Here is a 56,106-nt window from a genome sequence, read left to right as displayed (position 1 = left end):
CAGAGACTGTTGGTTAGCAGAGTTCATGAGGAGCTAAGCGTCTAGCTTCAGACTTAGCATGGCAGACCTTGATCTGAGCTTCCAGCTCATTACAGAGAACAGCAGGGAATATCCACATAGGATTCTTCAGGCTGATTCCACATAGGAATCTTCAGGTAAGTTCCACTTAGGAATCTTCAGGTAAATTCCACATAGGAATCTTCAGGTTGGCTCACCAGGGCTGATTGGCAGGTTAAGCTCTCCCAGAGCTTCAGGCCAGAGACAGGTTTCCAGTGAGGCAGCTCACCCAGAGCTTCAGACTAGCGACAGGTTTCCTGTGAGGCACAAACAAAGGAGAGTTAGAATCAGATTTCTCACTGGAGACAACTGAGATTCTTTCAGTTACAGAGGCTCAGGTAGCTAACCAAACTAAGATCAACACTGCGGCGTGGAAGCAAGGTCTGGCAGGTGTTTATAAGGGAAGGTCTCCTAATGAGTAGATGCAAATCAGGTGTGCTGGAAGACTCCAGCCCTAGGAGACCCACGGCGCACTCTGCTGGAGACAGAGGGCAATCTCCAGATCCCAACAGTAACTCCAGTCCTAAAAGACAACAACAAAGAGCAGAAGAGGATCCTCGGCGCCCTCTGGTGGGCAAGCACAACAGACAGGCTTGAAAATAGGCATCTGTCATTGTTTTAAATTTATTCTACATAAATAAATCATTCATTCCCAATTTCTTTGGAATATTGTAAAATTCAAGAATCCAGACATCTTATTAGACATCATTGTATGTCATGAAATTTCTTAATAATTTCAAGGAAGGCTTAGTGATGAGAATAAAATGAAGCTCCCTCAGCGCTGTGTAAGAAAATACTGGGTATGGCCCAAAGAGTGCAGTCTGCATGGTGAAGTGCTGATGTAGAAAGACTATTGTTTAGGACTGTTTATGTGCTGAGAGCGGAGGGTCATTTCACAACTAAAAGGGACAATAAATTGAACCATAAGCCATAAAATAAGAAGAAAAAAAACAGAACAGCCTCATTGAGCTAGGACATGAAAAATTGTTTTGGAACAACATTCTTGCAAGAAGTGGCTTAAAACACTAACAATAAGACAAAGGAGTGGCTAAGGAAAAAGTCGAATACAGTCTTAAATTACAAAACTAGTCTCCAAACTTCCGTTTGTTAAGGAAGTGAAATATTGTCTACCAAAATAATTTGAAGTTTCTATAAATAAAAAGGACCTGAGCTACTTCTGATATCTAGTTACATTGTTAAATTTGTGATATTCACTTTAAAAAGAGATTCACCTCAAACAGTATAATTCAACAATTCCCAATTGAGAACCATGTCCTCAGACTGAGATTAGATTAATTTGCTCTTTGTTGTTCAGATATGGAAAGAATCAAGATAATGAGTTATCCACTCAAATGCACTATTCCAAATTCCAAGATCAGATGAAAAACAAAAATGTAGTTCCTTTAATTATGTCTTGACAGCTGTTGGTAACAACAACACTAAAAATTATATCAGGAAGTATCCCTGGCAGAATCCAATTTAGACTGTGAAAGATCTCAATTTTGTTTCAGGATTAAGAACTTGGGTCTTTCTGCAGATAATAAATGAATAGCCTATCAACATATATTTTTTGAAAACTATCTGGTGCTCCATGCTTAAACTTTGAAAGACAGGATTGTGGGCCTAAGCTGAACAGGTATTGCTGGACCTCTAAAGCAAAACCAAGACATGGAAAACGAGCCAGGAGAAGTTTTATGATCTTTTACAGCCTTTGTTGTTTTGATACACTGAGTACTTTGCATTCTTACCATATTTTTTTAAAAACCATACCACCACCAGACCATATAAGATACTCCCCAAAGGTTACTATTTACTTAATAGGATAAAGGGTCTGTCCCAGATTCCTGCATAGAGTCAGTATTGACAACTGGAAGAAGAACTCTGCTTCATATCGAATCTCAACTGATTAATGTCACCGCAGTGGATTTCAATGGAATCCTAAAAAGATAGGCAAATGTTAGCTGCAACTGTTCAAGTTTTTTTTTTGTTTGTTTGTTTATAATATTACAGATTAAAAATATTATTAAAGAAATGGATTAAACTGGATTAAAAATAAATTGTCTTCATGTATCAGATGAAGTAAAATTAAGGATTTAATTTGTAGTTCAATGAAAGACAGGGGTAGGACTAGTAGGCCAGTGAGTGGGACTTTTCTGACAATATATTCATGTCCAAGCAAGAATAAAATAGAATAGAATAGAACTTTATTGATCTCACAAAGATCTCACAAACAAAAATGGATAAGAACAGCAGAATCAAAATAAGGCTAAAAAGGACTTGGCTCAGTTAATTCAATACAGACATTTGTTCTGGGAATCAAATTAGACGTAGACAAAAGATATTAGATGAAGTATATATCAAAATGATTAACCAATGGAAATATAATAACAAATGGATTTAACATTCTGCAGTGTGTGGAGTAAAAAATAATATAAGCACTAAGAGTTTATATCCAAGGAAGAAAAAGGTTTTATTTTACTCTGCAGACGAGAACAACATGACCAGCTGAAAGCAGCTCAGTGTTGATCTGAGGCTGCAACATCCCCACCCCTGCATAAAAAGGGGACTACCCACACATTAACATTTCCCAAGAGAAACACTTTCGTTCATCAAAGGACAGAGATGACATTTGTTTTCACCAGGACGTGAGAATCTTGACATGTTTCCCCCTTATCTAACCTAGGGGGAAACTTCCTTTCAAACGTCCTTCCTTTCCTTTCATCTCAGCAAGGCTTCTAAGGAATCACTTTTATTGAGGAAAAGAGAAAAAACAGACTTTAACATCGCTGACAAACAGGCCAAAGAAAATACTATTCCACAAATTCTCCCTTTTGTTCCTTAACGGAACAATTACAAACCAAAATAAAACAGAGTAAAAACTGTAAATAACATAAAATACATAGAAATATAAATGAGTAAAATAATAGCAAAAACAATAAGAATGATCAGGACGAACATCAGTGCTTCAACAGAATCATCCTCCAACAGGGGTTTGATAGAATCAGATTCTTCATTGTACATTAGGATGTGCACATCTTGCTGTAATGGGGTTATTGTTGTAGTTAATAATATTTGAATTGAAGCTCTTATGCAATGATTGCAGCAACATCCACAAAGGGTCAATATGGCAGCAAAAAAAGCAACAGATAGAAAAAAAAAAACAGATGATACCAGGGTTTTATACTGTCCAAACATAGACATCCAATTGTCCCACATAGAAGTGTCTACACCTGAATGTTCTTTCATTTTGTTGGATAATGCACGGTGACCATCAACAGCTTTAGTTAGACTATCATCGGCAGCTGTATTGTTAGGGATGAAGGTGCAGCATGCTTGCCAAAGATAGCACAGACTCAGCCTTTTTCTGCTAATAACGTATCTAAAGCTATTCTGTTTTTGAAAGCCATGAGTGAAGTCACAGCCAGTTGTCCATGTACAGCTTCAAAACCATTCCACAAGTGTATAACTTTTTCTTTTTTTTTTTTTACCTATAAGTGCTTTTTTAAATCTCTTTTTTAAATTAAAATTTATACTTAAAGAAACGAAAAATAATCTATCAGAAAACCCAGTTACTTTTAATGGTGGTAACAAAATAGATTTATTATTTGCAAACAACTAAAGACCCTGAGAAATTTGAACCAAGAAAAAATAGAAAAATTAAAATTAAGACAAAACATTGTTTCCCTCTCCAGAAGCGGCTAAAGGTTCAACAGCAACCATTTTAGGCCAACGATTAGTCTTTCTTTTTGTTCTTCACAAACTCCTAACAGGCTGAGTTTTTGTCTCTGTGACCACCCACACAGTGACACACCTGGCCTCAAGATACCTGCTTGCTGCCTTTGGAGTCCCACAAACCAGCCATTAGAACTCTTTAGTTTCCATTAGAGGCTTTAAAAGTGATGTCATTTTTTTATAACCTGAGAAAAGGCTGACATAGGTATACCCTTACCTAATATGTCCATACCACTGAGATGAAGGTTGGGTTTTCATCCTCATATTTTGGCCTTGCAGATCTGCGGCCTCTTACGATCCGATTGCACCTCTATAGAATCATTAATTGAAGATTTGCAATAAATTCATAGGTTTAATAGAAAATAGGAGAACCTTTTTTTACTCAGAAGGTAATGTTTTAAGTGACAATGCTAATGAGGAAGACATACCTGGATGCAACTGTCTGCCTGCTTGATACACAACTCTACTTTACAGTTCAAGTAAACATTGCCATTACTTCCTGTGAACTGTAAGCTATTAAAAGAGAAAGAGTTGGATGTTCCAAGCCCATTTCCTTCCACCTGCACGGTTGGATCTTTGGGATTAGGGCAGCTGCACAAAAATATTAAACTAAAATATTAAAGAGAGTAAGAATTACATAGACAGCTTTTAGTTCTGTGAGGATTACTGTATGTTTCACCCGTTGATAACAAGGTCGTATCTCAGGCCTCTAGTTGGGGAAGGCTGATCTGTTGCCCAGCAGGAGTCGGTTACGATGGCTATCATGTCTTCATCAAGTCCAAATGTCTTCAGTTCTACCCAGAGTCGTTGGTTCAGGTCAACTGTTGTGTCATAATCACTAGGTTTTGTGCGGTCACGGCTAGTGTAGGCCTCCATGGTCAGATTATAATTCCATTCACCAGATACAGGTTCATTCGATAAATGGTTTTGTTTTCACTAAAAACAAAAGAGTCATAAATCTTCTCAAAAAAGTTTAAACTTCTTGGGTGAATGATGCACATACATAAACACACGCACACACACACACACACCCATCCACAAACACACACACACACACACATTACCAATGCATACCAAATTCCAGACGTATTAATGAGATGTCTGCAGACATTGAAAGTCAGGTTTTGGACAAGATCCGTATCAGTAATAAATTTGCTTTGCAACTTGATGAGTCTACTGATATAAGTGGAGATGTTCAACTCTTGGCCAATGTGCGTTTTGTAGATGGAGATACAATCAGAGAAAACTTTCTATTTTGCAAGGCTTTGCCAGAAAAAATCAACAGGAGAGGAAATGTTTCGAGTCACATCACAATATCTGGAAAATGGAGGACTTAAAGCTACAGTGTGTAATTTTCAGCGACATCTAGCGGTGGACTGCAGACTGCAGCAACATGAACGTCTCCCCCCCACCGCTTCTCCCCCCCAACAGTATGGCGAGCGTTACGGGACAAAATGTCTTCCACGACGTCCACATCACCTACCTTCTCAAGTGATGAGGTTTGTTTACATAGATAATTTTACAGATAATATTTCATTAGTCTGTGTAGGGTATAGATTTCATGTAGACTTAAGATAATAAATATACCCGTTATTTTTTCTACATCGTTGTGACGTTTTGGTGAGCTGCTTTGCATGGGGATATAAACAGACGAAGTAATTGTAGTCATTAGTTTAACAGCGAGATTGTGGTCGCTGGAAGAATATATATTCCCCGTTTACAGAGTCCAAGTCATTTTGGTGGCACGGGGGTTACAAGGCGAGGAAGAGGGAGAGGAAGAGGGCGAGGTGACTAGAGCAGAGGAGGAAAGGCTTGAAGATCTCCAATGGAGCCGGAGAGAAGTAACCGAGGTATATATCCAGAAAATTATTTTACAGAAAATTACTGAATCATTACCTGTGAAACGTCAGGGACGTTGCTGAATAAGTATACTGGAGAGTAACAGCATCATCGCGCAGCATGTTATTGTTTTAGACAGGTCTGAGCATCCTGTACTCCAAAAACTGCAGTGATATTAGACAATTGTGTGTGTAGGTTTAATTACCTGTCCAAGAGAAAACTGGCAACTTGAGCATCACTTTGAAAACCTTTTTCCTCCATCAGTGACTTCCATCGTGTAAATGCCGTGCCAATGTTGATCCGTGTTTTTTGTCGTTTCTTGTCATGCTTGCGTTTATTCTCGTCGTGTTTCCGCTTCTTAGATGACGGGGGTTCGGTGTCCACCGCTTTTCGTTGTGATACAGAGTAGGCATGATCCTCCATTCGTCTGATGTTTGGCCAAACAGTTTGCAAAGTCACTCACGCCTGCCGCCTTGTTCACCTTTCTTGTTACTGAGGCGCAGTATACCTGCTTCTTCTTCTTCTTCTGTTTCAGGCAGACTAAACGCTTCTCAGGCATAATACTGCCATCTACTGTTCAGTACCGTCTCAGTTCATCTCTCTCAACTTGCCGTAGTTATTTTCGAGCGTCATGGGAGATCTCGCAATCGCTAGTTTGTTGCCTCTGCGCTTGCCGTAGTGCAAAGATGTCTGCCTCCATGGCTGCGAGACCCGCTCCTATGTAATTATAAATAACGAATTCTAAGGCAACGCAAATATTATGGTTAAAAGGCTGAGCTCATAGGTGATGATAAATAACATAGCTATGTATAATATATTAAATTTCTGACTTTATATGCCTGTAATTATTACACACTGTAGCTTTAAGTAGGAAAACTGCACGACTGTTCGCATTGATGGAGCTGGAGCCATGGTCGAGCACACCAAAGGCTTTGTACGCAGAGTGAAGGAAAAAAACACAGATGTGATCGTTACGCACTGTTTTTTACACTGCGAAGCCCTCGCAGCCAAGACTTTACCAGCAGACTTTGTTCCTGTGTTGGATGATGTTGTGCGCATGGTAAACTTTGTGAAGTCACGACCTGTGAAAAGTCGCATATTTGCAGCTTTGTGTGAGGAAATGGGGGTGGAGCATAAAGCCTTGCTGTTTCATACTGAGGTCCGGTGGTTGTCGTGCGGCAAGGGGCTGGCCCGTTTGTATGAGCTGACAAGTGAGGGGTCCGATTAAGCAAAGCTGCTTGCAAGTGTTGAGTGGTGTGCAAGGCTGGCATACCTGGCAGATATTTTTCATCACCTGAATTAACTGAACACATGAATGCAAGGCCAAAACGAAAAAACTTGCTTACATGTACAGATAAAATAAATGGATTCCGTTCAAAACTGCAACTCTGTCAGCAACATGTGGAAAGTGGCAATCTTGAAATGTTCCCACTCACCAAGAAATGGCAAGATGTTAATACTGCTGCACTGTGTGAGATAATAGTTAAACATTTGAAAACTCTTGAGGAGAAGATGTCATTTTATTTCTCTTCAGCCTCCACAGAGTGCCTTGACTGGGTTAGGGACCCATTCAGCTCAGCATCAGCTTTTAGAAAGGACATGACTTTACAGGAGCAGGAGGAACTAACTGAACTGAGACAAGATCGTGGTCTCAAGCTAAGTTTTGCAGACCTACCTTTGGGCAGTTTTTGGTTGGCAGCTGCCAAGGAGTTCCCCATGCTGGCCAACAAAGCTGTTTTGATATTGCTCCCATTTTCCACAACAGACCTGTGTGAGGTGAGCTTTTCAAGCCTGACTGCTGTAAAAACTAAAAACAGAGAAAGACTAAGAGCTGTGGAGGAAAAGATTCGTGTGTTTCTTTGATCGATTCCTGACAGGATATCATTTCTGTGTTCATCCAAACAGCCCCAGGTTTCACACTGAGTGAGTGTCAATATTAAAGATGATAAAATACTTTTTTTGATTCATATTTTTAATTCAAGACGTTATAATCTAACGTCATTCTTCAATGTTAAACAAAAAGCTTATATTAATAACACAACACTTATATTGTTGATATAAGCTTTTTTTCACGTTTTCAGCTGGTGGTGTGCCGTGGGATTTTTTTAATGAAAGAAACGTGTCTTGGCTCAAAAAAGGTTGAAAACGCTGCACTAATTAATTATATTTAACCCAAGTGAAATTTATAAATTCTGAGTTACTATGGGGAGAAATGTGAGCTAGAATGTATACAAAGGACCTTTCTGTTTTTACAATTTAACAGAGCCACTAAAATATGGTTTAGTGTAAAGCAAGTGCCTGTAAAAGAACTATTTAAATGTATTTATTTTCTTTTAGCTTTTTAAAATAAGTATAACTATTGTATATGAAATCCAAAATAATTCATTTATGATGATAGTCATGATTGTAATGATTCTAAAAAGATTTACTAGACACTGTACAGTATTTAGGGTTGCAGTAAATTTGTATTTGAGGAGCCAGACTTGAAAATTTTAAGTGTAACAATAATTTTGATAGACCTTCTAAACCAAGGATAGAATAATGCATAGATTAGAGGGTTTAGACAGGAATTAAAGTAGAATAATGATATAACATAAACACCTGTTAAATTATTAAGCAAAATGTCTAAGCTGGATATGGAGATACAGAAATATGGGCAAAGACACAACAGAAAAACAATTATAACAACTCCAAGAGTCCTTGCTGCTTTTAATTCAGATTTCTTAGGTAGAGCTCTTTTTGAATGCCGATTTGTGAGGGCTGCAACATGAGAGCGCATGACACGAATCTGAGACAAAGCCACCACAAAGACTATAACATACAGAACTATAATGACAGTAATGGGAATTAGGAATGTTGAAAAAAGATCGATAATAAGTTCAGTAGGACCATATTCAGCTGTACAGTCTCCAGCACAGGAACTAAATTTGTCCAAATGATCTAGGTTCTCCCTCAACATCACAGTGGAATAAATTAGAGAACAAGTCCAACAGAGTGAAACTGAGACTCTAGCTCTTTTCAGAGTGACCTTAGTGGGATAATGTAGAGGATCACATATGGCTACATAACGGTCAATGGAAATAAGCACCATATTTCCCACTGAGGCTGAGACAAGAATTAAATCTAAAGTAAGAAACAGAGCACACATGAGGTTGCCAAGATACCAGCAGCCGTCTACCATCAGAAGTTGAAACAAGAAGAGAAAACCCACGAAGAAATCTGAGAAAGCCAGAGAGAGAAGAATCATGTTTGTGGAGGTGTGAAGCTGTCTGGAAAGATTAGAAACACAAACACATGTTGACCTTGTCACTTATTTAAACAATAATAGTTAACATAAGTAAAGCATTATAAAAAAAATGTTTAATTGACAATCAGTTTCTTGTGCACCATGATTCATTTTCAGTGCCATTTAGTCTTACAATAGAGTGCTTACCTGAAATGCACAATAGCAATGATTACCAGCAGGTTAAGACTCACAGTCAGAAAAGAAACAACAGATAGAAGCACAGAAAGAAGCAATATATGAGAGGAAGAATGCTTTGGTTTCCTGCAGGAGGTGTTGAGCAGCTGTGGGAAGCAGAGCTCTACTTCTTCCATCTCTAAGAGCTTTTTAGGCCAAACTCTGGTTTTTATAAATGATGAAGCTATTAGGTAATCCTTCGGTATATTGGTCTCCAATCATATGCCACCCCTTTTTTCTCTGTCCGTGGTGATCCCACAAGGGAGTTGTACCAGCTCAGAAAATAGTGTGACTAAAACTAATAATAAACTGTAGCAGTTAAGATATGACTCATTGTTATTTTTAAGACCTATTGATTTTCTCTAAAATAATAGGTCTCTTTTTGAATAGTAGTTAGAAAGACAGGCTTCAACATAGGCATGTGTTATTGTTTTAAATTTATTCTACATAATAAAACTAGAACACAAGGAACAAAGTAAAGAACAACAGAACCAAGACCATGACATATAGTATGACGTATATATATAGTATGTGAAATAATCCTAAACATTTTAGATTTTGTTTTATTGAATAAAACAAATTAAACCAAAGCATTTTTTATTTAATTGGGTTATAATTAAAACATTTGGTTTTCATGTACAAACATCAATTAATCATTGATGCACAATTGCTTTGGAAAATTGTAAAATTCAAGAATAATGGAAGTTTCTAAATAATTTCAAGAAGCCTTTGTGATGAGAATAAAATGAAGCTCTCTCAGCGCTGTGTAAGAAAATACTGGGTATGGCCCAAAGAGTGCAGTCTGCATGGTGAAGTGCTGATGTAGAAAGACTATTGTTTAGGACTGTTTATGTGCTGAGAGCGGAGGGTCATTTCACAACTAAAATGGGCAATAAATTGAACCATTAGCCATAAAATAAGAAAAAAAAAAACAGAACAGCCTTATTGAGCTAGGACATGAAAAATTGTTTTGGAACAACATTCTTGCAAGAAGTGGCTTAAAACACTAACAAGAAGACAAAGGAGTGGCTAAGGAAAAAGTCAAATACAGTCTTAAATTACAAAACTAGTCTCCAAACTTCCGTTTGTTGAGGAAGTGAAATATTGTCTACCAAAATAATTTGAAGTTTCTATAAATAAAAAAGACCTGAGCTCCTTCTGATATCTTGTTAGACTGTTAAATTTGTGATATTCACAAAGAGATTCACCCCAAACAGTATAATTTAACAATTCCCAATCGAGAACCATGTCCTCAGACTGAGATTAGATTAATTTTCTCTTTGTGGATATGGAAAGAATCAAGATAATGAGTTATCCACTCAAATGCGCTATGGCATATTCCTAGATCAGATGAAAATCAAAAATAAAGTTCCTTTAATCATGTCTTGACAGCTGTCTGTAACAACACTAGAAATTAAAACAGGAAGTAGCCCTGGCAGAATCCAATTTAGACTGTGAAAGATCTCAATTTTGTTTCAGGATTAAGAACTTGGTTCTTTCTGCAGATAATAAATGAATAGCCTTTCAACATATATTTTTTGAAAACTATCTGGTGCCCCATGCTTAAACTTGGAAAGACAGGATTGTGGGCCTAAGCTGAACAGGTATTGCTGGACCTCTAAAGCAAATCCAAGACATGGAAAATGAGCCAGGAGAAGTTTTATGATCTTTTACAGCCTTTGTTGTTTTGCTACACTGAGTACTATGCATTCTTACCATAATTTTGTAAAACCATCCCACCACCAGACCATATAAGATACTCCCCAAAGGTTACTATTTACTTAATAGGATAAAGGGTCTGTCCCAGATTCCTGCATAGAGTCAGTATTGACAACTGGAAGAAGAACTCTTCTTCATATCGGATCCCAACTGATTAATGCCACCGCCATGGATTTCCATGGAATCCTAAAAAGATAGGCAAATGTTAGCTGCAGCTGTTCCAGTTTCTTTTTTTGGTTTGTTTGTTTGTTTGTTTGTTTATAATATGACAGATAAAAAAAAAAGAGATGGATTAAACTGGATTGAAAAGTAAATTTCTCCATGTATCAGATGAAGTAAAATTAAGGATTTATTATGTATTTCAATGAAAGACAGGGAGTAGGACTAGTAGGCCAGTGAGTGGGACTTTTCTGTCGATATATTCATGTCCAAACAATAATTAAATAGAATAGAATAGAACAGACATTTGTTCTGGGAATCAAATTAGACGTAGACATAAGATATTAGATGTAGTATATATATTAAAATGATTAACCAATGGAAATATAATAACAAATGGATTTAACATTCTGCAGTGTATACCTTTTTTTACCTATAAGTGCTTTTTAATCTCTTTTTTAACCTAAAATTTATACTTGAAGAAACAAAAAATAATCTATCAGAAAACCCAGTTACTTTTAATGGTGGTAACAAAATAGATTTATTATTTGCAAACAACTAAAGACCCTGATAAATTTGAACCAAGAAAAATTAGAAAAATGAAAGTCAAGACAAAACATCGTTTCCCTCTCCAGAAGTGGCTAAAGGTTCAACAGAAACCATTTTAGGTTAACGATGAGTCTTTCTTCACGTTCTTCACAAACTCCCAACAGGCTGAGTTTTTGTCTCTGTGACCACCCACACAGTGGCACACCTGGCCTCAAGATACCTGCTTGCTGCCTTTGGAGTTCCACAAACCAGCCATTAGAACTCTTTAGTTTCCATTAGAGACTTTAGAAGTATGTCATTTTTTTTCAGATCCTTTTTTATAACCTGAGAAAAGCCTGAAATAGGGATACCCTTACCTAATATGTCCATACCACTGAGATGAAGGTTGGGTTTTCATCCTCATATTTTGGCCTTGCAGATCTGCGGCCTCTTACGATCTGATTGCACCTCTATAGAATCATTTATTGAAGATTGGCAATAAATACAAAGGTTTAATAGAAAATAGGAGAACCTGTTTTACTCAGAAGGTATCTAATGTTTTAAGTGAAAATACTAATGACGAAGACATACCTGGATGCAACTGTCTGCTTGCTTGACACACAGCTCTACTTGGCAGTGCAAGTAAACATTGCCATTACCTCCTGTGAACTGGAAGCTATTAAAAGAGAAAGAGTTGGATGTTCCAAGCCCATTTCCTTCCACCTGCACGGTTGGATCTTTGGGATTAGGGCAGCTGCACAAAAACATTAAACCAAAATGTTAGAGAGAGTAAGAATTACATAGACAGCTTTTAGTTCTGTGAGGATTACTGTATGTTTCACCCATTGATAATAAGGTCGTATCTCAGGCCTCTAGTTGGGGATGGCTGATCTGTTGCCCAGCAGGAGTCGGTTACGATGGCTATCATGTCCTCATCAAGTCCAAATGTCTTCAGTTCTACCCAGAGTCGTTGGTTCAGGTCAACTGTTGTGTCATAATCAATGGGTTTTGTGCGGTCACGGCTGGTGTAGGCCTCCATGGTCAGATTATAATTCCATTCACCAGAAGAAATATGTTGGATAACAGAGCTAGAAGGCAGACACAGGTTCATTCGGTAAATTGTTTTGTTTTCACTGAAAACAAAAAAAGACTCATAAACCTTCTGAAAAAAGTTTAAACTTCTTGGGTGAATGATGCACATACATACACACACACACGCACACACACACTCGTTTTGACTCCCATTTACTTCCATTGATTTTTAGTCAACCCTAAACTTAACCATTACCAATGCATACCTCACCTTAACCCTAACCCAATTGACCCTTAGTCCTAAACCTAATCATTAGCAAAATTGCTTGTAAGGACCAGCAAAATGTCCTCACTTTGCAACAACTGGTCCTCAATTTGATGGTGAAATTGGAAAAATTGGTCCTCACTCTGAGGGCTAGACATGTGCACACACACACACACACACACACACACACACACACACACACACACACACACACACACACACACGCTACATACTTGTGTCTAAATCTGATGCCCAGAGTCTTAACATCTGGGTTGTTGTAATGACAGGAGAAGTCCATATGCACCATGTCATGACGGCTAATCATCCCAAACATAGAGATGTTCTGTGTCATGATGGAATTCTTGTAGATAATTTGGCTGTTGTTTGCCTGCACATGAACATAGAAAATATTAATGCTTGTATTATTGTACCTGTAGGATAAAAGGTTTCAAAACTGCTTTGTTTATGGATAAAAAGCATGAAGCCATAATCTTCTACTTATCTTAAATAACTACTGATAACGGATTAGAACTAATTTTCCAAACTGTTTTTCTGAAAAATTTATTTAGTTTCTTATCATTTAAAATCTGAAAAAAAGAAAAAAAAATCTATCTTGATTCATCAAGGTTTTTTTTTGCATTTACTGTCCTGAGTCTAAAAATAGAGCCAACATTATTTGTTGTTTGAATAAATTGTTTGCTTCTTTGGAAACATTTCTTTTCTATTTAAATTTCACATCTTTCTTTGGTTCTACCATATGTCATTCAAATACAAATAAAGAAAACCTTGATATGATAATTTTTTTCCTATTGCCAACCCATCATATGTAAACCCATGAGTTCATGTTTTTTCAATGTAAAAGCTAATTTATGCCAAGAATGGATGTTGACTGCTTCTACTCTCTATTTTCTTTGCTAGGTACTGCATTTGGCACAAATTACAATCTTAGGTCAGAAGTTGTCCAATTTTCTTTTGAACCCTTTGAAATGTATTTCCTAAAAGGATACTTACCTGAACCACTGTACCGCAGGTGTTCCCACTGTTGAATCTGAATGTCACCATATTTGTCAGGTTATCCAATTCACCTCTACAGGACTGGTCATTCAGATGTAAGACAGAGTAGTCAATGCCTTTATCCTCTAGCAGACAGTTTGCCAGAGTTACTGTGGCAGATTTGTCTCCACAGACAATTGGCTCACCTAAACATTAGAACATCAGTGGGTACTTAGGATTAGTTAACCAGTGAAATGCTTATTTAGAGTGTTAGACTTCTCTCATATGTAAAACAATAAGACAAGTTAATTGACTCTAAATATGTGGTCAGAGGAGAGCTTTTGCTAGATGTTATATTTTTACAAGAACATTTCTTGACCAGAAGCTCATTCTGTACAAAACATTAGTAACAATTACTGTAAGAATGGAATAGTTGGAAAAACAACTAATCTAGTTGGTTAAACCGATTTTGGTTCAATTAACCAATATATGTTCAGAAACTGACCAAGCAGTCGGTTTGTGATCAACCAATTTAATTTGTTATGCAAACAACCAAGAAAAAAGGTAACTGATACTTTACTTTTCTGACTTCTCTGACTGTCATCTGTAGTCAAGTGTATTGTGTAATGGTTATGAACTTTGAGAATGTTTATGGTGATGTGTACATGTGCAGCATGCAAATCGTGGCTTGAACTAGAACCGTGGCTTAAAGATCAGATGTCAATGACAAGACAAGAGCGACTCCCCCCCTTACGTCACATCCCTGTGACTGAGATTATTTAAGCAGCCGACTCCCACCCTACGCTCTCTTGCCTGGAGCTCTCTGGCCTCTCGTAGCCTCAGCGGTTTTCAGCTGAGGCTACATACGTGGCCACTAAATCCCCTCTGAAGAAGAGTCTCTGTTCGTTGGCCAAATCAGACTACATTTTGCCTACATTCACAAAGAGCTGAATGTAGTTTTTTGTCTTTCCTGCGTTTTAAACCAGATTCATAGCAGAGTTTCATGAACCTGTCTGCTGAAGCAGATGAGAAAACTCTCCATTTGCATTCTACCATGGAACAGCCTGGCTCAATTGCAGTGTTGCCGTGCCACACTGGTTCTGCCACTGTCCTGAACTGTGAAACCTCCAGACGTGATCCATTGATTTGGCTACTGTTTGGAGCTGTGCTACTGCCGTCTGAGCCGATGGTACAAAGCTATATGCTGCTTTAAGGTGTTGCCCGTGCTAAGGCTGCTGTAAGTGACAAATTTAAGCCCTGCAAAGTTTCCTTCTGTTTTTTTGCATCAGAATAACCCAAATCTCTCCTAGAGAACGAGACAGACTTCCTCCCCCTTTTTCCAAGTCGGACCAAACGGAACCAAACCTCCTCCATTACATTGAGCCAACAAGTAAAACTTTTTTCCCCTGTTTCTTCTGATGGTTAATAAATACTCTGCTTGGGCAAGAGATGGGTAGAATAGCTATTTTAGATGTTGTTGTTTTATGTGAGAGAAGCTTTGAGATTCATCTGCTGATGAAGTAAGAGTTTTGAACTGAATGTAAATGCTCACATAGCCTGCCTTAATGATCCATCCTGTGTTACTGCCTGCTTAATTTTTAGGAAATTGGTTGGACCCGCTAGCATCGTTAGCTCTAAGCTACCTCAGCTATCGGCCATATGGTAGCAGCCATTTTTATGAGTCATCTAACCCAGCCCAAACCACCGGGCCGCGGACCGGTACCGGTCCGTCGGTCATTTGGTACCGGGCCTCACAGAATAATTTATCGACGATCAGAGTCTGAGTGATGTTTTATTTTGAAAAATATTTTTAAAATGCGGTATTCTCTCCCAATTACATCAGTCGGTGCATCTATGTTAATTCAGACTCATCCTATCTATAACATCCTATCTTTGTGAAGCGGGATTTTCTGCAGTTACAGTGACCAAAACAAAGCTACTGAGCAGACTGGACATCACTAGCACCCTTCATGTGTCATTGTCTCCAATTGCGCCTCGATGGGACCGGCTTGTTTCATTTTTATGCTGTTTGTATTTGATTTTATGTCAGTCGTATAATTTTACTTGATCGTATTTACCCTGGATTTGAATATGATCAAGTAAAGAACGGTCCACCCCCCACCCCCATCCCTTTTTTTTTTAAATAAAGAAAAGTTACTTGAAAGTTACTTAAAATGATTGTGTGTTAGTACAAAAGACAAGAGATTTTAACATACTGCTCCCTAGTGGATACATTTAGCTAATTAACCTCAGTGAGATTATTTTTGTGCCACTGATCATCTTTGACATCGATCTCTCAACCTAAGCTGTGAGATGTATGAGGGATTTCCTATAAACAGCCTCTCTCTGTGACCTCACCAAATGTTTTAACCATATTCCTTTTTCAGAAAAAAAAGGTCCCTATTTATTAATAATGTACTTTTTCTTTAAATCCTAGATTACTTTCAGATGTTATTGGTAATATACATCAGTGCTCACTTACCAAAGGAGTTTGTTGATTTGTACTTGGAAGCATAAAGGGCCCTACAATGACAGCGAGGCTGCCTGCTTGAGCTGTCCACACCACAGAATTCATGAGCGCTGCAGATCATATCCTGACAGTCAGCTTGAGGAGCGAGAGCTGCAAAACCAAAATCATGGCAAAAAACAGAACATTTATTTTTTCAGAAATAGACGTCAAGCATGAAATAATGTCCTTAAGGGATATGATTGGCCACCTTGCAGGTCCGACAACAACATTGTAAGATTATACTGCAGACAAACAGCAGCGGTCGGTTTATAAAATAATGAGCCAGCTTCTGTCATCTAGGGTAATGATTATTCCCTTAAAACTTTGGTGTGCATATATTTGTGATGATCTACATTAACTATGCACCAAGATTTAAATCTAAAAGTACACCACCAACATGCATAGATATAAATGCCACTCCAAAAAATTGATTCCATTAACAAAAGCAAAGTTTATAATATAAAAATAATCTGAGCAAAAGTCACATGTATATACTAGCCAAAAAGTGAAAAGCTCAAAATTTAAAGGTAACTTCAATGTATATAATCCAGAGTATTAAAAAGAAAAAAACAACAGCCTTACAGCAACTTGTATATGTTGTCCAATCCTCAATTGTTACATTGCTTTGGTGTTTGCAGACCTCAGCGTAATCCTTTAGAAACTGGCATTGAAGACCATCCTCTGCAGGATATCTGCACAAAGTTTGTGTGCAGGCCTGAATGAAGGGCTCCGGCTTGACATATGAGTTACAGGCAGTGAAAGGACCCTCTTCAAGGAGCTTACACCTGTTCCAGCAATTCAAATAATATAACACAACAATTTTCAGAAAGGAATAGTAGTAAGGTAAGTAAGTACTGTAGTAAAGGGGTCTAGTTCCAAAAGTTGGAATGAACTAGATTTATATTCACCATTTTGCAGTGCTGTTGCAGCTGATTGTACCGTCAGCATCATCTTCATATTGCGTCTCACAGCTTGAACAGCAATAAGAAGATTCATATTAGACAGTTACTTTTGTAATGAAGACAGTGGTTATATGGCAGCAAGTGTGTCACAATACTGAGCAGATGAATTTTAGCTAAATCGTGTTATCAATCCAGTCATGTCAGAGCAACTGAGCTCCATCATGAACTCCTACCACGTTAAACAACTATTCATCTGACTTGACTGGAGTCTTATTTGCAAAACCATCTTTATCATTAGAATATTCATATGACCTCAGCAGGATATTACAGTATCCATAGGAGGGCTGGTATCATCAAAATACAACAGTTGGTTTGTTGCGTATGTTAGACCAACAAAGTTGGTTAACCAATGAGCAAGTAGTTTTTATTGTTGGGAGAGTACAAATTGATCGCAAAAAAAAATTATTTATCACTCAAAATTACTTCAAAATCCCTGACATTCGATGAAAACGACCCAGAAGCGTTGCCGGCGCCATTTTTGTTGTTTTGTACACATTTTCACGTGATTTAAAAAAGCCGGGTGATTTTCCACCAGATGGCGTGATTTTTGTCCACCTAGCGGTAATTTTGATGAAGTTACCAAAACGACAAATGGCTGCATTTATTTTGTCAGGGAAAACTAATCCTGAGTCAGTTAAAAGTCAGATTAGATTTTTAACATTACAATTTATATTTTTCCAAGCACACAACAGTTTAAAGCAAAGTTTAGTTTGAAAAGAATGTGCAGGAAGGATTAAAAAAAGCATGTTAACACGGTAATGTAGGCTTGAGTTCATTATCTGACGCATGCATATACACACCAGGAACCTGGAAACTTAAAAAATACTGAATTACAAAAAAACAAATTTTTTTTATTGATATACATACAAAAAATGAATATCAGAAACTATATTTATCAAACATTATAATGGGCAAGTAAAAATTGTTTCTGGGCAAATTAAATGTGAAAGCCACTTGCACGAAATCCTTAACGTCAACCCCTGTGCAATGTTATCATAATAGTGACAGAATTCTGTGGTCCTTGGGGGAGGGTTGTAACATTTTTGTTGTTAAAAAGGACATCTTATTAATGTTTAGGGCCGTGAGTAAAATCAGCTGCCTGAGTTTATAAATGAAAGCGCAGCTGTGCGGCAGAGAAACAATCGTTCACTACAAAAGGCAAAGCTGTTGATTTTGGAAAACGATTGTGGCAAAGAAGGATGTTTGTTGATTAACTTTTTCGAAAGTTAAGAGATCTGTGTGATGGTTTACATGTTTCCTTTATTTTTGAGCACTGTATATAACATTATATGGAAACTCTGGATAGTCTAAATATATGTGTATATATCTATTGATAGATTATATGTTTATCACAGTAAAATGGATGTGGTGTTCACTGATATGAATATCAATAATAACATAAAAATGTAATTGTGCATGTATTTGAGTTGTAATGTGTTTATTCAAATGTGTGCATATATGTACATTTCCACTATACACCAATAAACCTATTTATTGAAAGAGATTTTTCATGGTTTGATTGTGTTTTCAAATATATATAAAAACATCATGTGTAGTAAGGGATAGGAACTGCTAATATACTGCTTCCCACTCGTTTTTTGGGCTCAGTACAGTTATTGAAGCAGTATAAATATTTTTCTTTTGGGACTTTTAAGTTGTATTTGTTATACATTTTCCCTTTATTTTCTTTTCCATTCATTCAAAATTAAATTTCAATTATTTATTTGTTCAAAAAAATTCTCTATATGATAAGAGTAATCCTATAGATATCCTGAAATGAGTTCTTACCCAGTTTCACTGTAGTCAGACAGCTTTTGCTGGCTTAGATCTGAGCTTGAATTACCACATAAACCCTGCACAGGTACTTCACTTGATCCTAGAAAGAAGGAAAGAGATCAGAGTAAGCAGCAGAGGTGGCTTGTCAATAAAGGGCACAGCCCCACCCAACCAATGTCCTTTAGAAAGACATAAAAAACCAAATATATTGATATAAATATATTGTGTTGTTTTAATTTAATCAGATTTGTGACCATTTCTGCCCTAGGGCGCAAAAATTGACTCTCGTTAAAAGTATACATGCCCAGTAGCTTTTGCAGTACAGAAGTATAGGACGAGGTGGCAGAAACTATCATTACAGTCGTAGTGCAGGTGATTAACAGGTCAAGTCATGGAAATAAAATCCCTTAAAGTAAAATTACCAAGAAAAGCTGGAGGTGAAACCATTTGGACCTTATCAGTCGAACAAAAGCATTCCAAAAATCAGCGTTCGAAAAGACAGATGGTTCATTTATTTTTTTTTCTAGAACCTGGTTAAGCTACAAGGCTTGGCTACAAGGCTTGGCTAAATGCATGCAGAGAGGCTAATGCTGTATCCTGCTTTCCCTGCCTCCTTTTTCAAACTCTGACCCATCATGGATAAAGACAGGTAGGACTGAATTAAAACACTTTTTAGAAAAGGCAAAGAAGCATGAACAATCTTGGGTTAACATGTAAAATAATATAATATAGTGTACTTTTTCTAGATGTTTGTTAACTTGCATAGTTACTCTTAGATAAACACATTCTTAGAAAATACATAGTTTTTATATATTAAAAAATATAAAGCTGACTAATGGATTCTCCATTAATAAACTGGTACATAATTTTTTAAGTCTGTGCCACCGTATTGGACCATGCAAAACACAGATTTGCCTTCACAGAGCCTCAGAAGGGCAAGATTTATGCACAAAAAATTACCGTATTTTCACGACTATTATGCGCATATAAACTTCTTTTTTTCCCCTCAAAATGTGCGGTGCGCCCTATGTGTGTTGTTACTGCGGACGTTGTTGAGACCACCATGAGAACGTTAAAGGGGGAAGTGTGGGCGTGGATTGTGTATCAAAGAACAGGTATGTGCTTAATGCAGAACTCCTCATCTCCTCATTGAGGAGATGATGAAAGAGTGGCTGAGGGAGGTGAATGTAAGGAGACCAGGTGGTTTTTTCCACGCATCGCCATAGCTGTTAATCTGTGACTCCATGCGTGCCCATCTCACAGCCGATGTGAAAAACATGGTGAAACAAATGAACGCTGTGCTTGCTGTTATTCCAGGAGGTCTGACAAAGGAACTTCAACCGCTCGACATCGGTGTGAACCGGCCATTCAAAGTAATGCTACGTTCACACCGGAAGCAGCAAGAGCAGCAAAATTGCGTCTGCTGCTTCATTTTTGCTGCTTGTACCAGTTAGTTCTGACGCGCGGCTGAAGCATCTTTGCTGCTCTCGCTGCGCGGTGCAAAAGTGTTTCTGACGCGCATTGGGCGGAGCTACTCTATCCTTTCTTTGCCTTGCAGCTATATTTGCTGTGATCAGTGGGAATAAAGTAGTTTTAATATGTTTTTAAGAGAGAAAGTCCACCTGAAAACTTAATAATTGCAGTCAGTTCATCCAGATTACAATCCCACCTTCCAATATTTTTTCTGTCGGAGCCGCTCAGACCCCCACATACCAGCGGTGCACTGTCAGTAGGATCCCATTCAACAGCAGCCTCTGGCCGGGTCGCCTCCTCCCGGTTGACCGCAGCAGCTGGTAGGTGTTTTTTATCTAAATAATCTAAACTGCAGGCACCAGGATAATAAAAGCGAACATATTCTGCCGGCAGATTTCTGCATTTTAAGTTAATTTATGCGTCAATAAACTGTTTCAGAGGAGTGATCACAGTGCTCTGTGTCATCAGAGCGATGTGTCTGTCTCACGGCCAGCTCCCAGGTTTGATTAATACTTTGTAATAAATACATGAATAAAGCACAAACATACTCAGTTTTGCTCCCGCTCTATTTTTAAATACGCAGTCGAGGTATTTAAACATAGTAGAGGATATGTAATGGTATATAAAACCTGCGCCCTATAGTCTGGTGCACCTTATGTGTGTGTTAAATAATGGCACACATAACTGAGACTAGTACGTGGCGCCTTATGGTCGTGAAAATACGGTATGTTTGAAATTTTCCAGTGACCATCTTGGTGATCAAGAGGTGGAATGGTAGAAGGTCATGTATTTTTTTTCCAGCTTTTTTATTTATTTTTTTATTGTCATTACACTGTCACAAGTACAGTGCAATGAAATGAACTCTCTGTATTTAACCCATCCCCAGGGGATGCAGTGGGCCGCCATTGTGCGGTGCCTGGGGATCAGTGTGGTCTTTGCTCAGGAACCCAGAGTGGAGGCTGATGGGATTTAACTGGGTATTTGCAACCTTCTCAGAGCACAAGCTCACTGCTCTAACCACTAGGCCAACACTCCCCGCTAGTAGTATGATGTGACAGCAATTTAGGGTTTTGGTCTATTCTCAACTCAGCGCATTTGAAGGAAGATGGATGAGTACAACACAAGAACATTGTCTCAAATGTAAGCCATGGATGTGGAAACATGATGGGGATGGATGGGGCCATATATCATAAAAGCCAAGAAACCTATGTGATCTGGAGAAGATCTGTATGGAGGAGTAGTTCAAAACTCCTATTGCAGTGTGCAAACTTCTTCAAGGACTAAAGGAAATGACTGGCATCTATAATTGCACACAATTGTGTCTGTACCTAATATTTTGTTAAGTTTGAATAATGTATGAATATTTGGATCCGGGAGGAAAATAAAAATGAATTACTTGAATAACAGACAATGTGATTTTTCTGGATTGTTTTGCAATTTCATCACTCATAGTTAAATATAATCTATAATAAAAATGAAGGTCTTCTACTTAGTTTGGGAGTGGGAAAACTGCAAAATTGCCAGGAATACCTGTCCTATCCAATGTAAATGTAAATACTGTGCATTTCTGGATGTTCACTTAAGACAAGACTGCAAAAAAACCATAAACAAATCAGCATTCAGCCATTAAAACTAACCTGATAGGTAAATTATTGCAGTGTTGCCATCAAACACAACAGACACTGTGTGGTTGGAGTCTTGGAACGTTGCAGTCACACCCATTTCACCTTTGGAGAGCTCCACACTGTGGACTATCTGCGGTTTTGCACCAACTGTCAGGAATTCACCATTTACCTTTAATGGATGAGAGAAAGAAAGGACAGAACATCATATACCCACCATATCACATTAAACTCTGTTAGGTTATTGTCTCATTCGGTTGCTTGCTTCTACAAATACATGCTAAGCATTTTTATAAAATGCTTGTTGATATATTTTTTCAATTATTTATTCCTTCTTCTTCCCTGATTCTACAACATTTGCTGTACCACAGAACACTGAATTCCCATGTATGAATGACCTTTAATTAAAAAAATGTGAAATGATTTCGCTGTCTGTTTATCATTTATAAATAAAGTTTTATTTCTCTCTTTTGCTCCCTGAATGAGATACATATTGTCTATTAAATAAGCAAACATTATCAATGATTTTAAAATGTCATTGTCCCAGAAATCAGTTTTTTCATGTGAAAACATCAATCTATGTTGAGCCTCAGTTAAACATGCTGAACAATCATGATTGTGTTTTTTTTTTTTTAAACCACAAAGCCCTGCTGGCAGTCTGAAATGTTGTTCCTTGTGTAAATATTTACCCCTCGTGTAACGTACTTGGAAACAAAGGTAAAGAAACCATAGTAGACTGCTAATGTGGCTAATACTACAGCCACATGAATAGGCACAAGTCAAATTCTTGGCATAAGGGGAAAAAACGGGGTATGAAATTACTTTTTTTCTATCCTAAAACATTCAGAAGGACTGTTGTAATATGCCAGGTTATGGCTCCTTTAATGTATCACCTTCACTCTGCTGCCTTGCTCGAGGGATATTTCAGCACCATTCTTGTTTAGCTGCAAAATGACACGGTTGAGAAAACTCAAATCTTTGCGTCGTTTTTCTGTGAACATTCCCAGCACATGGAGGCCAGGTAGGGATGAAGACTTCAGGAGTGAGTAGCTGCAGCGGTCAGGGACTGAGTGAAGGGCGCTAGTGAAGCCTATGACAGTTGATCCAGTCACAGTGCACACAGGTTTCAGGGCACAGCTAAAGGTGACAAAAAAAGACATCAGTGAGACTCAGAAGATTCTTCCTCCCTACAGTTAAATATACAGAATACAGAATGTATAGTTATATTGTAAATAGGTATAGAGTCTGTATATTTATCTAATTTGGCTTCATCATCAGCACCAATTCAAATTCCTTGTAAGTGCAAACCTACTTGTGAGTAAACTTGATTCTGATTCTATTAACATCTACAGTAACTCATTTAAAAATAAAATTATAAAGAATTTTAGCCGATAAAATCAAAGAGCTCTGCGTAATTGGAAACTCCTGATACTGTTCCCAGGCAATCTTCAGCATCTAGGAAAGAAGCACAGCCCTCTGCAGGTGAATATGAGAAGAGCAATCTAGATGCTTCTCTGCCAAATGCTGAAACATCCCCAGCACGCTTCTCCCGGCCCCCTCCAGCTTCCACACCTTCTGCAGCATCGTCTGTAGCTGCTAAACCTGCAAATGGCACCACTGCTGCTTCAACCATGTCAGCCTCCTCAGTCCAGGGGGCTACCACCCTCACAGCATCGTCATCATTGTCCTCTTCCTCCCCTGAGCCAGGAGAAGCGAGTGCTTCAGGAGCTGGAGGCAGTAGAAGCAGCACCACAACAACTACTGCTTACCTTATCAAGGCTGCACATTAAAAAATTAAATTGTCTGGAGAGCTGTTCTAAACAAAGTTTCTTTTTGTTTACACTTGTGTATACAAAATGACAAAATAAATCTGTCTAAGTCCGACATTAACGCACGTTAATTGCGCATCAAAACAAATGCACCGTTCGCTTGTGTTCTTTATTTCTTCTGTGCCAACAATACAAAGAAATGAACTAAGTCATGTGGACATGCACTGCTGCTGCAGTTCCTGTTTAGACCAAAGGAATATTAAAGCATTTTGAAAATGTTCTACATGTAAAATGTTATGTTGTTGAGATGACTGCAAAGCCCAGTTATTGTAAATTCGTTTGATTTATTTATTATTCTGTGAGTAACTTCATTTTATTTGAATTAAGTCTGAATTTCATAACGGAATGTGCACTTTATTTTAACAGTACATCTTTATTTTTGTCCTACGTTTGAGAAAAAACTTAAGTTTACGGAGTACTTTGAAGTACTGTTTACTGTTCTTTAGTTTTATATATATTTTTTTATTTTTGAGTAATTATTTGCCAGAATTTAAACCAGGATATTTTTATTCTATTTTCTTAAAAGTGCTTGAAAAATAATGATAATAAAAGAACTTTTTGTATAAGCATGTTTTTTTTTACATTATTGTACATTTGCATTCTTAAAATGCCCAAATAAAATAAAAAAATAAAATCTGCGATTAATTTGCGATTAATCTCGAGTTAACTGTCGATATTATGTGATTAATCACGATTAAAATTTTTCCCCGCACTCCGGGCTCCACAGAGAAAAGCTGGGACACGATCAGGAGACAGGAGACAAACACAAACACCCTCACTTCACATTGGCCACTGAGAGCAGGGACATGAACCATGGCTTTAACTAAAACTCAAACAAACAATTATGAAAAAACCAACAAGAATAGCTAACACAAATAACTACGAATAACAATCTGGCCCCAATAGCTGGGCTGAACAGTATAAAAAGCAGCAGGAGCAGGTAGATAAGATCAGTGATCATTAGAGAGCGGAAAGGGTATGGCAATGAAGTGAGTAATTATATCAGCTACCCTGGCTGTGATCCTGACACATTTTAAGTTGTATTTCTCTTTCTTTGGATATTTACCGGCCATCTGCTCGGCAGTGCTCCATTGGACGACAGTAACTCACAGCTGTTGCAACTCCGCTCACATCACAAGTTACAGTGGAACAGATACTTCGGTCGATCACCGTTGTGTTTGTGATATAAACCCGTGCTGAGAATACAAAAAGAAAAAAATAACACTATTTCAAAATCCTAAGACAATGTTCCTTTTGTTTTGTTTTTTAATCTCACCTGAAAGCCTGCATCCACTCACTTCGGTGATAACACCAGCATTTGTTTCAGAGGTGTTGAAAGTCTGTTTTAACACGGTGAGTCCATTGACCTGGGCATCTGCCACCTAACAGAAAAGGTCCAACTTAATATAAACATTGTGTTTTTCTTCTTTTGTAAGAACCTTTAGCCTTGACTGATGTTATTACTCACTTGCATAATCAAAAAATTAAAGTCTATGGGCCGGATCTATCAAAGGTTTGCGTGTATAAAAACGTGAGCTATTTCACTGCGCACGCTAAATAATGTACAAACTGATCTATCAACAGCGTGCTAAAAGGATTTGGTCTTTAAAACGTGCTAAATAGCGCCTCTTATCCATTTAGTACTTTTTCTGCAATGAATATGCAATATGGGGCGTTTACAATACCAGATATCACAAAACTCCTTGCAACATTGCACTTTTTTGCCACTGGGTCATTCCAGCGTACGGTTGCAGCGAGAGCTGGGATCTCCCAATCTAGTTTTTCAGAAGTGCTGTCCGACATTCTAAATGCCATGTCGCCCTGACGCCCTACCGGAGAACCCAGACCACCCCCCTGCGCCTGTGGAGCAACATGCCAATGCTGCGGGGATGCGTACGCGCAGTAATCTCATCCACAGTCACTTCTTGTGAGCCATTTGGTATGTGCATTTTTGTACAGGCCAATACAAAACACCTGTTTTTTGTTTTTTTTTACTGCAGTGAAGTAGAAATTCAGCCACATACCACCTTAGGGAATAAAGGTTGCCAAAGTTTATATATATATATATATTTATATATATATATATATATATATATATATATATATATATATATATATATATATATCTATATATATATATATATAGATATATATATATATCTATATATATATAGATATATATATATATATATATATATATTTTTTTTTTTGGAGGGGGTGGGGGTGTCACTGTAAGATTTAAATTTCTTAATGCACTAGTTTGTACAAACTACAAACTACTTTGCCGAAAACCACAAAACGTGCAAAACCATCATTTAAATAGGGCGTCTCCAACAGTTTTGCATCTGCCACCAGTTACGCAATCACTCTTGTTAAATCACCCGCAAACCATGGTTCAGCCCCTCGCGCAAAATTCCAGTTTGCGAGCACAAATTACTGCACGCAAAATTGGATCTTGATAAATCCGGCCCTAAGAGTACTACCAGCACTATTGGCTGGTAAACAAGGCCATCAATTACTTAATTACTAACTTACTTACTTACTTTCTTTCTTTATAAAAAAAAAACTATGAAAACATATTGATGTGTAGTTTTCCTGCAGTTTTCCTATTTTCATAATAAAATAATAAAACATACCAGATTGGCGTCACTGTATCTAAATAAAGTCTTGATTCCCAGGATTGATTGTGCTCCAAAGTTTCCAAGTTCAATCTGCTGAATCTATTGACAAGTAATTAATTATTTTAGTTTAATTTACTGTCCTACTTTCAAGCTTACATTTGGCAGTTATATACATTAAGGCGACTCACCACATAATGCTCACTATCCTTCAGTGGAAGCACATTCACACAATTTCCAGCATATTTAAGGTTTGGCAGAAGCTTGTGAACTCCAGATCCCGTGGGAATTTCTTTCCTGAGCATGAACAGGTTGCCTCTGTCCGCTGTTCCACCAGATATCAAAATGCAGTCATTCTGAATCCCCGGTCTGTATGAACCCCTAAAGCAAACTGAAAATCTGTTTGTATTGAAGTTCACCTATTCAGCAGACAGAAAAAAAAGATTAACTTGTTAGACTACAAAATTTATTTCAACCATTCAATTTAATTATTAAAACCATTTATACATAAAACTTCAGCAATTATTGTATCAATCAAAGTATAAGGATATATTGATTATTTAATTTCATTATTGTTTTTTTTATAAATGTATTAGTTATCATTTGAAACGATGTTAATAGTCAAAAATGTGTTTTATCACACTCTCCTATAACTTGTCTTGATCGCTAACCTAAAAACTATTGAAATAAATCATGGTTTATTGTTTCCAACAAGTAGCAACTCTTATTTTTCATAGGAAAGCTGCGCTTACAAAAAAATAAAAAATATATATATATATTTTATACATATAACCTTTTTTAATAGGCCATGTGACATTTGCGGTTCTAAAAGAGCTTAATTTACTTGAGTGAAGGCAAAATATGAAGCCAAGGTGGAAGTTCAACTGAAGAAACTAACTGACTTGGCCTGATCATCAGAGGCTCTCTGCCTCAGACCCAAACCAATCACCTTTGAACCGCACCTCCACAAAGCCTAATCAGCATCCAGAGTTCATCTTAAAAAGTATTCAAATCCACTGCTACCCAGCACAGTTAACACAGTGCTAGCACTGTCTTATTTAGAATTAGATGACCCCAGATGCAATCCACCTCGAGCCCCTTCTCCACCATCATAGCTAAGCTTCATCTTTCTTTTCCATGGTGCTTCTTCAGCCTCATCCCTATCTGAGCCTAATTCCTCCCGAACTCTTACTGGATTTCCCGCCACATTTCAATCACCATTTTGAGCCTGGTTTTGCCAGAGGTTTCTTCTAAAAAGGGAGTTTTTCCTCTCCACTGTTGCTTCATGCTTGCTCATCATGGACAGCTTCATGCAAACCTGTGTTTTTCCGAGCTGGGCATCTATCTTCCGGGTCTAGAGGGAGGCACTAGTATCAGCTCACAAAGTCTGCTGGATCTCACCAATTGAGCTCAAGCAGATTGTCTCGCCAACCAGCAGTCTATGGACTGAACCAACTTCATATATCTACACCACCAGTTTCAGACCTGGGAGGAAACATCCCTGTTCTCATACACCTGCTTAAGCATATTAAAGTAAAATTCAGCACTAATGTTTCCTGCCCGAGTTCCAAAGTCATAAAGTAATTGTATCAATAAAATTCTTGTAATTGTCTTTTTCTTTGCCCTGCGATGGACTGGCGACCTGTCCAGGGTGTACCCCGCCTCTCGCCCATTGACTGCTGGAGATAGGCACCAGCACCCTTCGTGACCCCAGAAGCGTGCTAGATAAGCGTGCTAGAAAATGGATGGATGGATGCATGAATTGTCTTTTTCTTTCCATAAGAGTGTTTCAGATTGAACTTGCTTTTGGATTGTAAAGTTTGCAGATGTCTGGTCTACCTCTCAGTCATCATATGAAAAACTGATCACTACTCACAAATGCTGTCTCATATTTTTGGCCGTAGTAGGTAATCGGACAGGAAGAGATATCCATTTCTGCAGAACTGATAAAATCCTGGCCTGTCCATGCTGCAACTGATAAAACAGAGAAAGAAACAATTTACACAACATCCATGTTCCCTTTAGGTGATGCAGAAAGAACATTAAGTAATTATTTTGTTTATTTGGGTTATCTATGAATGGCAAATTCATAACACAACGTCTCAAGGCACAAAGTCGTTTTGATAGAAAAAAAGACAGCATATGAGTCAATTATGCACATTTTCAATGTATTCTTATTGTTAAGATTTGCAGTTGATATAAACCTAGTTTCTAATTACTTTGTAGAAGGTTAGATAGTATCTATCTATCCTTCTATCTAAGGAAACCCAACATATCGCATCAGAACATTGACTTGCAGCATTAACTCTTCCTGGATGAGAATGTAGTAACACACGACAGCTTCTACCATTATTTCATTTATTTTGATGCAGTCACTCAATGTGAAGAAGGCCTTTAAAAAAAGTGGAGAGGAAAACTCTTTTAAGAGCAATAAATCTATGTAGTTACATACATTACACAGAAAACATAAAAAAGCAACAAAGAAGCATACAGTAAATCCACAAGAGTTTTCTATGAGGGAGAAAAGTAAGTTAATTACAGATTGAGCTCATTTTGAGCTTGTTATTAAGTATTGCCGCAAAGTCACATTGCAAGTGACTGTCCATGCTCATATTCATCCAGGAGGACTAAATTCTGCTGTCAATATAAACTGAGTTTCCTTAGACAGAAAACTGTTTACAGGATTTGATTAAACTGTTAGATGGAATGAGCTGTTGTGTGCTGTTATTTGGATCTATTTTAATCAACATTTTTTATTTTATTTTAGTGGCTTTAACTAGGAGCTAAAGAGCTCTGAACCCCTATTAAAGACATAAAAGATTAAAGGGAGAATGGCAAGTTATGAATAAAACAAACAAACACTGACAATGAAGTAAATGTTGACATACTGTAAGAAAAAAAAAGCTAATTTGGAAAATAGTAGGAGACTGTAGCCCAGTATAGGGCAAAAGACTAAAGCAGTATAACAACAGAGATAGCTCAGGATAATCAGAGCCACTCTAACTAAAAACTTTATCAAAATGGACATCTCAAAGCCTTAAAAGTACACAGGATGTCTGCATCACATACTAAAACTGGTAGTTGGTTCAACAGGAGAGGAAAACTGAAAATAATTTTTTTTCCCTCCAATTCTACTTTTAGATACTCTGGAACCACTAATAAACCTGCAGATAAAAAGCAAAGAGCTCTGTTATGAGCAGGAGAAACTTTACATTATATAAAAATTAGTACGATTATTAAGGGCTTTATATGTGGGAAGAATACTTTTTTATTCTGTTTTGGATTTAACAGGAAGCTAATGAAGGCACTCTAAAATAGTTTGTTGTCCAGCCTTTAAGTATGGAGTTGGATTTTAGCATCATTCCTGGATAATTCTAATTAAGCATTATTCCAGACGTAAAAGAATAAAATTGTCGAAACCTTTTTGATATGGTGTTTAAATGACAATGAATCAAAAATAATAACAAGCTTTTTAATTTGTTTTTATTCATATTAAGTTACTTCATCAACAGGTTCTTCTTCAAAGCCTGTCACTAAACATAATAGAAATCTAGGATTATTATATTGTTCTTTCTTAAAAGAGGAAAAGCATTCAGATCAAGTGAATAGTCTTTTTATACAACAGTAAGCTTTTTTTTTCTTTTTTCTTTTTTTAAGAAGAAGCAGAGCTGTTTTTATACATTACCACTTATTTTGTTTTGTTTTTTGTCTTTTAAAAATGTAGGTTAAGTTGTAAGGTGTGGAACGGAACCAAAAGTGGAAACAGGCAGACCAGTGCATAGATGTAATGTTTTGTTTCCCAGCAGTTTGTCACGGTATGGCAAGAAAAGCATATTCACCCATGACGAGTAAATAAAACAAAAACCTACCTAAATGGAAACAGTATTATTAATTAGGTGGCTGAAGCATGACTAGAACTTAACAAACATACGTGCACGTAAAATATGGTCAAAGCAAACTAGAATCTAAAAAAACAAGTAGTCAAATGAAAACCAAAAGCAAATATCTCAAAATCACGACATCAGTGATGCCAACCAATGATATCTGCAAATACCAGGTTACACATTTTACAACAATCCTGTTTATGGACGTGTAAAAAAATCTAACAATAAGTGTACAACAAAACATTAGCTTTTTGAAATATGTTTTTTTTTAATATTTGCATTAGGAAGAGATACAGACACACTCAGGGGAACATTTTGCATTATAAAACCGTCTCACCTGGCAGGACGCTGAATCCTATCAAGCATAGTCTGAAGACGAACATGTCTACGGATCTTAAACTCAGACACAGTCACCACACCTGTAAATTAACATAAAAAATGTACCTTAGATACCTTCAACCTTCTCAGATTTATTCGGATTTCAAGTGAAAGGCCAAAACAATTGTGATTGCGAATTATCATTATAATATTTTGTGCAGCCTTTATTTGTATTCAGTCACCTGTGTATAGATTTAAGATAATTTTTTTGCAACTGCTCCAAGCCTTTCCGGTTATTTCGCCACCATCACTTCATTTTTAAAAACTGAAACTATTGCCCTCGTTTCTTAGCTTGTATTTGTATGTATGCAGAGCATCTTTAAACAGCAAGTTTAAATGAATCCCATACATTCTGGTAAATTTCATTTGCTATTCTATCACATGATTATGCTTTTGACCAGGATTAAATGCAGCTCTATCGTTTAATGTAAATACTATCACTTGTGCAAAAATGTTTCCAGGGTAAGAATATAAAGCAAAGAACGGATATTTTGCAATTTTGTGATTATTGGATTTTGCAGGGACACAGCTACAAGTTGCAGATAAAGGTAAAAAGTTACTAATAATAAATTATTGCACAAGATTTGTTTTTCTTTCTGCTTTTTGTAACAAGTTTTGCCTGTTTGTTTTTCATTTTGAGCATTAATAATCTATGTCTAAGATGAAGTGAATACAAGTAACACTTATACAGAGGAAAACATAACTTAGAAGATGATCAAGGCATCTTTCTATAAAAACATAAAAATGTACATTTTATTTTGAATTGTAATTGCTCAGGAAGGATGCAATACAAACAGCCCAGATTCAGCTTATTGCCTTTATTGAATAGTTCAATAAAACTGGGTTAAAGCTATATTTTGGTTAATCAGAAAAATAAAGAGTATATTAAATAAGTACAGCTAAATGTATTGGCAGAATTTGAACATTTTTGTCAATTTCTCACCTTGTGGTGACAGAGTAGAAGAGCGCCTTAGTGTCTGATGGGAAACCTGTCCAGATTCTCAGTGAGTTATCTGCATGTCTTTCCTTACAGTGTGAAGAAGACACAACACTGAACCTGCTTGTATATACATGCACAAACTTGTTTACGTGTGACAGGGCGAAGGCTTCTTTTCCTTTCATCACATGGCATTTTGTCTTCTCAAACTGGCTTTTGGAAGGAAACATTCCGCTTTCAAAACACTGCAATTAGCAGACACCTTTAAAAGAGGGGGGGGATTATGCGTGACAATGTTCGTTGACAATTTAACAATGACTCATTGTGTGCAAAGGTATGATGATTGTCTACTTTTAGCTGGATTAGCAGAAAGTTATGCGTGGTTTGAAAATAGTTTTTGAACTTGCATTTTGTGATGAGGTGTAGCAAGCAGTAAGGAATGTGTTTTTGGATTGTTAGGGATTCAGAAAATGTTCTAACTGTGAGAATATTAAATTGTCATAAAGTCTATAAAGGTACAGAGCACCCCATTCTAATTGTCTAGCAATAGCAATTATGTCACATTGTGGTCCAAAGAAAATAGCACTACAAGTATCTTCAAAGCTTTAGGCAAAGCTTGAGAGATGAGTAATCTGGAATGGCGCCAAACAGACAGTTTTTCACCTGGTGTAAAGAAGGATAAATAGCTCAGGCTTAGTTAAATATTTCATGCAGAGCATCAAGAAAGCTTAAGTGGTAACAAAGCAAAACAAATATGAAATGTGTTAGTCAAACATGAAACAGGGTCATGTACAGTGATGCAGTTACCAGCTTCTATGAGTGTTTTTTGTGTGTGCAAAGCTACTTTGTGGCCCATTTCACTTTAATGTGCATTGAAAGTGGTAAGATCTCTTTGTTTGACTAAAGTTAATAAATGTGATCATATTAATAGACACCTTATTGTAACTTTTGTTTGAACTCAAATGCACAGGATATCATCTTAGATCACTTAAAGGTTTTATTTTGTACTGATTTACTGATTATGCTTTCAGAAGTTCTATACACATAAACGTCATTATTTAGGACTTATTATTTTTTCCAGGTTGCAGTACATATACAATTATAGGGACAATTATAAACAGCAATTGGATGCTCCTGCTTAAGTCCACAAAAGATTTAAACTGGTGCATCAGAAACAAGTTATTCAGACAGTGGTCTGATAACATATGTGAGTCCCTAATGATGTCTTTTGAATTTTGCTTTGGACAGTAATGAGCTTAGGAAAAACTGAATACAATTTGAATACTGTCTATTTAGATAAAAGATCTCTTCTCGTTAAACCATTGGCTATCTGTGATCAACCACATTTTTCGCTTCAATTTCACCAGCCAGACAACAGACTTTAGGCTTAAAAACAAAAATTTTAATGAAAAACTCTGAACAACAGCTGAACCAGAGCAGTCCTCACTTCCATTCAAGGGACATTTTCTTAATTCAATAACATCAGAAGTACTGGTCAGAAATGTAACCATGGGAAGTTTAAGGCCAAAACTGCTACTACCATGTTAGTAATAAAAAAAAGGCTGTCTGACATCTTGCATAAAATATCTGAAAGGGTCTTTAAGAACTTTGGGTGAATATTCTCGAAACGTGACAGAAAGCAGTTTTAGTTTTTGTGGTAATTGTGGTCTGGAACTGCTTTGTTGCTTCAGGAACTTGACATCATGCTGCAATTTTTCAAACCATGTTAGTATTATTACTACATTTCTTTAACAGGTTTGGTTGGTTCTTCTGGGTCATTGCCCTGTTTGAAAATACCTACTGAACATAAGTACACTGGGAAAAGTGTACTTATGGAAGATTCTACCTTATGTTGGAAAATAGTAAAACATTGTAAAGTATTTTTCATCCAAAAGTGCCATGGGCTTGCCTTCTAATCACATTAACAACAATACTATTTCATACATGTGTGGAAATAAAAAGGTCAGTACAGATAACAATCACTGTGTCCTCATTGAAACAAAAATGATTATAATGGTAAAAATATCATTCTCTCATAGCATTCTATTCATAAAACATGTTACACCATATTTAAATCCCTGCACCAAGTCTTTTAAAGGAAATATTTGTAATATTGAAACATTTTTTATTTATTTGCTATTAGTTGAAGTTGCAACATCAGTTAATTATCATGCATTTAGTTCAGAAAAGCAGTTGAAAAATAAGTTAAAACAGATCAAAATGAAAATTAGAGTGACGCGTCAAATAAACAGAATACATCCAGATTTCATCACAGACACCTTGCTTTCTACACTAAGTTGGACTCAGAGGAGCCAGGCTTCAGTATCTGCAGGGTAAAAATTAGTCTGATAGATTTCCTAAACCAGGGATAAAATATTATATAAATTATTGGATTTAGACAGGAGTTTAGATAAAACAGAAAAAAGGCAAATGATAAAACATTTAGTTCAGTGCCCTCACTTGTTAGTGAGAGAAAAAAATATGGACAGATGCATATTAAAAATGTACATGCAACAACCCCAAGAGTCCTTGCTGATTTCAGCTCAGATTTCTTAAGGTTAACTTTCACTGTACTCTGGAGAGAAATGGCTGTAACATGAGAGCGCATGGCACGAGCCTGAGACACAGCCACCACAAATACTCTCACATACAGAATAATGATGACAGTGACAGGACCAATGAAAAAAAACAAAATATCTATTAAGCCAGCAACTTGATCAAACACAGCTACACACTCTCCATAGCATGAATTGAATCTGCCTGGTTGTTCCAGATTCCCTTTGAAGACTATAAAGACACAGACGGTAGAAAACATCCAACATAATGAAACGCAAACACACACTCTTTTTTGAGTGACTGTTGTGGGGTACTGAAAAGGGTTGCAAACAGCGACATAACAGTCAACTGATATAAGCACCATGTTCTCTACTGATGCAGATGTAATAATATAATCAATGATGTAATAAATAATACACATAAGGTCACCAAGATACCAGCAGCCATCAATAAGGAGAATCTGAAAGATGATTAGGAAGCCTACAAAGAAATCTGAAACCGCCAAGGAGAGGAGGAGGATGTTGGTGGGTGTGTGAAGCTGCCTGGAAAAAAACAACAATATATGTGCATTAAAAAGTTATTCTGTGACAAAAAGTTGTCTAAAAAAAATCCATCCGTCTCAACTCTCAATACCTTTAAAGATCTACTTACTTAAAATGGGCGATGGAGATGATGACCAGTAAGTTAAGAGTCACTGTGAGCCAAGACAAAGAAGACAGTGAAAAGTATATGAGCATGGATGTCGAATGAGGACGTAGGATCCTCCTGCAGGAGAAGTTGATGAGCTGAGGAAAGCAGAGTTCAACCTCCTCAAGGCTTTGCATGATCAGATAGGATGAGACCACAAGCCAAAGAGTTCTGATACCAATTTGCCTGAAACTCTTTCTTTATCCTCTTCATTTTCTCCCCTTGAAATTATGCAAAGGAGGAACCCAAGTAACCAACACATGGGATCTGACACAGATAGGGTTCCCTACCAACAGATGGCTAACTGGGAATTAACTTAGTTTTGAAGGTGATAATTAAGAAATGAGCAAAACATGTGCAGCAAATCTAAGAGTCTTTGTTATAAACTCTTTTCTTTAATATGTAGGAGCGATTACTCCACTAAATGAAACCGCACGGATATGCTGCATTTTAAACAGAATAGCATATTTATCTCTTGTAAACTTTCTGATAAACTTGGAGATATATTTTATTGCATGTTGCATATCCCAGTAAATCTATTTCACCTTTAAATTTGCAGCTCTGGCGTCTTCTCTCGGTGCTCTGTTTAAAAAGATTTATAAACCTCTTTACTAATATAATGATATCAGAAGCAAAATTTCAAGCTATATAGAAGCTCTGCAGTCTGACTCTGTCTGTACAACAAAATAAACATGTTAATTTTAACCTGTAACTGGAAGATTTGTTTAACTAGTAAAGAAGAACAAACTATGTTTTCTCAAGCTTCTTGCAGTATAGTACCAACTTGTTTAAACTTACAATCTATGGCCATTTTTAGCTGAAAAAGCTTCATAAGTCTTACGAACAGATTTTTTGGGGGCATCTCTAATTATTTAAACCAACCCATCTCCTAACTTTTACTTAAACATTGAAGTAGCTGCTGGTTAATATACACTGACTACTGCTGTGTCTGTCGCCTCAAACCACATATACCGTATTTTCATGACTATAAGGCGCATATAAACGTCTTTTTTTTCCCTCAAAATGTGCGGCGTGCCCTTTGGTGCGGTGCGCCCTATGTGTGTTGTTACTGCGGACTTTTGAGACCACCATGCACCATGCAGAACTCCTCATCTCCTCATTAAGGAGATGATGAAAGAGAGGCTGAGGGAGGTGAATGTAATGAGACCAAGTGGTTTTTTTCCACGCATCACCATTGCTGTTAATCTGTGACTCCTAGCGTGCCCATCTCACAGCTGATGTGAAAAACATGGTGAAACAAATGAATGCTGTGCTTGCTGTTATTCAACCGCTCGACATCGGTGTAAACCGGACGCAGCAGGTGCAGCAGAAGCAGCGAGTTTACATGCAAAGTCACTGGTTGACACGCATATAGGGGCAGCAGCAAAAGGTCCCGCAGCGTGTTTTGAGCGTGGGGAGCGTTTAAGCATCTGACGCGCTTGACGCGCCGCCAACGCGCTGCTGCTGCTCGAGATGGAAAAATTGAAGTTTTGCTGCTGGACAGCAAATATAGCTGCAAGGCAAAGAAAGGATAGGATAGCTCCGCCCAACGCGCGTCAGACACACTTTTGCACCGTGCAGGCAGAGCAGCAAAGCTGCTTCAGCCACGCGTCAAACTGCAGGCAGCAGGATAATAAAAGCGAACATATTTTGCCGGCAGAATAATTCCACGAAAAGTGGAAGGCAGCGCCGGACAAGTTACGCCACCGTTTGCGGATGGGTTGTTGATGCTTGGACTAACGTGTCTGCTGTTGTTCGAGCTTCTGCAAAAGCCGGCATCATTTCCGAGGAGCCGTCCGGCACGGAAAGTGACTCTGACAGCGAAGAAGGGGAAATTGGCATGTCTGATTTAGCGCAGGTGTTTAATTCAGAAACAGAGGATGATGACTTCGATAGGTTCGATTAATACTTTGTAATAAATACATGAATAAAGCACAAACATACTCAGTTTTGCTCCCGCTCTATTTTTCTACCTGAAAACTTAATTCAACAGCAGCTTCTGGGCCGGGTCGCCTCCAGGTTCACCGTGGCGGCTGGCAGGTGTTTTTCATCTAAATAATCTTAAGGATTATAAAAGGATAATAGGATAATAAAAGCGAACATATTCTGTCGGCAGGTTTCAGGATTTTAAGTAAATTTATGCATCAATAAACTGTTTCAGAGGAGTGATCACAGCCCTGTGTCATCAGCGATGTGTCTGTCTCACGGCCAGCTCCCAGGTTTGAATAATACTTTGTAGTAAATACACCTTGCAGCTATATTTGCTGTGATCAGTGGGAATAAAGTAGTTTTAATATATTTTTAAGTGAGAAAATCCACCTGAAAACTTAATCATTGCAGTCAGTTCACCCAGATTATCATCCTGCCTTCTAATATTATTTCTGTTGGAGCCGCTCAGACCCCCACATACCAGCGGTGCACAACAATAGGAATGTCTCACGGCCAGCTCCCAGGTTTGATTAATACTTTGTAATAAATACATGAATAAAGCACAATCATACTCAGTTTTCATCCCGCTCTATTTTTAAATACGCAGTAAAGGTATTTAAACGTAGTAGAGGACATGTACCTGTAGCCTATATAAAAAATGCGCCCTATAGTCCGGTGCGCCTTATATGTGTGTTAAACACAGAAATGGCACACATAACTGAGACTACGCCTTTTAGTACAGTACGCCTTATGGTCCTGAAAATAGCTACTCTCTAAGCAGTGAAATGCGACCGAAAATCTCAAAGCGAGATTACACCAAGATTCGAGACACGGGAGCAGCAGCAGAGAGGAAAAAAAACATTGACTCAAAACGTTCTGAACACATATAGCTGTACCTGACCTCTGTTACCTCTGTTGGCTCCCTGCCCCCGTCCGCTGGGTTCCTGGACCAGCCCCAGAGCTGATAGCTCAGTTCGAGTGCCCGGTGTGTTTTGACTACGTGCTGCACTGTAGTCGACCATAATAACAGAAGATTTTGAAATTCTCCCCGGACATTTATTAGGTAAGAAAAGTAGGACATGTCGCCTGATCACCCTAGACAGATGATCACTGCTTTATCACGTAAATTGTTCTCCACTATGCGGTGCCTGCGCTATATTTGTTATTAGTCGCCGCTGTCGGGTAGCAACAGCCTATGGCAACAGCGGGCCTCTGTGACAGCAAATCCATGTTAAAACGGCACCATATTTTATATGCATAACCTGAATGAATGTAGCTACATTGTTTGATGTGCAACTTATTAATATTCATTCACTTACAGTTCAGCTTTCTACACCATCATCCCACAGCATCCAATAGGCAAACTGAAACAGTTGATCCTCAATACCCCCCTATTGCAACTTTCTGCTAGACTTACTCACAAAACAGACCTGTCAGTCCGGGTTTGACAGAACACCTCTAATATCATCACCCTAAACACAAGCTTCCCTCAGGGCCGCCTCCTGAGCTCCCTGCTGTTCACTTTGATGACACACGACTGTGTCCCCAGGTTCACCACCAATCACATCGTGAAGTTTGAAGACTACACCACGTTGGTGGGCCTCATCAGACAGGAGGTGGAGCAGCAGGTGGGCTGGTGCAAAGACTCAGGAATAATCTTGCATTGATGGCTGGGGTCAAGGATTTTAAATAGAAGCAGAAACAGGTGGACCAGATGAGCAGTAATGAGAAACAGGGATGACGAGAAACAGAAATGAGCAATAAAGACAGCCATAATGACCAATATCATGGCACACACACATAAGCACAGGTATAAGGTCTTGCATATTTAGGGAAATATTCTAGTTAAACAGTATGTCTTTTGATTATTTTGATCATTTCATGTGTTTTCTGAAGAGTAAAGACAATGCTAACAGGATGGATCTTATGGTACGCTATGCGACGCTACTTAGACTTTAGACATAGACAGATTTTATTTGTCATTTTGTTTACACAAATGTAAAACAAAAATAAATTTTGTTTGGAACAGCTCTCTGGACAATTTCATCTTTTTTTTAAATGCAGCCTTTAAAAGTAGTTAAGAAAGCTTAAAAGAATAAAGATATAAAAACAGTAATATAAAAATATGACTGTACAGTTCATGTGTTCCTAATATGCTCATTACATTTCCATTACCAAATTATGACCAAAAGTAATTTAATTGAATCCTCATGTCTATTTGCTGCTAGCTATTTCACAGAGGGTAAGGAATCTTTTAACTGAAGGTTATTGGTTCCTGATTAAGCAAATCATTTAATAAAACATTATTTGGCCAAATAACTTTTTTATTCACCTCATGGATTTGCATTGTAAATTGGTTTAAATTAGTGAATAGCTAATTTTATCACATTCCAAATTCTCCAAGTTAAACTTTGGTTCTCGAACACAAGATCCATGCTAAACTGTATATGGTTTTTCAACAGTAGGGGGTCAGTCAGCTGGTGTTTGTAAAGTAAACTCTAATCAGTGCTAGTCAATAACTTTAATATATGACAGACATAAGTATGTGCATGTGCCTGGCAGAAATTGTGGGGGAAAGCAAAATAACTTCCCCATTCTGTTCCTTACTTCTCCAATAAATCTGGTACTGCTGCTTGTCATTTATTATACCAATGTTGTGGCCAAGTACACCGTTGACATTAGTATTTCATGCAGCATAGTGTTAAAATGGGGAAGTTATGTCCCCTACTTTCCCTTTATCCCTTAAATCACCATTAAATTTACTACATTTAAATTATTATCCATGGACTCTGTGTTTTTTCAGCAGATTATTTCAGTGTCTATTCAAAAAACCAAAAAAACATTAAAAATAACCAACCTTTGAATGCCTGGCAGTTGAAAGTTATCTATACCAGTATGTATTCAGCCTGAACACCCTATGTTTCAGCTCATTATTTTGTTCATATAAGCTCAAAATCACTGCAACTAATATAATCTCATTCAAGGAACCTGTAGATATTTAGAAAACATTTAACCCTGTTTTACACATTGTAGCACTCAATTCATGGATTAAATAAAGAAATTTTAAAACCATTTCTACATCATAGCATATTAAGCTTTAGTTTCGTCTAAACTTATAACTGCATCTTAGTTTACTTTTATCCCCTCCCCATTGAAAATGATTAAAGTTCTTTAATCTCTAAGAAAAACCCAGCTTGGCGCAGATTCCCCCTATTTAAAACTCCCCTATCAGACCTTGTATCCGTGAATATTGGTGCATGAAAGAAAAAATCATTCCCATGTGGAGCCTTGTGTGTTCTTCGAGTCATTAACCATGTGTGGGTGTGTTATTACGTGACTGTATGTGTGTGTGTCTATGTGAGTGGATCTATATGTGGGAAACTGGTCAGGAGCCATCCTGTTACTGGTCTTGGAAGAGAAAGTGTATCTTGGAGCAGTGATCCTCTCCAAAATGCAAAAAAGTTCGATGTTCGGACAAGTCCATCAGGTTATCCTCTGTTACCACAGCAGCTTTGAACCATAAGAGTCTTGTGTCCCCACACCCCCTGAAGGATAAGTCTTTACCTGTGTCATGAGCAGTATCACATAGAGTTAGAAGGAAACAGAGCGTCAAAGGTGTTCCTTCCTTCAAGAGGAAATGTCATATTGAATTGTTTATCTGCTCAGAGCACAGGATTGTACTCTGACTCGCTGCTGCGTTCCCAAAACTCAGCAGTACACAGTTCCTGAAGGTGTTGAATTCGACTGCACCCCCTCTATACAAAGTGTCCAGCTATAGTCCATTTAAAATATTCTCCAAAAAAAGCAGTGCTCCGATGTAAAAAAAAAAAAAAATAAAAAATAAAGAAATCAAAGAACCAAAAAAAAAAAAAAATCTGTTCCAACATTCTGAGAACCAGTCAACATTTGTCATATTTGGATCCCCTGACCAGATCAAAAATCTCCTCTTATATGTGTTATATCAAATAAACTACCATATTAAGTGTGCATTCCCTCTAAAGTATCGATTGTAGCTGTAGGTGAAGTAAAGTCAGGTGTTCTTATTGCTTTATGCATAAAAAGTATGGTTTCCCATCCCCAAAATTGTATATAGCCCCTCAAATGCTATCTATAATAGTAAATATATTTTCTGGGCACAATTTCCTGCAGGTTGATATTTATCACAGTACTATTCTGCAGCCAAAATTACGGTGTTTTGTTTGAACCAGTTTGTGTTTTGTGTACACACACCATAATCTCTTCTATTCCAGATATATTGATTCCTAGTCTGTACTCCCTTCCTTGTTTAGCTCCGTCCACTTTTTTGTCTAAAGTTACCCCCCACTTACAATAGGTTTTACATTGTTAAATCTGAGAACTTAATTTCTGATTTGTTTGTGACATTGTCAACAACTTTTCATGTGATTTCCTCTCCCTCCCTCTGAGATTAACTACTGAGGACAATCCTCCATATCATGCCAAGGTAGAGACACACCATAAGGTTTCTGCTAGAAAGATGGTAGAGTTCCAAGAATTTACATCTCTCTGTGTGATTTATAAAAATGCAATCTATTTATCAAGAAAATGAACTCTGCTATCCACAACTCAACTCATCATGCAAGAAGACCATGCATGCTCCTGCAGTATCCATGCTTATTTATGTCACTCTATTCCTGATCTCTCTTCTTACTGTGATTTCTAACTTACTGGTCATCATCACTGTCTGCCACTTTAAGTAATTGAAATATTTAACAGTTTGAAATGTGTGTGCAAAGACATATCTTTTAAAATGAACATGTTTCTAACATATATGTATTGTCATCTTATTTCTGTAGGAAGCTCCACAGCCCCACCAACATCCTCTTGCTCTCTCTGGCTGTTTTAGATTGCATGGTCGGGTTCCTCATCTCATTTCAAATTATGCTGATAGATGGATGCTGGTATCTTGGGGACATCATGTGTTCCCTCTACTTTGTTTCAGATTATGCAATTACCTCTGCTTCAGTAGGAACTATGGTCCTTATTTCTGTTGACCGCTATGTGGCAATTTGTCACCCCTTACATTACCCTAGTAAAGTCACAGCAGAAAGAGCAAAGATTTGTGTCATAGCATGTTGGATTTCCTCTGTTCTTTTTCACAGTCTTCTGTTGAGGAATAACCTGCAAAAACCAGGCAGATATAATTCCTGCTTTGGAGAGTGTGCAGTTGTTGTTGATTATATAGGAGGAATTTTTGATCTCTTATTGTCCTTCATCGGTCCAGTCACTGTGATTATTATTCTATATGTGAGAGTGTTTGTGGTAGTTGTGGCTCAGGCTCGGGCCATGCAGTCTCACGTGGCAGATGTGTCACTCCAGAGTTCAGTAAGTGTCACAGCTAAGAAATCTGAAATGAAGGCAGCTGTCATCCTTGGGGTTGTTGTAGTTGTGTTTCTTATATGCACCTGTCCCTACTACTGTGTTACTCTTATGGCTGAGGACGATGGTGTCAGTGCTTCATCTGTAGCCTTCCTTCTATTCTATTTTAATTCCACTCTGAACCCTTTAATCTATGCATTATTTTACCCTTGGTTTAGGAAATCAGTTAAATTAATTGTTACACTTCAGATCCTGAAGCAAGGTTCAGGTGACACCAATATTATTTGAAGAACATTGAGATGTTAAAAAGAGATTTTAAAATAAGTAATCAAGAGAGTGTTCCTTATATAAATAGTACCTACTATATTACTATTAAGTGCCCAATGAAGATTTTAGCAATTCGGTCCTACATAAGTCCTACACAAACAATATAACTTGTGACTCAAAATGCTCAGAAAGAATATTTAATCAGGTAGTTTGTAATGAAATGCATAAGTTTGAAAAAATGTTCCTGTAAAATGTTTTAGTTGTATACAAAATTCACCTGGTGTATTATAACTTTCAGATTCATATTTCACTTTCACTTCAAAAATAGTTTAAATCTATTTCTTTGTGTCATGCAGCTGGTACCTTTAGCTAAAGAGTTATCACACACACTACCCGATGCAAGTTACACATCAGTTTAAACTATTTCTTACAGCATTTTGAGCTGAGTAGTGGAGCATGCATATGCTTGGTAGTAGACATTAATAATGTTAAATGGCCATGTATGGATTTCCCACTGATTCATTGGACATGGTTAATGAATGTACAAATGTATTGTAAGAAAAGGATCCTTTGTGAAATACTATTTTGCAATTCTTATAGCTTTTCACCAGATCATTGCAATGGATAATCGTAAAAACTGCCATTGGACACCTAACAAATCCCTTTTTATGGTAAAAACTAGACTGCTGGTATGCTGTTTCTGCTAATATTGAATAGGATATAATGAAGTTCTAACAGGTAATCTTTTTGCATTTGTTTATTTTTCACAAGTCATGGCTTTTATGTGTTATTAAAATTAGACCATGATAAGAGTGTCTGGAGTGAACCTGTAATTTACTTTCTACTTCAGGAAGTGCTAAACCATGAAGAAGGAAAATCTGTCATCAAAAACTGGTGTTGTTTATGTCTGTTTGTAACCCAGAAGTTGGGACCTGCAGGCTCTATGAGAAACTGTGATGACTTAAATTGAGACTTTGTTATGCAGAAATACGAAGCTATTGCTAGATTTCATTAGCTGCATCCTGGGTCATTTTGACTTCTATTTACTTCATTTGTTGTCACATATTTCATTGTATATAGTTTAAGTAAAGTCTACAAATTGTCTCTGGGTTTAATTTTAATTTCAAACTATTAGTTGATACTGTGTTGTTTCAGAAGAAAGGTCCAAATTTTATATTCCACTGCATTTTCCAGTAGTATGTTTTCAGTTGTTCTATTGGAAATTATATTATATCACACCTTTATATCAGTGGTAGGAGTAATCTTTTGTGCCAATCCATAAAAAAAATTCTATTTAATCCAGAGCAAGGCTTTGTAAAATTAACTGTGATCGCTTTGTTATTAGTGGTTATCTGTCCCATAGAGTGTCTTCAGATTGTACTTTATCCTTTCAATAGGTTCAGTAGGTTTCTATCACAAAATTGTTCCTATCCATCCATTTTCCATCACGCTTATCTCAAGCTGGGTCACGAGGGGTGCTTATGCCTATCTCCAGTTGTCTATGGGGGAGAGGCGGGGTAACACCCTAGATAGGTCGCCAGTCCATCGCAGGGCAACCAAATTATTCCTAACCGTAGGATAATTCCTCTATTGCCAACAAAATCAATTGATATTTATATCTGTGATCTGAACATAATAATAGAAGTTCTTTATCTATTGTGTACGGTATAAACTGATCCACATTGTTTTATTCACCACATTAAATTAGTAGGACCAAAAGAATGAATTCAAAGTAAAGTATAGTATAAAAGGAGACCTACCAGAAGTTAGAGGTGGCACAGTCTGAAGCCATTCTATCGGACAATAACCGCTAATCACCGGCATTTAATGGTTAATAACATCCTAACAGGTTTTTAAAACACCAATTTTGTTTGTTAGAGAGAAATTAACAACTTCAATAACCATTTTGTCATAAGCTCAGAGCAGGTAGGAGCAAGAATTCAGGGAAGACAGACAGTGGGAAAATTCAAAGCATTTTATTAAAATCATAAGCGGAGCTGCCGATCTGCAGTGGCTGCTCACCGCCCATCACAGGATACTCTGGTGGAGAAAAACACTGTTAAGTGACCATGATAAACTGATGGAAGCTGATTATCCATGTGAGTCACTTACCTGGTTTGTCAGTTCAGTCCATATCCATTGATCGCAGTATGACCCAGCCGAAGGGCTGCCAATTAGAGGAGGAGGGCGCCGCCCAGAGTCAACCAGATGCTGTAGTCCCAGAGGGCAAGCAGGAGTCCAAGCCAGAAAAGGGAAACTGATCAGAAGAGGAAGACTAAGAGGGCCAGGAATCTGCAGCCCGCTCAGGGATACCGATGAGGAAAGGAACAGGCTGGTCCAGGCAGAATGTTCAAATGGGAACAGGCAAACCCAGTAGCAAAGTGATGGAACAGGGTAGGATATCAGGAACTACAATATGGTAAAACTTCCTTCTGAGCCAAGACAGGGACAAGGCACACTCAGTGGATAAGAGAGGGAACATGATCATGAAAACAGAAACACTACCAAACACTAAAAAACACTCTCTCCCCACTGACCCCCGAGATTGAGATCATGAACTATGGCATCAGCGATGATCTCAAACTCAAGGATCTGGCCCTGATAGCTGGAACTGAGCCGTATATAAAGAAACAGGAGCAAGTGGACCAGAGTTAGGCAGGTGAAAGAAATTAGCAATTAATAAAAAAATAGAGGCAGTCGTGGGTGAGCGGTTAGGGTGTCAGACTTGGATCCCAAAGGTTACCGGTTCGACTCCCGACCCGCCAGGTTGGTGGGGGGAGTAATTAACCAGCGCTCTCCCCCATCCTCTCCCATGACTGAGGTACCCTGAGCATGGTACCGTCCTGCCACACTGCTCCCTTGGGGCGCCATTGAGGGCTGCCCCCTTGCACGGGTGAGGCATAAATGCAATTTCATGGTGTGCAGTGTTCACTTGTGTGCGCTGTGTCACAATGACAATGGGAGTTGGAGGAGTTTCCCAAAGGGCTTTCACACTATTTCACACAATTAAGCCAGCTCTCAGAGCCATGATCATGACATATTTAGCATAATAACTGCTGTAATAACTGCATGTTATGTTTACTTTCTAGTTTCATAAGATTCACTGATAGTTGAAATAATACATTACGTTTGACAGAGTAATAAAAAATTAGAACACCAGTATCAAATGTTGTAATGGGAATTTTATTCATTCCTTTTCAACTAGCAACAAACATTTAAAATCAGACATGGATAGCAATTTCAGTAGAATATAGTTTCTGTTCAAAGACATAACATTTAGTTATTTATAACCAGTACTCGAATTGAGGGGGGATGAGGGAGAATGGCATCCCCCTTCTTAAATGACCATCCCCCATACCATTCCCTGTGACATTTTATCACTTAATGTGTAAATTTCTATAATATATTAACAGTAATGGCAATAATATTGCCCTCTCAACATTTGGCAGGCCATGCTCTTAAGAGTAGCGCACAGCCTGTGTGAGGGTGCTCTGAAAATCATCACGGCCAAGCGGCAAAGACACGCAATTTGAGGGAATGTGAAAATAAGGAGTGGAGGAAATCTTTGGCAGGTTCCAGGTTCTAAGTTTAAAAATTAAAGTTTCAGAAATTATCTAGAATGGTGTTAATAGCAAAATGGGGAATTGGCATTCACTGAGCAGAAGATTTATTCATCGCACACTGACTGTAGCACATCGACTGACAAGTAAAATCCTATAAATTTGAATTTATCTGTCCACCAAAAATATCAATTTTAAGGCATCCATGTATAAGAAATATGAAAACATTAAGAATATGTTTAAAATTTCCATTTTCGTTCATATTTCACTCTGTTTTCTCATCAATGGGCGTGAGTTTAGGGCGATGCGCGACACAGGCGGGGGAGGTATGTCTCTGCACAACAGATTATTACGATTATTGTCTTGAAAGAACTGTCAAATATGATGTCAATGTCTGACATCTGACTGCAAGGTCCCTCATGTGACTTGTAGAACGCCTGTATTCCGATCAGTGGTAAATATAGTTCGACAGACCTGTTTGAATAGTTTTAACTCATTCATTGCCAGCATGTAGCCTAGATTACTTTAAATAAGCCAAAAGCAGGAATACTGATTTTCTGCTAAGCAGTCTGTTTTATAAAATAAATACTCTAAACTAATATTTGAAAGGTGAGTAAAATTATTAGATTTGAAAATTATTTCAGCTGTGTCAATTTAACTGATTGAATTAAAAAATACTTCACTTAAAAGTTTTCAGATATTAATTTTCAATTTTTTGTGAGGCTTTTTTCCAAATCTTAAAAGATTCAATGTCAAAGATTTTCCAAAGTAAAAACAAAGAAGTGGTCTACCATGACTATGAAGCTGATTCCAGTGGGATCTTTTTCCTCTGCATGTTCTAACTATGTGGGGGCAGTGATAGCCATGCCCCCACTGCAGTTCTACTGAAAGGTGCCTTGATCAAGGTTAATGACCGGCATACATGACATGTAACAACCATATTGCTTTAGGTTAATAGATTATATTAATTAGGCTATGTATGCTTCCAAAAAAATAAAAAATAAATAATAATAATAATAAATGACATCATCCCCCTTCTTTTTTTTTTACAACTCAACTACTGTTTATAACTCCAACTCACAACACGTCATTTCAAAGAACTCCATTAAAAACATTTCATCCCAGTGCTGTATGTCCCAAGTTCGTAACATCATCAATGACTCCTCACCCCCCCCCCCCCACCATGGACTGCTCTCCCTGCTGCCCTCTGGGAAGAGGCTTCGAAGCATTGGATGCAGGTCCAGCAGATTCCACAACAGTTTCTTCCCCACTGCCATTAGACTGCTTAAAGGAATAGTACACCCAAAACATGATTAGCCTTCATTTTCTACTCACCCCCATGCTGAACAACACCCTGGAGTACTTTTATGATATCTCAAATGCATCTGGAGATCTGGGAGGCTTCTTGCTGTCTGCTGACATTCAAATAATGGAGGTCTATGGTGCCCGAGACAGAAAGGTCCATAAAAGTCCACAAAAAACGTGTCAATATTCCTCCATACTGGTCGTACAATGTATTCCAAGTGTCCTGAGTGGGTAGCATCCAGAATTTACTTGAAACGAAGTCATTTAGAATGTTTTTAGAGCATAAACAGTAGTGTATAGGATTTCCTGAAAGCGCGCACATGCGCGATCACGATGCTACGGAAGCCGGCAGACCAAACCAGATGAAAGTGCGCATTCAGCGTCTGCTCTTCCAATAATGCAAGCGTAGAGGAAGAAATGTGCCGTTTACCTGTGCAAAGAAAGAAACAACGAAAGAAAAATGTTTGAGGACTTCAGTGTTGAGGAAGAGCATGAGTTCTTTGCCGAGCTGAACGCGCTGGTTTGGTCTGCCGGCTTCCGTAGCATCGTGATCGCGCATGTGCGCGCTTTCAGGAAATCCTATACACTACTGTTTATGCTCTAAAAACACTCTAAATGACTTTGTTTCGAGTAAATTCTGGATGCTACCCGCTCAGGAAACTTGGAATACATTGGACGAGCAGTATGGAGGAATATTGAAACGTTTTTTGTGGACTTTTATGGACCTTTCTGCCTCGGGCGCCATAGACCTCCATTATTTGAATGTCAGCAGACAGCAAGAAGCCTCCCAGATCTCCAGATGCATTTGAGATATCAAAAAAGTACTCCAGAGTGTTGTTCAGCATGGGGGTGAGTAGAAAATGAAGGCTAATCATGTTTTGGGTGTACTATTCCTTTAATGTTTTGTAAAATGGGTTATTGTATTGTATTTTATTATATTTATTATATTTTATCATTATATATATATCTATAAAAAAATAAAATGTTAGAAATGTAAATTTACAGTCATGTGTTTATATTACAGTTTTTATATATTTTTTACTCTCTTTTTAAGCTGCACTGTAAAAAAAAATGAAATTGTCCAGAGAGCTGTTCTAAACGAAATTTCTTTTCGTTTTACACTTGTCTAAACAAAATGACAAATAAATCTGTCTAAGTCTAAGTATAAAAGTGAATCTGTTTTGCCGGCAGATTTTGGCATTTTAAATTAATTTAGGAGTTAATAAACTGTTTCAGAGGAGTGATCAGAGTGATCTTTATCATCAGCAATGTGTCTTTCTCCCTGCCAGCTCCCAGATGTTATGTGATGTGATGTGACGCATCAAGCAGCAAAAGTTCCATTTTTATTTCATTTTTATAACATGTACTGTATCTAACTGCTACAAAATAAAGAAAAAAACAATACAAGGAAAATTATTACAGTTGAATTTAAAAAATGAAATATCAAACTTAAGAAGTATGAGACTACAGTGTTCCTTGTCCTGACAGACAACATACACTGCATGAAAAGTGGGATTTTCGTCAATATGCGGCACTGTAGATTGTCGTGGAACTTCAGGTTAGCGGCAGTTTACGACAATTTGCAGGCTTCGCCGAAAACTCCCGTAAATTGTCAGAAATTGACGTGGACTCTCTTAGGCAGTGTTCCCCCCATGCCTCCCCCCCATGGAATTCTAGGGGAGGCTTTAACATGTAAATGATCATGCTGTGAGCTATACAAATGCAAATCAGGGTTGCAGGGGGGGTTTTACTAGGTAAGAATACAAAGAGATCAGGCTCAGTATACTGTAGCCTCTTACATTTTAGCTTGAATTGATTTATTTAATTAAAGTATAGAGACCAAAACAGATCTTTAGCTGACAGAGCAATACATTTAGAGCAGTAATTATAAAAAAAACCAAATTGCATTTAAGATAAAAAATAAAATGTTGTCTTTCAATATGCTCAATTCACAATTACTTAAGTGGAAAAGTTTCAAGAAATGAGTCTGAGATGATTCACTTTATAACATGGCGCATTATCCTGTTGGAAGTAGCCATCAGAAGATTGGTACACTGTGGTCATAAGGTCCGGCCAGGTCAAGATCCGCAATTGCAATCGCACCAAACAGGAAAAAGAACATCGACAAATTCCGGTTCGTCAAATTAAAATATAGCAGCAACAGATCGGTGACTAGAAATTATAGCACAATTCTTATATATATATAAAAAAAAAAAAAACTAACACCGTTTATTTAAATGATTGGATCCAAAACTATTGGTTATTCACCAACGAGGAAGCAGATTTCTCATCTCCATCAAAATATTTATTTTATACCGAGGGACTTAAATTTTAATCAAATTCATTCAAAAGAAACTTCTAATTACAGGAATGAAAAGAGATGCTGAGTTTGGAAGTAGTGAACAAGTTCATAAAAAAAAAAAAAAGCAGTTTTGAATTATCCTTATCCCCGTTACAAAAATCTACAAAAATATAAATATATATTTGGGCAGAAACTGAACATGTGCTGGATGATGGTGGGATTTTTTTTTATATGTCATATTAAATTAAGCGCTCACAGGGTTCATACAGGAATGAGTGACTCTAATTTAATGCTATTTAAATGCTATTAGAAATGATTTTAATGCCATCAACAAGAACCATGTACACAAGTTATTAGTGTACATGAAATATGAAGGAGCTGTAAGCACAGTTCCATGACTCCTGTATGTATGTAAACACACACACACACACACAAATATATACGTATATATATATCCTCTAGCTTTTTCTCCGCCTGGAGCGATATAATATATCTGACGAAATTGTTTTTATAAGCATTTTTTATTAAAGAATTATAAATACTTCGATAAACATATTTAAATAATTTTAGTGTCAATTAAGGCCTTGATTTAAAAAAAAAAAAAAGAATGATTTTTTAATTATTTACCGCGGACACCCTGGTTCATCTCGCGCATGCTCTGTACGATCTCCAAGAAACTCAGAGCGGCGCACGGTGTGCAGCCACAGTGGAGGATGGATGCTTTGCTTTGTGCAGGCGGTCAGGAGCGGAGAATGGGGGATTTCGGGGTAAAACTCCTCTTGGACGCGATGGCGACTCTGCATCGAACAAGACGAACTCAAAGAAGAGATGCTAGCGGTAAATATATGTTCGATTACTGCCTGCTAAGCTAAAAGCAGCCTAGCCTAAGCTACCGGCTAATAGCAGCCTAGCTATTAGCCTATCTAGCCTAGCCTTGCAAGAACAAGCTTTATTAAAGTGTATTTTTTGTGATTCACAGGAAGCAGTACGCCGTCTTAACAACTCGGAGACTAATTGCAGGCGCTATGAACCGGAGCAAGGGTAAGATTTAAAGAATATGCTTTCATTCTGCGGTAAAAGGCAATGGATACGGATAGATACCGATCATAGCTTTTACATTTTGTTTTCACAGACCTCCTATTTGCTCGGAGCCATAATCAGCAAGTCCAGATTTGCACGATGTTGATAAAGACGACATTGTGTGTAAGTGACTTGTTTTAATGTTTTCTCCTTCCTTGTTACTGTGACTTGCGTTTGATTTTTTATTTATACCACTCTCATTTAATTGTTTTCCAGCTGCCTGTAAGACGTATTTTCAGACGGTACGCAGGAGCTTCAGATATACGCTGCCAGCCAACACGCTGCATGCTGAGGCTATCTGCTCGGAGTCGGGCCAGAAGAAAGAGGGTAAGACTTTATTTGGTGACTATTTTTCAGGTGCATTAATAGATGTGTTGTGTCCATACGCAGTGCGCTGATTCATTGTTTTTTTTTTTCAGCTGCTGAAAGCGAGGCAGAGTGTGCTAGCAGATGAGGAAGTGGAACTCTGGAAGTCCGCCTTCCTCGGCGGTGTCTCTGGATGGATTGTGCGGTCGCCGCCATTTCGTAGGCCGGATCTCACTGAACTCTGTGTTAAGCTGCAGTCCCGGTTAGAAGCGATGCCGAAGTACAGGGCCACGCACAGTAGGCGTCTGCGCATCGGACCTGCCTCGGAGGGAATGCTGCCAGTTACCTCCAACCCGAGGAAGCAAACGGACCATTCACGGACTTGTAATTTTTAGAAACGCATGTGTTTGGATACGCGTTGTATATAGTTGTGTGTGTTTTAATAAAGCTCTTTCTTTGCATAAACAGCTTCCTGGCAAATGTTCATTTCCTGTATAAATTCATTCATGTCCTTGATGGTAGCCTAATAATTGTGCAGTAGTGTAGGATAACATAAATACACACCATATGAATGAATAAATATATGAATGAATAAATATATGAATGAATAAATATATGAATGAATAAATTACTTGTTTAAAAAGAAGTGGTTCCGTCCAATACTCAGTAAGAAAATTAAAGCCTGGCGTGGCCACGTGTGGTTTTGCTGCCAATCACGAGCGATTTCATTTGTTTGAGAATAGTGGTTTCAGCCAATACTGAGAAGGTTATTCAAGCCAGACCTGGCCAGCCGCGCGGGTTTGCTGCATTCATATGCTAATTAGGGCCATTAGTACAGCTGATCGCTCTCCACATACGTCATGGTACGTTTCCGACAATTTGTGGCACGACAAACGCGGACAAGCACGGGTTGCAAATTGTCGGAAACTGACGAAAATCAGGCAGATCTGCGGGAGTTTACGGGGACGAAAATCTCACTTTTCATGCAGTGATAGCAGGGTTATAATTCACCTAATCAACAGAGAAAAGGAGTATGGACGACCAATCCTGCCATACCTAAAAATACAGAAATAAAAAAATGTTTATTTATTTCTGTATTTATATTTAATTATGGTCGGATTGGTCCTCCATTAAAAAAAAAAAAATTGAGAGAGAAAAAAAAAATCAGTTGTGACAACTAAGAGATCTGCTCTTTCAATCCCCCCACCCACTATGTCTCTTTGCAGGCTCTTTTGATATCTATATTTTCTATAAACAGAATATATACCTTTGGTTTACAGACTCTGGCAATGAAAATAAATATGAAGTGGGGAGAGAAAACCATGTTTTTGTTATATTTTTCATGCTACATGCATAATATTCTTTTGATGGCAAATAGCAATTATCTAACCTTTATTTTTTCCTCTTTTTATCAACAGGTTTTGCTGTTTCCAAGCCTATTTGACATTTTAAAAAGACTGTTTGTTCTGACAAGCTAATTTCACAATGGATGTGGGATTCTGAGGACAAAAATGGAAAAATAAAAGCAGCAAGCACAGTTAGGGCAAAAGTTTTGTTTTTTTGGATACACCTTGGAGTACAGATATTAAAACAAAACATTTTGCAAACACTTTGAAACCAACTTACATGGTGAAGTACTGTTGTTAACGTTAGTCAGTTACCAGCTGGGTTTCAGTTGTATTAAGTATTGGAAAACAATTTAAAGGTTCTGGTACCCAATTGAAATGGTCTAGGGTCATTTCTGTTGATATTTTGTAACCTATATTTTTAAGAAGATATTTCTGTCACATTAAGACCAAAAAAAAGAACCTTAACAATATCAGTAAAATTCAGGTTAGTAAACTGCTGCTTAACCACATAATGAAAATATGTTTGACTTGTTTTGATACAGTTTCCTTTTTTCTATAATATATTTGCCTTGCTGGATCCAGGCTGCAATATGTTTAATGTCACAATCTGTTTAATTGCTTTTCTAAACCAGGGATAGAAGATGGCATAGATAATAGGGTTGAAGCATGAGTTAATACAGAAAATACACAGAACAGTGATAGATGTATTAAATGAAATGTCACCTGCTAAAGAAGCACAGTAAAAAGGACAGAAACACATGAAAAACACAAGCACTATTAAACCAATGGTCCTGGCAGCTTTCAATTCAGACTTTTTTGCTGTCACTGGACCTTGTTGTGGTGCAGCAGTGTGGGAGCGGATAGCTCGAGCCTGAAAAACAACCACCAGAAATACTCTAATGTACATTAGTGTGGTTACAGAAATTGGAATAAGAAAGGTTAAGAAAAGATCAACAACTATAGCAGAATATGCTATGAAAATCAAACATTCTCCATAACAGGAAGCAGAAATCTGACTTAAACCATCCTTTACAAAGAACATGCTGTAGAAAGCTGAATAGAACCAGCAGACACTGATGCATACTCGTACTTTTGAGATAGTAATTCTCCTGCGGTACTGCAGTGGGTAACAAATAGCCACATAGCGGTCTACAGATATCAGTACTATATTTCCAACTGAGGCACAGATAATAACAACAAGGATGTATGAATACAATAAGCACATGAGATCACCAAAAAACCAACAAGTTGTTAGTTTAAGCATTTCACCTGGAATAAAAACAAGACCTATCAAGAAGTCTGCAACTGCGAGAGACAGAAGCCGGAAGTTGTTGGCTCTGTGAAGCTGCCTGCAGAGAAATGAGCAAAGTTAAAAATTTTAAGCATCACATCGAATTTAAGCATCTAAAAACCTGTTCACATAAACAATACATTTTTTCTCTATTTGTATCCAATATTGAAAAGCAATATGATTTTTTCTTTGCCTGTAGTGAGTGACTGAGATGATGACCAGCAGATTTAGAACTACAGTGAGTATAGAAGTGAGGGTCAGTAGAAACTGCAGAAATAAAACTGTCACCCCTGAAAGTCTTGGTTTCTTGCAAGACATGTTTAGATGCTGAGGAAAGCACAGATCATCTTTATCTGACATCACAGTAAAGGGCTTGTATCTAAGGTTCTGGAGGAGAGTTTCTGCAGTGACAGAATTTAAACTGGAACACCTTTGTGGATGTGTTTCCCTTTCTTCCTCTGACACACAAATATTTAGTCATTAGGAATGGTTAATCTCTGTTGTCCTTCTTTCCAGGGACCTCATACATGCATCACAGATTTCTCCAAGCACTGATATGTACCCTTGTTGTCAATTTGGCCCTTTTTTGATGCAATACTTAACCTTTTGCTTGTGTTAAATTTTCAGTTTCCATTTCAAAACAAACGTTAGAAGATATAAAAGATAGAAGCATACTTATCATTTACATTGATAGTTTTGGGTTCAACAAAAGATTATTTTTTTTTTTGGTTTGTGTTTTAAGTGTGGAATATCTCTCTCTCTCTCTCTCTCTCTCTCTCTCTCTCTCTCTCTCTCTCTATATATATATATATATATATATATATATATATATATATATATATATATATATATATATATATATATATATAATTTTTTTTTGTGTACAGATATATATTTATTCAAAACATATGTCCAGATAAAATCTACATTCAATGCACAATGGTGTTTTTCTTATTTTTGAAACCCAAAGAAAAAAAAAAAAAAAAAAAAAACATTCTCTCCATGTAGCAACACATCGTACACTGTGGTAGTATTAACCATATTTTTAAAAGGTCAGAATTAAGAGAAAAGAAAAGCACAACAAAAACATTGGAGTAACTTAAACACAGTGAAGAGACTGATCAATGTTGATCAGTCTCTCAGGTCTGATCTGGTTAAAATGTCCAAGAAGGAACTCCATATCTGGTCAAATTTAGCCAATGTTCCACGTACCGAATGGAGAATTTTTTTCAGGAGTACAGTATGACAACAGCTCGTTGATCCCTTGTTTCTTGTTTGGAGGCTCTGTAGATTTCCATTTTGTAAGTATAAATTTTTTCGCTGCAGTCGATGCTAACTAAACAAAGTATTTCTTGTAAAGATTCAATTTCAACAAAATAACATCTCCAAGTATCCATATTCTGTGGTCAGGATCTGAAGAAAGCCCAAAAATTCCTTTTATATTTTTATCCTGAATTTCAAATTGTTTCTTACCTCCTAATTACAGCATTGCAAAATGGTAAGGACACTTAAGCAGCTGTTGTTGGAGTCAAAGTGGATTTAGTTGGGGAGGACCAAGGAGGACACAACTGTTGAATATAAATAATAAAAAACCAAGATGGGAGGACATTGCTTGTGCTCTTGGCAAAGACAGCTGTTTGAAAAGTGGTTCCTTGACCACAAGCACAATATATTGAAATCGATACTTTATTCTGCAAATTTTTGTTGAATGTACTGTATTTTTGCTATGACCGGCATTTTCGAAGTTTAACTGAATTGAAATATCAATGCTTGGACGTGGTGTTGGTCAACGTCCCGATCCCGTGTTCAAGTGACAGGCTAAAGCTAATAAGAAGATGGATAAGTACATTAGCAATGCCCAGCGTGAGCCTGAGCAGTCCAATGTTAACGCTATATCAAATGCTGCACCAAATGCCACATCCTAGGCTGAAGAGATAGACTCTAGAGTTTCTGGCCACTCAGATACAGGCAATATGTGACTCGAATGCATAAAAAAAGACATGAGCGATATTAAATCATCAATAGGGGAGATTGAGGCCAAGTTTGGAGCACTGATATCACGTGTGGATAACTTGGAGGAGAGAGCGGTTGCTCTGGAAGAAAGGAGAGGATTATCAGAGACTGAGCGGGTCCGTTTTTCATGAGGAATTAGATAGAGTTAGAGACCACTTAAAAAATGTAGACAATAGTGGAAGACGCTGTAATATCAAAATTATGGGCCTGTCAGAGTACAAGGACGGGACTGACATTATAAAGTTCCTGCAGCACAAGCTTCCAGTGATGCTGGGCACCTCATTCAGGGCACCTCAATGTGAAAGCTGGAGATACAGTGCGTACATCGAGTGGGTGCGCCTAGTAGCACCCA

General features: G+C 37.6%; 5 protein-coding genes across 5 annotated transcripts; 1 reads left to right on the top strand and 4 right to left on the bottom strand.

Moving 5' to 3' along the window:
* Positions 1-7,878: 7,878 nt before the first annotated feature.
* LOC119794064 (trace amine-associated receptor 13c-like) lies at positions 7,879-9,368 on the bottom strand. Its single transcript, XM_038301412.1, has 2 exons — positions 9,062-9,368; positions 7,879-8,897 (listed from the first exon to the last, which is right to left on the bottom strand). The coding sequence occupies exons 1-2, from the start codon at positions 9,223-9,225 to the stop codon at positions 8,075-8,077; spliced, it is 987 nt and encodes a 328-aa protein (XP_038157340.1). The 5' UTR covers positions 9,226-9,368; the 3' UTR covers positions 7,879-8,074.
* Positions 9,369-9,514: 146 nt separating this feature from the next.
* On the bottom strand, positions 9,515-31,930 carry LOC119794063 (alpha-tectorin-like). The gene is made up of 19 exons (XM_038301411.1): positions 31,779-31,930; positions 30,795-30,876; positions 28,450-28,547; positions 26,765-26,992; positions 26,592-26,675; positions 25,232-25,337; positions 25,022-25,151; positions 23,020-23,263; positions 22,142-22,298; positions 19,044-19,131; positions 17,202-17,264; positions 16,876-17,078; positions 16,267-16,404; positions 13,803-13,990; positions 13,025-13,179; positions 12,337-12,582; positions 12,086-12,248; positions 11,872-11,964; positions 9,515-10,993 (listed from the first exon to the last, which is right to left on the bottom strand). The coding sequence occupies exons 2-18, from the start codon at positions 30,838-30,840 to the stop codon at positions 11,872-11,874; spliced, it is 2,430 nt and encodes an 809-aa protein (XP_038157339.1). The 5' UTR covers positions 30,841-30,876; positions 31,779-31,930; the 3' UTR covers positions 9,515-10,993.
* A 1,261-nt stretch (positions 31,931-33,191) lies between these two features.
* Positions 33,192-35,170, bottom strand: LOC119794085 (trace amine-associated receptor 13c-like). Its single transcript, XM_038301438.1, has 2 exons — positions 34,980-35,170; positions 33,192-34,870 (listed from the first exon to the last, which is right to left on the bottom strand). The coding sequence occupies exons 1-2, from the start codon at positions 35,150-35,152 to the stop codon at positions 34,060-34,062; spliced, it is 984 nt and encodes a 327-aa protein (XP_038157366.1). The 5' UTR covers positions 35,153-35,170; the 3' UTR covers positions 33,192-34,059.
* Positions 35,171-41,485: 6,315 nt separating this feature from the next.
* LOC119794070 (trace amine-associated receptor 8a-like) lies at positions 41,486-42,643 on the top strand. The gene is made up of 2 exons (XM_038301417.1): positions 41,486-41,658; positions 41,759-42,643. The coding sequence occupies exons 1-2, from the start codon at positions 41,486-41,488 to the stop codon at positions 42,567-42,569; spliced, it is 984 nt and encodes a 327-aa protein (XP_038157345.1). The 3' UTR covers positions 42,570-42,643.
* A 10,143-nt stretch (positions 42,644-52,786) lies between these two features.
* LOC119794035 (trace amine-associated receptor 13c-like) lies at positions 52,787-54,161 on the bottom strand. Its single transcript, XM_038301365.1, has 2 exons — positions 53,935-54,161; positions 52,787-53,799 (listed from the first exon to the last, which is right to left on the bottom strand). The coding sequence occupies exons 1-2, from the start codon at positions 54,099-54,101 to the stop codon at positions 53,004-53,006; spliced, it is 963 nt and encodes a 320-aa protein (XP_038157293.1). The 5' UTR covers positions 54,102-54,161; the 3' UTR covers positions 52,787-53,003.
* Between the last annotated feature and the right edge of the window lie 1,945 nt (positions 54,162-56,106).

The sequence above is a fragment of the Cyprinodon tularosa genome, unplaced genomic scaffold (genome assembly GCF_016077235.1).
Source record: "Cyprinodon tularosa strain WSP-4 unplaced genomic scaffold, ASM1607723v1 ctg467, whole genome shotgun sequence".
Taxonomy (NCBI): domain Eukaryota; kingdom Metazoa; phylum Chordata; class Actinopteri; order Cyprinodontiformes; family Cyprinodontidae; genus Cyprinodon; species Cyprinodon tularosa.
Note: the sequence above shows the minus strand (reverse complement) of the source record. Positions and strands in the feature narration are given on the sequence as shown.

Excerpts from the sequence above, each read along its gene's own strand:
- LOC119794064 (XM_038301412.1), bottom strand. The coding sequence starts at position 9,225 with ATGGAAGAAGTAGAGCTCTGCTTCCCACAGCTGCTCAACACCTCCTGC. Across the intron at positions 8,898-9,061 it reads ATTGCTATTGTGCATTTCAG|ACAGCTTCACACCTCCACAA; the intron begins GTAAGCACTCTA and ends TAATCTTTCCAG.
- LOC119794063 (XM_038301411.1), bottom strand. The coding sequence starts at position 30,840 with ATGTTCGTCTTCAGACTATGCTTGATAGGATTCAGCGTCCTGCCAG. Across the intron at positions 26,993-28,449 it reads AAAAATATGAGACAGCATTT|GTGAACTTCAATACAAACAG; the intron begins GTGAGTAGTGAT and ends TCTGCTGAATAG. Across the intron at positions 23,264-25,021 it reads CACTGCCGAGCAGATGGCCG|CTGTGCCCTGAAACCTGTGT; the intron begins GTAAATATCCAA and ends TGTCACCTTTAG.
- LOC119794085 (XM_038301438.1), bottom strand. The coding sequence starts at position 35,152 with ATGCAAAGCCTTGAGGAGGTTGAACTCTGCTTTCCTCAGCTCATCAAC. Across the intron at positions 34,871-34,979 it reads ATCTCCATCGCCCATTTTAA|GCAGCTTCACACACCCACCA; the intron begins GTAAGTAGATCT and ends GTTTTTTTCCAG.
- LOC119794070 (XM_038301417.1), top strand. The coding sequence starts at position 41,486 with ATGCAATCTATTTATCAAGAAAATGAACTCTGCTATCCACAACTCAAC. Across the intron at positions 41,659-41,758 it reads ATCACTGTCTGCCACTTTAA|GAAGCTCCACAGCCCCACCA; the intron begins GTAATTGAAATA and ends TTATTTCTGTAG.
- LOC119794035 (XM_038301365.1), bottom strand. The coding sequence starts at position 54,101 with ATGTCAGATAAAGATGATCTGTGCTTTCCTCAGCATCTAAACATGTCT. Across the intron at positions 53,800-53,934 it reads ATCTCAGTCACTCACTACAG|GCAGCTTCACAGAGCCAACA; the intron begins GCAAAGAAAAAA and ends ATTTCTCTGCAG.